The sequence below is a fragment of the Taurulus bubalis genome (genome assembly GCF_910589615.1).
Source record: "Taurulus bubalis genome assembly, chromosome: 3".
Lineage (NCBI taxonomy): Eukaryota > Metazoa > Chordata > Actinopteri > Perciformes > Cottidae > Taurulus > Taurulus bubalis.
The window spans coordinates 27963119-28035207 of record NC_136591.1 but is presented as its reverse complement, the minus strand read 5'-3'; the positions used below and the strand labels follow the sequence as shown (position 1 = coordinate 28035207).

The 72089-nt window shown below is 41.8% G+C and overlaps 4 protein-coding genes across 7 annotated transcripts; all 4 read right to left on the bottom strand.

Annotated features, from left to right (window-relative positions):
• Positions 1-22343: 22343 nt before the first annotated feature.
• Positions 22344-34857, bottom strand: smek1 (SMEK homolog 1, suppressor of mek1 (Dictyostelium)). 4 transcript variants are annotated; one of them, XM_079215317.1, is made up of 15 exons: positions 34655-34857; positions 34407-34462; positions 34213-34311; positions 33450-34067; positions 32358-32435; positions 32143-32259; positions 30769-30885; positions 30531-30662; positions 28345-28447; positions 28076-28234; positions 27704-27873; positions 26828-26970; positions 26366-26556; positions 25344-25576; positions 22344-23655 (listed from the first exon to the last, which is right to left on the bottom strand). In XM_079215317.1, exons 1-15 carry the CDS (start codon positions 34794-34796, stop codon positions 23530-23532), a joined length of 2484 nt encoding a protein of 827 aa, XP_079071443.1. In that variant the 5' UTR covers positions 34797-34857; the 3' UTR covers positions 22344-23529. The 4 variants fall into 4 exon arrangements, with proteins under 4 accessions (XP_079071443.1, XP_079071444.1, XP_079071445.1 ...); XM_079215318.1 differs by having other exon boundaries at positions 25365-25576; XM_079215319.1 differs by having other exon boundaries at positions 22344-23652; positions 25365-25576.
• A 1816-nt stretch (positions 34858-36673) lies between these two features.
• Positions 36674-38248, bottom strand: LOC306733513 (enhancer of rudimentary homolog). The gene is made up of 4 exons (XM_079214765.1): positions 38140-38248; positions 37606-37693; positions 36958-37078; positions 36674-36868 (listed from the first exon to the last, which is right to left on the bottom strand). Exons 1-4 carry the CDS (start codon positions 38140-38142, stop codon positions 36766-36768), a joined length of 315 nt encoding a protein of 104 aa, XP_079070891.1. The 5' UTR covers positions 38143-38248; the 3' UTR covers positions 36674-36765.
• Positions 38249-38807: 559 nt separating this feature from the next.
• paplnb (papilin b, proteoglycan-like sulfated glycoprotein) lies at positions 38808-43362 on the bottom strand (the record flags this gene model as incomplete). Its single annotated transcript, XM_079215757.1, has 8 exons — positions 38808-39374; positions 39859-39937; positions 40039-40127; positions 41042-41218; positions 41523-41834; positions 42004-42134; positions 42395-42494; positions 43306-43362. 8 exons carry the CDS (start codon positions 43360-43362, stop codon positions 39087-39089), a joined length of 1233 nt encoding a protein of 410 aa, XP_079071883.1. The 3' UTR covers positions 38808-39086.
• Positions 43363-44255: 893 nt separating this feature from the next.
• On the bottom strand, positions 44256-47505 carry LOC306733525 (uncharacterized protein). Its single transcript, XM_079214777.1, has 2 exons — positions 47417-47505; positions 44256-45565 (listed from the first exon to the last, which is right to left on the bottom strand). The coding sequence occupies exon 2, from the start codon at positions 45501-45503 to the stop codon at positions 45138-45140; it is 366 nt and encodes a 121-aa protein (XP_079070903.1). The 5' UTR covers positions 45504-45565; positions 47417-47505; the 3' UTR covers positions 44256-45137.
• Between the last annotated feature and the right edge of the window lie 24584 nt (positions 47506-72089).

Here is a 72089-nt window from a genome sequence, read left to right as displayed (position 1 = left end):
TGTGTGTGTGTGTTACAACCTTTACAATATTTTCATTTGGGTTTTTTTTTCCCAACTCTACGCCTGCTTTTACTTCCATTTCCTCTCATCTTTGTTGCCTTTCCTCTTGCGTCACCCCTCCTTTTCTCATTCTCTCTCCGGCCCGTAAAGTCATTGACCTTGGGGAGTTCCACTACTTTACCATATCTCTGGTGTTTCATTGCACCCCATTGTGCGTACACTCTGCAGGTCAAAGGTTACAGCAGTAGGTCACAGCGCAGTGAAAGTGTCCAGACAGCTCACTTTAACGCTTTTTTTTTAATGGGGGATTCTTAAATCTTTACGAGGCCAATGCCTGAAAATGATACGTATCATTTTGGGATCAAATGGTTTTATTGCCATTACAGCTCCACAAAATTACACAGCACTTCCAGGGCATAAACATGATATATGAACAGGAACATTCAATGGGATTTTAACAGCAGCAAGTTAGGGAAAAGAAGCATAAATTAATAAAATAACACTCTGTCCTCATTACCAGCCCTGGAGGTGCACTTGAACAAGACATTTAAGCCTCCAAATGCCCAGTGGTGCTGTTCAGTGACCTACAGTTGAAGCTCCCACGTGTGTGTCTGTGTGTGTGTGTGTGTGTGTGTGTGTGTGTGTGTGTGTGTGTGTGTGTGTGTGTGTGTGTGTGTGTGTACGTACGGTATGTACGTGATGAGCAAGACCATGTGTGCTCAGCTCAAAACACTCCCCGAGACAATTCTAGATATTCTATTACTAACCGGTCTGATTTCCCGGTCTCTGTGCAGCTGGCAGAGCGGAGGTGCCAGCGAGAGGAAAGGGAAGTGCTGGCGCAGTCGGGGCTCTACTAGATTTCCCTGTATTGAAGTAGAAAGCAACAGGGAAGTGATATAATCCTCCTCTGGACATCGGCCAACATCTTCCATCCTGTGAACAATACCTCCCCGCCACCTTTCCGCACTGTGCGGAGTGCACGTGGGTATTGTGTGTATCTGTCGTTGTCTTCCTCCGATGCCTGCCTCTCTGACAAGTGCAGAGCATAGGGTTATATAAGAGAGATGAGGAATCATTAGTGGGATGCAGGGCAACGTTGGAGGGGGGTAACCCTAAGGGGCTGGGCTGGATTCCAGCACTTTTTACTCCTACTCTCTCCCCTCCCCTCCAGTCCCCCCACCACACACACACACACACACACACACACACACACAAACTCCCTCGGGCCAGCACGCGACAGGTGCTGACTTAAGAGCCCCTCTCCTTCCTCCTTCCACATCCACTTATGCCCCCTTTACGCCCATTACAACGTGCACTGCCACCAGCCTACCCCAGACCAGACCAGTCTTTGGCTCCTCTTAACACACACATGCTTCATACACACATACCTCGGCATGGGGGGGTGTTTTCATAACCCAACCTAAACACACACACATACTCCAGCTGTTGTCAGATGGTAGATTTATGTCCTCTGCATTGCAGATGAATTTGGCCCAGATATATAAATACAAAAACACTCATTTCAGGCGCATCACTGTCTCCTCCTTTACTTTCTCTGCCTCTCTTCTTTCTTCATCTCTTGTTTCCTTCCTATTGTGTTATCACCTCATCTGTCTTTATGTCAGCCTTTTGTCTGTGTTTTTCTATATTTGTCTCTCTCTTTGTCTTTCTTCTTCTTGCCAGTGCCTTTCCTTAAATCCTTTTCCTAACTCCCTCAAGGTCCCAGAGCATCCTATTGTGTCTCTCTCCATCTCTCTCACTTAATTCATCATTCTATATATTACCACCTCTTCCTCCTCTCTGCATTACATTTTCCCTCTCTCCTCTTTCTTTGTCCTTTTTTCCGCAGTCTCTCTCCTTCCCCTCCCTCCTTCTCTCTCTCCTCTCTTTTTATCTCTCTCTCTCCCTCACTTGTGTCTATTGGTGTTAGCCAGTGCCAGACTGTTGTAGAGAGAGAGAGAGAGAGCGTTGCAGACTCCAGGCGGTTGGTGTTCCTGGCAGCCGTTACAAACACACACACACACACACACACACACACACACACACACACACACACACACACACACACACACACACACACACACACACACACACACACAGGACAATCTAGGACAATGTGTCTGGGTTGTGGGGGGAAAAATGCATGGCTACGCTGCCACCCTGAGGCGACTAGGGGAATAGCTGCAACAGGGGTCATCGAGGGGAGACACAGAGGATGATGAAATACTGGCAGCTTTTCAGTAACGGCTGAGCCCAGCCGGGGCTGGGTGGGCGGGGTGAGCTGCTGTGAGCTCATTGCTGCCGCTACTAGCTCACGGCCACAGCAGCTATTATGCAAGAGAAAGAAGGGACGGGAGGGAGAACGGAGAGGAGAGCGATGTGAACAACAGCAGGTTCAGGGAGGATAATGCACTCGGTGAGATGATGTACAGAATGTCATCAGCGGCGGCGCCTTAAATCTCTCCGACACATACACACAGAGTTGGTTTTTCACAGCTCCTTTGTCTCCGAAAGTGGTGACTCCATTCCTTTCTATAGCCAACATTCCAGTGAAGAAGACCAAGCTTTTCCTTTCTGTCCCGATCAGTAATCATCGCAGAGACAAATGGTGATGTCCTTTGGCACAGCGAGGACCTTTAGCAGATAAATGGCTTTAATTAATCTTGTCGAACATAACTCAAAGATATGTTCATCGATGAAATATGATGAGAATATCCTTAGTTAAATAGATATGCAAATAGTCAACTGCGAGGTAAATTCATTGACATTTGCATTGTTTCTCCACATTGAGAGTGAGTTCAAATGGACTCTTAGGAAAACACAAGGTGACCCAGACAGGGAAGCGCACGTCATTTAAAGGCTGTGCTGAAGTGGCAAGATTAACATGTTTCTCCGATGCAGCTTCCCACTCAATATCCATTTTTCAGGAGTGATGAAGATGATGAGAGTCACAGTCAAGGGCGCTCCAACGCTGTTGGTGAGGTGTTACACAACTCTGAGGAAGACGCTGATGGAGGCTGAACATTACGCTGAAGGGTTCAGCAGCTCTTTGCTCCGGTCCCTCTCAGACGAATGTGTGTGTGTGTGTGTGTGTGTGTGTGTGTGTGTGTGTGTGTGTGTGTGTGTGTGTGTGTGTGTGTGTGTGTGTGTGTGTGTGTGTGTGTGTGTGTGTGTGTGTGTGTGCTCTCAAGTCAAAGACGTTCTTCAAAATTACAAAAGTGGACATTCAAGTGTTTTCATATTATTAGGTCATGAGGAATAAAAGTATCGGGGGATTTCAATCTTGAATTATGATGCATGGAAAACGTATTCACCCTGACAGCTCATGCACTCCAGTCTCAATTGCCTTTGTTTGTGCTTACTCTTCATTTCTATCTCACTCCACTTTGCTTGACACCGACCCCTCCCCTGCACACACACCTGCTCCCAGTCTGCACTGAATGCTGAGGTGACCTTCAGGAAACAGATCTGTGTCTGTATTTACCTTTCTCTATAGGCACGCTAAGAAATACAGGTGATTCTTTTGAATCCTTTTGGATTCACTTAATATAGTCATAGCTTTACAAGCACCAAATAAAAAAAAAACAGAGCATGGATCTTAGAGGGACTCTGGAATTTCAGTGTTTGTCAGCTTTCAAATCGTGTTACTTCTCACGCAGGTGTCGAGTCGGCTTTGTGTTTTGTTTGTGTCGGCACCTTCCCGGAGCCTTGTCCATCCAATCAGCATACAGTCCATCAGGAGCATGGGAAAGATCGGTGAGGAATATGAACCTGAAAGCACCATCAATTAGAAGACAATCAAAAATTGGGAGGACAAAAGGGGAAAGACAAAAAAAAAAGTAGAAACATTTTCTTTTCACAGCCATCTACGAAGACAGTTTAATGTGTAAAGTTTCGTGGAATTGAGGACGACAGGCTCCTTCGAGCCCAGTGGGGTACTTATAATTTGTTGGGGGAGTAAGGGAGGGAGGGAGTTGGAGAACAATGGCAGTGTCCCCGTTGCACTAGGAGCCCGGGCCGCCGCCGCCGCTACCGGCCTGTCCGCAGATTGTTAGTAGTAATTTGCTTTATGTTGAGTGGAAGCAGGATCAGGGAGGAAGTGAGGCGTGTGTTAATTCCTCTGCAGGGATCACATGCCCTTATCAGTCCCCAATCACAACGCCATCAGCGGGGGTTACATAACCCTTGGTACGCTGTTACGGCGACCACCCAGGGCTGGTCTGCACCTCTGCCAAGTTGGTGAGATTACAAGCAACTGGCATCATATCCACTGATCTGCCAGAAGCAGCATTCACACAGGATCAATACGTAGTGCAGGAGCAGACGGGGTCAGACTTCTTCTGGGCCAGTTCTCCTGCAATGCTCACATGACTTGTGTGTCTTTCCCGCAGCAGCAGGACCACAATGATTGATTATGCCCGGTTGTGATCAATAGCAGACAAACAACTGTCTCAGCGTGGCGTAAGCAAAGCAAAACCTAAATACAACATTCAGTTGGAAAGAGCTCACATGAAATACAAAATTAATCACACGTGAAATCAATAATTGACAGTTTTCCCACTCGTGTCCAGTCAACGGACATCCTCCGGCTTCATTCAGCATGACAGCAGTGATGACAGCGCCGAGGGAAGAAGAGACAGAGAGACTTAGAGATGGAGAGAGCAAGCAAAATAAATATTAGACACAGCTAATGCAGCAGGACAGTAGCTTTGTACTCGTCATTGTGCAGTCCGCTGTGTGACCGCTTCCCTCAGGCCTCTATGCCCTTCGTTGGCGGTAATTTGCTGTTGTCACATTTGGTTTATATCAAGACTGTTCTACAGGCCACATCATACGAAAAGACTTCTACAGTTTCCCTATGCTTTCCCGTGGCTCCTGGTCAGAGGCCCAGCAGAGGGGTTCAATGGCTGAGGCAGCCCAGGGTGACAGCTCTCCATTCTGGGGAGGGCGGCTTGGTGGGGTCCTGGAGCCTTCGGAGGTTCTCAGCTGTGAGGGGGCCCGAGGACAAGAGGTGGATGGCCGGTGGAGAGGAAGCGCATTTTTCGTTGAAGGGTGCATTGTCACCACCCATCATCTCTCATTGCCCCGTTGAGAGTTGAGGGGTTCGACTCACATTTTTCTTTTCAATTGCTTTCTTCTCTTCTCCAATATTGCAGGAATAATTCACAAAAGCATGAAAATCGGTGTTACCAGAGGCGCATGGCAACTCACGCACAGAGCAGCCGCTCTTACACTAATGCTCTCATCAATGGCGTCGATTAACTTCCTATTTGAGGGAGTCGGGGCCTCCTGGGATTTTCTTCTGTCTCTAAACACTTCAGGCTCATCATTGATATCGCAGGCCAGACACATTTAGGCACAGCCGTCCATTCTCCCGTCGGCTTTGATCTTCCATTTTCTCCTCTGCCACGATTGATATTTACATTACATTACCAGTGAAACACACACGCATGGGAGACCATATGCACAGATACACACACACCCCATCACAGAGTGGTACTGACACCTCCCAGTGGGGTCCTAGTGGCGGAAGACATCCTGCACATCAAGACCGCAGGGTCGTTATTAGAGCACTATATGGCGATGAGCAGGCTCCATCAATCAACTAACTGCCGTGAGAGACAGGAAGGGGAGAGAGATGTGTGTGTGCCAGGGCATAGGGGGATTAAGAGACCAAGGTGGTGGGGGGCAGGGGGGAGAAAAAGAGAGATAGTGGGGGAAAAATAGATGAATAGCAGAAGAAGTGTGAGAGTTAAAACAAAAGAAACAAAGACAAAGGCAGAATCGGGGAAACAAAGAAAGTTAGGTCGCAAGACAAAGGCACAAAGAGAGTTGGGGATGAGACAGACAGAGAGACAGACAAAGGGAGATGAACCACTACCTATGCAGACTACAGCAGAAAAATCCGTCTGGCCTCCCCTCCCCTAGCAGAACGCGGCAGGCTATTACAGTAATGAGTGCAACCGCTAGGGTGACGTCATGCATCTATAGCATTACTGCATTCACTGATGTAAAGGACAAAGACGATGAGGGAGAAAAAGAAAAAAGAGGGAGGCAGGGATAAAGAGATGGAGAAAGATTTGAAAGCGGAGGGGATGCGGGGGGCAAGAGGAAGTGCGGTCAACATGAATGAGAAATAGAAGGGGTTAAAGACAAAGAAAACTGCAATGGGAAATTAATTTGCGTAGGCCCCTCCCTCATCCGAATCGCCTCGCTTTGTTACATCTGCAGGTGGAAAAATCAGTATATTAGATAACAAGCCCCACCCGCCCCTCCTCCTCCACCTCCCCTCTCTCCCTCATCACACACCAACATTCAGTTCCCCTCCACAGTCCAGTTCACAAAAACAATAAAACACTTATTGCACACACATGCATGTTGGTGGCTCCTCCACCCGACATGATTAGGATAATGAACGCAGGGACAAAAGGAGACCACCAATTATCTGGTTCTTTAATCCTAATTGGCTGGAGATTACTATCGCTCTCTAATCTGATGCACAATGCTTCCAAACCAGAGCACACAGTTAGAAAGAAATCTTGTACTTGGGCTGAAATTATGTGACAATCAAGCTTATCCTGTATTCATATATGGAAAGTAATTGAGGCACGCTTGAGCACATTCCCACAGTTCCATGCATTGACAACTGGGAGCTGCCCGATATACCCAGTCTTCATTTATTGGTCACTGAGCAGCTCTGAGCAGCTGGTGGTTAAGTGCCTTGTTCAAGGGCACCTTGATGCTCCACTGCAAAAAAAAAATCCACCCTCTAAAAACAAGCTAACTATTGGGCAATGTAGAGAAATGTCCTGGTTTCAAACAAAAAACATGCCGATGGACAAAGAAAAGGGTGCTTGAGACTAAAATGTGAATAATTCTGTTAGAAACACTGTCTGATCTTGAGACTATAAAAACTATATATGAGGAGTAAAAATATTCAAGATAAAAGGTTTTACAATCTTATCATGCGACTGTGCCGCCAAATACAATCAAAGTTCATTACGTTTTCTCTGAATAGATGTAAAGATTAAGAGGGCGATAACCGTTCAACTTGTTTTTAGGCAGCTCAGCCAGAAAAAACTGAATATCTTACTTCGAAAAATAAAAGACCATGTTATTTTGAAACAAGTTTCAACCAAGTCCCGCCCCTCAAACGCAGACTAGCCAATCATAGCGTAGCATCGACTCCGACCAGAGTCCAACAACTGGCTCTGCTCTATAGACTCTCATGCAATCGTTAGATTTTCCTAATTTTTTATGGTTGTAGAATTAAATAAAGACCTACCCAGCTTTACAGGAACAGTGATGTTCCTTAATTTCACCGTCTCAATTTTAACCTGTTTTCACTTCTGATCCAGTTTAACATCATGGATTTATCCTTCAAAAGAATAATGGTGAGTCTTCTGTCTTCTCTCTGAAACCCTGTTTTAATTTTCCAAAATATGTTATATGTATTCAGTGCAGGTAGTGACAGGGGCTTTATTTATGGTGGCTCTGACAGTTTGACAGAGTAGCAGTGGGGGGCGGGGCTTAGTGAAGGGTCAATTGTGCTTGACAAGATCATTTATCTTGGCGAAGAAAAAATGAGATATAAATGTGCTAAAATGAGAAGATTTTTGAATTTACTTTTTTTTTTACGTCTGTGCTACTGCAATGACCTATACTTTTACTTAAGACTTACAGACAAACTGTATATAACTTGTATAAAAACATCTTAAGTTTGCAACGTTGGAGACGTGTCCACCGTTAAGATTTATGATCAACATCCGTGTTGGCAGTTGAAACACAAGCTACTCAAGTATATCACTGATGTTTCCAGAGCACAAAGACAGAGAGGCTCTTTATTTTCGGCAGGCATGGCAGGGGGCGACCTGAGTAGCTATGAAACGGGGGGCCTCTCGAGTGCGACCACCCCAAAGACAGCCCGCTGCCGGGGCTGACACTGTGAGAGCTGCAGAGGAATTTACCGTGACAGCGGAAACAGCCTCTCCTCAGGTGGACGTTCATAAAGACAGAGCCAGGGCACTCTCTCTCTCTCACACACAAACACTCACACACACACACACACACACACACACACACACACACACACACACATACATACATACATACACACACACACATGTCCAGACCTTGGCGGTGAACCATGCCAAAACTCACCTCCCTGTAACCTAGGTGGTGGGATTTTAGGAAAATGTAAGCCTTCCATCACCTTTTGATCCTCAAAATGTTCCCAGCCTCCCTGCAACCCTGTCAACACAATGTCAGATTAACACTTGTATTATCATATTTATCAAAGAGCAAACATCTACACTAACTATTAAGTCTGATGTCTGCCTTCCTGAAACTTTCAACATCGAGTCAAGGCATTTCCAGTTCAGATGAATGTTTATGTATGAGCGCAACTGGTTCCGAGAAGCCTGGTTTCCCGGGGGCATAATTAGTGGGGGATAAACACTTCCTGTTACAAGAACAAGCAAAAGTAGTAGTATTGGGGCCTTAGTACGGCGAGACACCGATTTTTACATTATGATACTATTGCTTTGTTGAGAGTCCAAAAAAGCGTCTCGTGGCAAAAAATGAAACCAGGGGAGACATTATAGCATCCAGTCGCTGTCGTCGAACTAAAGACGGGTGGAAGCCCGGGCAGGCCTGTGCTTGATCAGCAGGGCCCCTTCAGCAGGCAGCACACCAGAGCCAACCTGGTTGTGCATTAGTTACCAACTCAATCTACTGTTCCTCAGGGCAGAACCATTCCGTTCCGATCCAGATCAATCAGAGAGGTATGCCTGTGAAGAAAGTCTGAACTCTGGTGACCTGGCGGCGCAGGATAAAACAACATGCATCCCGGCTCCTACTTCCAGGTATTTCCGGAGTGCACCGTGGGCCTATTTTACAGTGAACCCCTGTATCGGCTTTCAAACTGAAAGTAAGTGAATTTGTGTGCAGAAGCGCACATGTATGTTGCCCAAGTATGTACCATCTGCACGTGTGTCGCCAACATGTGTTTCTGATGAGTCAATATAGATCTGCATTTCAAATAAAGATAATGGAAAGCAGAGCAGGAGTGAATGGAAGAGGGGGTGGGGTATGGTATCTATAGGTGGGCTTGGGTGGGGGGAACATTCCTGGGGGCTGATGTCGGAGGTAAATTAAAAATATCCCCGGCTACTTGGAGGGGGTCCAGGGCGGCTGACACACACCGCTCAGTCAGGGAGCTCGCTGCTGATCCAGTAAGCGCTCACTCACGGCCAATTATGCTTCCTGTGATGTGTGTTCAACCCCAGCCACCCACCACCCTGCCTTTGCCCCTCTAGCAACGCCAGCCAGAGAAGAAAAAGCTGTCAAAGAGTCGGGATCAAACCTCCAATCAAACGCAGGCTGTCACACAACCAGGTGATGATTAATGGCTTATATTCTCTGACCCAGAGAAAAAAGGGGAACAGAGAACAAGCTACAGATGGGAGTTTTCAACTCATTACAAAGCACAGTAACATGTGTGGGGAAGACCAGGCATCCTCCGTGTGTTCATGCGGCGCAGCAACTGGCACTAGTCGGCAATTACGGCGTTGAGAGATGAAAGCTTCGCGGCATTTGGAAAGCAAGACTGTCAAAGCTTTCTGCGCTCCCAGGCAAATTAACAAATTAGATAGAAGGGGTTTGCTATTCACCTGTGTCTAACTCTTACTTCTCTCACTCTTGCTTTCTCACACACACTCGCTGTAAGGGTCTCGCCACTGGCGTCCAACCGTGTTCTGCGGTAGAAACCAAACACTGGCCTGTTTTGACTGGACGTGATCCTTGTTTCCGGGCAGAACGCTGCCAGAGGCGGATTGATGGCTCTCACCCAGAGGAGGACGTTTACAGGAAAATCCTCCTGGCTGGAGTTCTCCTTCTTTTTTTATATTGGACTCCGAACACAGGGTCGCAGTCATGGCTGCGCCGGGGCAAAGTGTTCCCCAAGTGATAATGAAGGGAATGTTGCCGTGCACATCGCCACACACACAAACACACGATTGTACTGTACTTCTGGGGGCCGTCCCTGACATGGTGCAGTCTCTAGCCCCTAACCTTAACAATCACAACTACGTGCTTAACCCTAACCCCTAATCTAACCTTGACCTCAACCTAATCTTGGGTCCTGTTTAATAGTTGTGGCCATCATATGTAATGATGATGACATGGTGTTCACCAAAGTAATCGCTTTAGCTCTAGAGGCCAGATGATCATGCACGTTGTAAACAAGCTTGGCCATATAGTCTCTAAACCACTTTATTCATATTGAACCTACATGGAATGGATGTTGATTGTTCCATCCGGCTTCTTTTTAGCTGCCATTCCCTTCCCAGATATCGGCAATAAACTAATGCTATTATAAAAATGAATGATGATATAAACATACATGCACACTCACAAAGATACACAGTGCATGCAAACAATTACGTATAGACCTGCACACAAACAAGATTTACAGCCTGCTTCCTCAGTGAACTTCTTGTGTCCCAGGAAACATCCCACACACACACACACACACACACACACACACACACACACACACACACACACACACACACACACACACACACACACACACACACACTAGTTGAATCCATATGAATAAAAAAAAGCTTCCCTGCCACATTCCTCCTCAGCAGCAGGCAGACAGACCAGTTGCTTCCACAGTGGATCGATAGAAGAGAAAGACGAACACAGAGTTAAGTAGCTGAGGAAAAAATAGAGAAAGGCAAGTAGAAGAGAGAAGGAGGGGAAAGGTTGAGTAGGATGCGGAGAGGAGAAAAGAACAGAATAAGGTTAAGTGTGTGTAAACAGACACTCACACAGGCATAGTTTTATGTAGTAATATATACATACACATATATATATATATATATATATATATATATATATATATATATATATATATATATATATATATATATATATATATATGTATATGTATATGTATATATATATATACACATATACATATATATATATATATATATATATATATGTATATGTATATATATATATATATATACACATATATATATATATATATATACATATATATATATATATATATATATATATATATATATATATATATATATATATATATATATATATATATATATATATATATATATATATATATATATATATATATATATATATATATCGAAAGGGAGGGGCTGAATATAGAAGAAAGAGAGTAAAGAAGACATGGAGACAGAGAGCGCAGAGAGGGAGGAAGAGAGAGACACGGGGAGTGGTGACAGTGATAGAGAGCGAGCGGACTCCTGGGACAGCGGTAAAGGCGAGTCCATCGATCCAGGACAGTGAGCTGGCTCACATTTCACCTCCTCAGCAGTAACACCGGCGCTCTGCCATGGAACTAAGCCCTATATCCCGTCTGGACAGGGTCACCTCCACTCTATATGTATATGTGTGTGTGAGAGGGAGGGAGAGACACAGGAAAACAGATCTGTGATATTTAGTATTGACTTTTTTTTTTTAATCCTATTTTTCTTACCAAAAGAGATGTATAAATAATTTAACTTGCTTCGATTGTGCTTCAAGTTCTTTTTCAGTCTTTTAACAAATCTTTTTTTTTTAGAAATCAACAAAAACAACAAGGAAAAAACAACAAAACAGCAAAATACACGAGTAAATTATGTTTTTGATAAGCAATGGCACTATTCACAACGTATATACAATAATGGTATCCCAGCCAAGGAACACTGGTTTCTATTGCACCGCTGTTCCACCACATGGCATCTAAACACTTTGTCCAATTTGGATTGCTCAGTAAGTCACATGCCGCCCTCATCAGGGGGAACTGATAGCCTGAATGAATTGCATCCATCCGTAAGTGGTGGGCCGTAAGGGGGACCGGGCTCAGCTCTCAAAGCCATCCACTGTCATCTGAGAGGGGCCGAGCCATGTGACAGACGACCGAGCATGTGGCATCTTGCTGACCCCTGACTCCGAAAACCTTTCCCCTATCTGCCCCTGCTGTGGCCAACGGATGGCCCAGAACCTCAGTGAACACAGGCAACTGGGGCTCTTTTGTGCAAGTGGTCAATCACATCAGTAAAGGTCACGCAGGGGTCAGATCTAAAACAGGTGACCTTTGACCCTACGGTGCAGGCCATAGGTTGTGGTATTCGGGTTGGGGGTGTAGAAGCATTGATAAAATTGAGACTTGTAGAGAGAAGACATGAGATTGTGAGCGATGATTGTGATTTTGGGCTATATAAAATAAACTGAATTGAATTGAATTGAATTGATTGGATATATGTATGAAAACAGGCCACACGAACAAAATGAAATACTGAGGATATATTTATTATGGCTATAATGCTAGCAAACACTTGCCTAACATTCCTTACATATAAAACAGATCAGGACAACATGGGCATCCCACTGAAGCTCTTTTTGCTTTCAGCCCTAGTTTAATCCAGCAGCTTCAGGGCCCTTTTTCCAGGCTAGATGTTTGACTTTATTCATCAACCACATGGTTATTTTGGCTCTCTGCCATTAACAACTGCACAGTTAGTTACTTTTTTTTTTAGCATTGGACCGCTAAGAGTTAGTTCGGGATTCTCACTGTGACCTATTTTCTAGGGTTTCTGCAGGGTTAAGACTTTTAAAGACATGTTTATTACCATAGAATGCAATGTGTTTCATGGTCATAATGTTCAAAGTATGAGAGACATCAATGAAAACCAGTAAGGAAGATAAATGTGCATGAATGCATGCAATTACTGACATGCATCACATGTTTGTCAGTACTTCTAATTCCTAATAATATAATTAATTAATCATGAAACAGAACATGTACCTGAGTAATAGCATTAAAATGGATCATTTTAAATAAATAATAAAACATGTATCAAATTCATTTAAGTTTCACATGGGAATTGTACATAATGTCAGAGAACTAGAACAATACTGGTGATTTTCCAGACAATTTTTGCTGAAGAAAAAATAAATAAAAGAATCACACATTATTGTCAACAGCACGCAAAAAAACATTTGACAAATTATATAACATTTACAAAAGTTAATTAAAGTTACAACTTGTCAATGAATATATGAATTGACACATGATTAAAATTGATTACATGAGCGGAAAACACTCCGCCATTACTAAAAGTGCCAGTTATTGCTTGTTTAATATACAAGACTGTTGAGTCCAAGTTAGAGAAAATCTTCACTTTCCATTGCAAATCTTTTCATATCTTTCCAGGAGGAGCCTAAAGGCTAAGGACTATTTTCTGGACTCGGTCCGAAACCTATTTGGCACCAATTGGCTTCATAGCACCACCTGACAAACATGACCACCCAGCAGGCCAGTGACATCTACAGTGAGCCGTTTCAGCCCATTAGCCAGCATCAGATCCTCATGCCGCGGCACCTCGTGAGCGACATGACCAGCGGGTCCAGGATTTAACTGAACCCCAACACCACCATCGCTACCTCCTCTGCTACTGCTGGAACAATAAAAGCTTGGTACTGTCAAAGGAAGAGAAAATATGGTTCCCAACAGATTCTTCCCCAGAAATCAAGGCTGATGAATTGACAAAGGGAAACCATGGCTAACAGCTCACATCCTCTTTATAAGAGAGCGTGTATGTATCTATGAATGTGTGTGCAAGAGATCCTTTCAAGAAGTTCAAAGACCACATAAAAAAAAAGATATTTTAATCCTCACGACTTTTCTTGGACAGCACTGAGGACACTCCACAGCTTCAACTTCTGAACTTACGCTGATCCAAGGTCAGAGTTAGAAACCACAAAGGACCCGTCACACAGGATCCCAAAACTCACAGTTAACTTCAGCGCTCCAGGGACACATCTACATCACTGATAAACTAACATCTCGCTGGTCTCAGGTCGGAAATTAAACACAGGGGAAAAGAGGGGCTACGGTATGATTTTGGAGCTTTTCCCTGGGAGTTTATTTTTCTTCATAGCCGTACGACTCGTAGGCAATCAAAACATCCATGTACATAACTGCAAATGCACACTTTCAAACCTAAACAAATACACATTAGTGATTAGCGAGGAAATTCCTCTGACCCTCATTCACAACGACTTCTACAACCCACAAATGTTTATTTATACTTTTTTTCTCCTCAGCAGCAAACCAAAGACCTTTCACTACCATGATGTGTCCATCAAATCCCTTCCTGTAGACTCCACAACATTTCTACTGTTCTCAAACTGTAAGTGGAATATGTTTGTAAGAACATGTTTTTGCACATTCTTTCATGAGCCGACAAGAGGTCAACTCTCCCTCTCCGACCATCTGGCTGGTCAAATGGATAGTAGCTTTAAAAGGTCAAGGCAGCTACGGTCCATCGTGACCCTGTCAATATCACTGCTGCACTTATCTGTAATGGAAGACAATTTGTGTAGCTGATAGTGAGGTGTAGGGGGGAGGCGAGGAAGGGGTGCAATGCACGAGTGTGCGTGTGCATTTGTCTTTGCACGTGGGAGTGGACACTGTGTTCAAATGACTTGAGAGAGGCCGTGCCCTTGAAATACTCACTAGTCAAGGGTGCATCTGCCAACTGTGTGTTGCTGCGAGTGTTTGAGCAACACGATGAAAGACTAGTAAGTGTGTCGCCGGCTCTGGGAACTATTACCACCCCCCCCCCCCCCCGCCCAGAGTCCTTGACACACTGACTAAGGAACACAATGTATGCAGGAGTAGCAGGGCCTATAAAAAGCCTTGCTGGAATGAAAGCGGGGCTATCCTCCCCGTAGCAAGCTGTGATAGCCCTTCCTGCGCTGGAGCCAGATAGTAATGAAACGCTGGTGTCAGACAGAGGGAAAGAATCAGGCCTGTGGAACAGAGAGCTAATAATAGAAGCTGAAACTGTGTTATTCCCACCACTGGCTGAGGAACCATCATCATACTTCTACACATTCATACAGAGGCTCAGACACACACACACACACACACACACACACACACACACAGGCTTGGCACATAGTTTGAACAGTAACCTGATCAAGCCACCGCAGAAACCAAAGCAATCAAGAATCAAAGCAAATCCAGCATGTGTACAGTGCGTGCATGAGCGTGCATGTGCCGCACAAATGTGAATGTGTGCGAATGTGTGTGTGTGTGTGTGTGTGTGTGTGTGTGTGTGTGTGTGTGTGTGCACAGGGAGTCGGGCGAGCGAGCCAAAGATAAATGGAAGCAGAGTTTGGGAGAAACCACTTTTCCCTCCATAAAAGCAAGGAGCGCATGCCTCTGATGTGCCCTACCAGAGGAAAGAGGGCCTTTCATTCAGCATGAGGAGATCTGTCTCTTCTCCTGGAGCCCCTCATTTCCCCCCTCGTCATCGCTCCTCCAGAGCATCTGAAGCCCATTCTCTCCATCACCCGCAAATATAACAACGTCTCTCTGCGCGACAAGACCGAAGGCTTTTTGCTTCTAATTGTACCCAGACGTCAAGGAGACGAAAGAGGTGAGCAGATCGGCAGAGGAGAGGAGGGAATCAAAAAAAGGAAAGGAGAGGAGAGGAGCAGGGAGCAAGGCAGGGAGGAGGAGTGAAAGGAAGGGTAGAAGAAAGGGGGAAATGAAAGATGTATTTGTTCGGTACCACAGGCTGACACATCTCTCTTATCTCTTGCCCAGCCAAACCATATGCCCCTAGGCCACGAGGGGGAGGGAGGGGAGAAAGATGAGGTGTAAGTGTGTGAGGGGGAGGAAATGTGTCTTAGCAGGATGCAGAGAATCATAAAAGAGGCACAAGCCAATGCGTACAGTAGGTAAGAGATACTCAAGCTCAGCCAGAAGTAGAAAGATGAGTAGAAAGGAAAGCGTGAAGAGGACACTGAACAGATACATGACGAGGCACTGACTTGGACCGAGGGGGGCTTCTGCCTCGACCTCTCGCTCGCCGACAGCTTCCCAGCCGCCTGTTGACCACACATGCCGCTTGGCAGAGCACGGACGCCAACGCCACACGACACAGAGCCGCCGTCAAAGGCCTCAGACACTCCAGCAGCAGGAGCCATCAAGCACGGCTGCGTGGAAGAAGAACATCAAACCGTTTTGATTATAAACAGGCATTCAGCTCTCTGGAAACAAAAAGCAGACGCAAATTGTGAACGTCAAACACCATTTTGACTGCTACTGTTTTTGGGGAAAGTTCTGTTTGGTTAGTTTTGTGTTACCGGCAAGAACCCGAGGCCTGCAAAGACATTAACATATAGCTCGAGGTTTGATTTGTTAAGTTGAATGTACAGAGTAGTATCCTGACTGTGTGTGTGTGTGTGTGTGTGTGTGTGTGTGTGTGTGTGTGTGTGTGTGTGTGTGTGTGTGTGTGTGTGTGTGTGTGTGTGTGTGTGTGAGTGACTGGTCCCACATGTTCAACTCCTGCTGAACCATGCGTCCGATTGGTTTATTGACTGCAAGCCGATACCGTTAAGGGCTTCATTCATGCTACATTACGTGAGGTATACTCAACAGCCCCGGCTGCCATCATGGTTTGGTCCTCCACCTTCTGGCCCTGGGTGTTCTTCACATGTTGGATGTCGGACTCTCTCTGCGTTCTCCTTCACAGAAGCCATTCTGTCTCCCAGCGCTGCGCTACACAGCCTCATTTCAAATAACAGCTCCAGCTCCGGCCACTATACGAGCCCAGAGGGCCGGTGAAGTTGGTTTTATTTTATTCAGTGAGAGTTTTATGCGCTTTTAAGGAGGCGCAGAAATGTATATGATCGGGTATTTTATCTGCTGGATCCCAATGCACCACTCCACACCAGCGTGGCACTGTTAAATGTAAACTCCTGGAAAGTACTCTGCTTCTAGGAATAGATCCAAGTGTACATGTATGTGTATGTCAGTGTATGTGTGATGTCATGGTGTGGATTTACAGCAGGCCTCCAGAGTATACTACCCATCTCACACACACACACACACACACACACACACACACACACACACACACACACACACACACACACACACGCCTGGGTGAGGAAGGTGCGCTCTTTATCACTGTGACATTTCCATTTAACACACAGCCCAAGAGCTCTTTCGTTCACGTCCATGTTTCCTGTGCCCCATGCTGCGGCACAATACCGACCACTTAACATTTAGCGATGGCAGATCAGCCTCAAATTCTTCCACACCCAGCGCGTCCATGGGAAAGCTCATTATTTGTCTTTGATTTAGAGCGACAAGAGATATGAAGGGACCACGGCCTGCTTCCAAGAAACAAAGGAAGCATGGGCTTACTGCTGGTTTATAGGGTCCATCTAGGAACAGTTGTATGTGCCCGGAGCTTAATGTTGAGTTATGAGCAGAGCCAAAGGACATGTATGCAGAGATGGTTCCCAACGTGGGGATGGAGACCCTCAGCACATGTCACATCAGGTCTGCTCTGGAATTAAAGTTAACGCAATTGTGTTTCGCGATATCTTGGTATATGACTGAATCGTGATATGAATCACAATTTTCCGAAAAGACGTCATATTTTGTCCGAGCAATACTTCCAACTTCAAAGATCTTCAATTTACTCTCACGTAAGATAAATGTTTACATGTTACAATGTTTGAAACAGCACATTATTGGGGGCATTTTTGTTGTGCACCGATCCAATACCTGGACTTTGGAAATCGGACGATACCGAGTACAGATCTGATACCAGTGTCAACAATAAGGTGGATGGCAACGTCAGTCAGGACTAAAACATCGCCTTCCTCACTTTGTAAAACAAACTGAAACAAATAAAACACATAAAATGAATTGTTATTTACTCAAATAATGGTACCCAATACCAGGTTGGCCTATTGTCACAGATACCTGATCAAGCTATTGGAGTCAATATGGTACGTCCCAGTTATAGCTTGATGCATAATTTAACCAAACATCAAAGTTGCTGCAGGCAAATTCTGAGGCAAATTTGTATTTGTGATTTTGGGCTATACAAAATAAACTGAATGGAATTGAATCATTTCCGCTCTAGATTGGCATGTAGGAGTCACTGCACTAGATGACAGTTTCCAATGAATTTAAGGATGCAAAGGTTGCAGAGAGAGGACACATCCTCAAATAAAACCACTGACAGCAGTCCTGTTAAGAAAGGCTTTGGTCATCAGGCTGAGTTTATGTAGTAGGCATCCAGCATCATAACTCTCAAACCCCCACAATATGGGCCTATATACTGCTGCTGGTCGTGGACCAAGGACGACTCATGGAGGATCATGATGTCCACACTGAGAGTCTCCACTGCTCACCTCCTGACTCCACACATGTCAGACATCAGTTCAATAACCCACCTCAAAGCGGAGCTCACGAGAAGGATGTTAAACTTCGCTGTACTCTCACCTCTCTGCCTTAACGTGAACCAGATGTGACGGGTGATGACGTTCCTCCTCTCTTTCATTTGCTATACCGACGGATGCTGCAGTGCTGACCCGGGGCGTCCCTGTCGCCCCCCCCCCCCCCCTTTGGGGACCGTCCGCTGCGGCGTTTTAACGCGGTGATTAATCACAACGCAGCGGCGGAGCACAGAGAGCACTGTGTGCCGGGGAACACAGGTCATTGTCCGCCGCGACGCCAGGCCCCGGTGCGCAGACATGAGGGTGCGCTCTGTGCGGCTGTTTGCACAGCCTCGGCTCGGCCAGAGGAAGCCGCATGTGTGCCACATTTCCTATTTCATATCCCCGGGTTGGTTAGCAGGATTACACGGGATTAAGATAATGGATCACTGTGTTGTCGTTTTACTGCTACTTTGATCAGTTAAGGGGAGTCCGTGAACAGAAAGGAGAAAAAAAAGAAGAAAAAAAGTTTGGTGGGAAACTAACTGACAGGTAACTCGTTTCATAATAAAAACATCTCGTGAGTTATTGCTTCCTCCATCGATCTGCTGCAGTTTGTCTACGCGAGTGGTCTCTACCGCCCCCTACAGGTGTGCATGTGTGCGTGCGTGTGCGTGTGCGTGAGAGAGCGACATTGCAAATACAAAGCACTTCTCAAGAGCCAACTAACTCACTGTGTCTGACACCAAATGCTCCAATTCAAAGGCTTAGTTCATTTTCAATAGATTTGCAAATAGATCTCTACTTTAGTAGAAGTGTCCAAAAGTTGTTCCAATGGGATACAGACAGTGGTTGAAGAAGTACCAAAGGTGTTATCAGCTAAAATGGTAAATAGAAAAGCAGCCCCTTGTGACTGGTGCGATTTTTCAGACTTTTCTCTAATTTGAGCTTTATCTGTTATTTGAAAGAAACAAGGTGAGAATTTATTTTTGGTAAAACTCAAAGACATCTGAAACATGATGACTGCCCTGATTACAGGATGCTTTTATGTAAGGTGCCACAAACCAAAAGAGTTGGAAGCCACTAGTTTAATCTTAAACTATTTATTGTATTTAAACTTTAAACTGATCATGTGTTTTTCTTATTTTTTATATCTGAATCTGAAGAGTAACTATAAGCAGTCTAGTGCAATAAGCAATATAGTGTAGTAGAAAGTAAAAATGTTGTTATTCTAGTATAGTTATCTAAGGCAGTGATTTTATACCACTGTGCCGTGGCACATCAGTGTGCCGTGAGATCGTCAGGTGTGCCGTGGGAAAATGTCCAATTTCACTTAATCGGTCCAAAAAAATATTATTTAGTTGCCGCAAATAATATGCCATTGTTGAGCGTCTGAGCCTGCAATATAGTGGCTGGCCTAGTAAGGAAATACTCTTCCATGTCAGTAGGTAGCGCAATAATTACCTACTATATACATGCTGTATTATGCTACAATGTGACATTTTGTAACTTTTTTGGTTGTTGGTGTGCCACGGGATTTTATTAATGTAGAAAATGTGGCACGGCTCAAAAAAGGTTGAAAAACACTGATCTAAGGTCCCAAACCCAAGAAGGGACCCTGAACACATCTTGAGTAAAGGGCCTTTGGTGGTCTTCAGGTACTGTTCATCACAAACGTTGTGTAATTTTATCGCGGTTAAAATGTACAAAACTGAAAAACAGTCAAACAGCCTCACAGGAGCATTTCATTGCATCAGACAACACACAGAAAAGGTCAAAAGCTCCAGAACCACCGAGTAAGTAGACTTTGAGTTGGGGTTGTTTTTGTCACCTGTGGTTTCTGGGGTCAAGAATGAATGGTCAAGCTCAACTATTCATGTTATTTTAGACTAAATGGGATACAGTAAAATATAAACAAGTTATTGATTTTGCACGAGAATGTAGCCAAGTAATTATTATGCAACATAACATTACATTTAGCTGACGCTTCTATCCAAAGCGACTTACAATAAGTGCATTCAACCATGAGTACAAACTCAGAACAAGAATCAATAAAATACAATTTCTTCAAGAAAGCCAAACTACAAAGTGCTATAAGTAAGTGCCATTTAAGTAAGGTGCTACTTTCTTAATTCAAGGTATAGTCGAAAAAGATGTGTTTTTAGTTTGTGGTGGAAGATGTAGAGACTTTCTGCTGTAAAATAGATTTCCCTCGTAGAAACACCTTAAACAAGTGTCTGCAGCCTAAAACCAGTCAGTGAAATACATATAATGCATATGAAATGCATTCTATATATTGTTTGAGTTAACTCAAAGTATATTGGGGAGGGTGGCGGCAGGCTAATTCTTAGTTTCTCCCTTTATTGCAATACGGAATTATGATGTTGGCTCACACAAAAAAACATGCACACAACTTATCCCCGACACATTGCAATATTGTTTGCAGTGCACGATTACATGCCGCTGTGCGAGCGTTATCATCCGCATACATATCTACTGATGTGATCAATCAGACACAGTTGATAAGCGGCAGCCCGGACCCTCGGGGAGCCGAGCCAATCAAAGAGAGCTGTCAAAGAGGCTTTTCATCGGCCCAGCAGGAAGCTGGACAGCCGTGTCACCGATGGGGACTCTTCAGTCTGGCAGACAGACAGGCGGGCAGAGCCGGGTGAGCGCCTTGGCACTGGAAGTGGAGCCGGTGCTCTGGTGGTGCAGTGGCTGGCACCAGCAGCAGGCTGGCCTCTCCAGTGGCAAAGAGGGAGATCACACACTCACACTCTGCCACACTCCTGCTGAGGAGCAAACGGAGGCTGGCAGGGAGGGCTGCTCCTGAAAAGCTGCTGTTGTCTGCCGATGGCTTTCATGTGAATGGGAGTCTTAATAGGCGTTGAGTACCGAGTGATCCTCTTCTGTTGGCTTTTATAATTAATAAGCAATGTTTTGAGGGCCACAATGCACTTGGAGGGACTACACAGTGACTCCTTGGTGGCCTCGGTGCTGTTTGTTTTGGAGTCATACTCAAACTCCCACAGAGGTGACCACATGAGCTGGGAGGGGCTGATGTTTTTCATAAACTATTTTTCACTTTGTAAAAAAAACAAAAAACTTTGAAAGGTCTACCAGTGTGTTGTTGCTTTCGTTTGAATACCATGCTAATCAGATAAATATGTAGGTAAAATGAATATGCACACGTAGAAAACGGTCAACAATCTACATAAAGAGCACACTTCTCAGTATAATCTTTCACTGCAACACAATCTTGTTTTTATCCTCCAGAATGCAAAGTTATTGATAAATATTCACCCGAAATATCATATTTTAGTTTATCGTGATGCCGTTATATGGAGTACCTTTTTTAAACTTGTTACCATCCTAAAAGTGATAAGCCAAGAGTATCAATCTAGCACACAAAAAATGACCCACTGATCAAAACATACCTCATACTTCCATCTTTGCTAAAGCAATATAGAACGACCAGCTATGAGAGAGAGAGAGAGAGAGAGAGAGAGAGAGAGAGAGAGAGAGAGAGAGAGAGAGAGAGAGAGAGATAGATATATATATATATCCAGTGCTATGGGCAACAGATGCTTCAAATCCTCACAGGTTTTCAGAGTGAACTAGGTTGTGCCAGAATGACAACATCCTAAACATATTTACTGTAAGAATTACACCGGCCTCTTGAGTTATCTTATGGACTTGGGGTGCCACCTGGTGGAGCATGACGACATTAGCAACTGAGGTACAGCCAACAAATTAAACAAAAGAACTAAGGTTTGAAATAAATCTTGAAAGTTGAGTCAAATCAACAAAATTAGTTTGTGCTTGTCGCAACAAAATTTGACCATATATTTTCTCATGTACATGGTTTCACAACATCAATTTGTTTTGGTATTAACAGACATGTTTCAAAGTATGAAAATGTACACTGAAATTTCACATTTTTACAGTATTAGGGTGGGATTGGAGGTCTTTCTTTAATCTTCAGAGTGGAGTTCAGTTGCCAGATAATAGTTTGTGGAACCATGTTTAACCCAACGGCACCTTCTGTGCTGCAATTATAGGGTCAAATTCTTGTGGAGCGAAGGCAACCCAGACCGATTAATCATGGAACAATGCAGCAAGGAAACGTTTGAGTTTTTTGGACAAAGTGTAGTAGGACATCTTACAGCAAAGATCATTTTAATGGTCCCAAATATTCTGAACAACTAAGTGTACACTCATGTAAAAGGAAAGAAATGAAAAGATATGACAAAATTCATCACATCTAGAATTCCACTCAATCTTTAATCAAGACGGGATTACAAATTCTCCAAAAAATCTGCAGTTTCAAAGGGCAAAAAGGGTAAAACTAGCTCACCTACTGAGGTCTTTAAAAACCTGTTCAAGTGTGACTGAAAACGTCCTGAACAATTAAAGGCAGGTCTTTTTTGTCATCAATTACAAAAAACAGGAGAAAGATTGAGAGACAAATAGAGAACAAAAAGAAAATTATGAAGAAACTGCTGGCTTTTTTTCTCTTCAGAGAAAGAACGTCCGCTGAGGAACGACAACACTGATGACATCATCAAACGACAACAAGGACAGCTCTTTGCCACATGCTGCCTCTCGTCTGGTCCTATATACTAACTTAAAAAAAAGGGTGGAAAAAAGCGACAGACAAAGAGAGGAGGAAGGAGAAGAGGAGAAAAAGAAGTAGGTGGAAACAAGGAGGAAGGTGAACTCTGAGGAGGAGGAGGAGGGAGGGGTGCGAGTGGTGGTTCTGGGTCTGAACTGGCCAACCCATTTGGGCCGCTGTGATGTCCTTCCCTGAGTGGGGGGGCGGGGGGCAGTGGGTTATGGTCCGAGCCTGAAAGCTCTCTGGGATTTCAGTCTGTGTGTACATGTTTTTTTTGTGGTCGTTTCCTCCAGTTGCTAAATAACCAAACTCCAACTCGTCTCGTTCTGAGTCTGCTGACCATCTATTGAGTCTGATCTTTTCTCCTCCAACATTCAAACGTCTGCTACGCGCTTCAGACGTTGGTTTTTTTCACTCCTGGTTTCCCGATTGGCACTTGTATGAAGTGGGCTAGTCTGAGGAGGCTTCGTATCCTTTCACAGTCTGCTCCTCTTTTGGCCACCCGCTGACAGCGAGGGGCGGCTCTCATTCATTCATTCTGTTTACAAGTTTGATCATTCCTGTGGAAGGTCTATGAGCTGAAACTGTCCGAGCAGAGCACAGGCTGGGACAGTGAAGCTTCTTTAGGAACTCAGTTTGGACTTCTTCGAAGGTGGCAGAGGGTCCTCTTTACTCTCCCCATCCTCCTCCTCTTCTTCATCCTCGTCGTCATCATCATCAGGGTAGTCCACTAGTCCTACTAAGCCTCCCTGAAGACAAAAAAAATCATCCGGTCCAATTAGTCAGACACTAAACCCTTTGAACTATGCAACACATGGTGAACAATAGCCGACATTGGTACTATTGCATATTTTGATGTAATTTAGCTTTATATTCCTAAAATCTGTCTCTTCATCAAGCTACAGCAATAAGCATGACTCAATAAGTGTACACTGCTTGCACACCATTAGTTTGAAAGCATTATATACTGTGTGTACACAATATGAAACATATTAGCATACACACAACAGACACACACGGTTATTAATAGGGGTGGGAATCACCAGAGGTCCCACGATTCGATTCTATCACGATACTTGGGTCCCGATTCGATACTATCACGATTCTGCGATATGTTGAGTATTGCGATTTTTTTTTCACCGCAAATTGTCCCCAAAGGAAAACTTTGTCAATATATTGTATCTAAGAAGATACCATTTTCAGTCTGTTCATCTCACTTCAATCATTTTTTTTGCAGCAAAATGTGATTGTCAAGCAGACAAACTCACCAACACTTTCATAAATGTTGCACCTGACAAACTGAACTGCTTGTGTTACAGTCTGCATTGTCGCGTCATTCGAGCTGGACGCGCCAAAGAGGGGGCGGGGCTTATCGCCGTGCAAAGAGTTTCCATTTCTGCCTCCACCATGAAAATAACTACTATTTCTGCGTTATACTTGTTGTGGAAATCCCAAAGAGGTCGGAGCATCAAACGCCGTCGTGTCTGGGTTCATAATATTACTTCTCCAGGAACTGCGTCGGGATGACGGTGTTACGGATTAACAGGCGGCCGTGTTAACTGCCGACTTTCGGCCGGAAGTCACCAGTTAACACGGCCGCCTGTTAATCCGGAAACACCGGCCGCAGGAAGTCCAGACGTTTGATTTACACACGAACGGCGCATTTCTCATTTCTTTCTCCGATGCCTCCCATAATTGATAACATTAAAAAAAGATCGAAACTTGGCTTCCGTGTATCGATACAATATCGGCACGCAAACTATCGCGATACTATGCTGAATCGATTTTTTCCCCCACCCCTAGTTATCAAATGCACCGACTTCAGATTAGCATTCACAACCGGCACCTGTTGCACTGCGCGCTATTCATTTGTTTGTAAATATCGGTGGCGGTATTTAAAAGCCATGACATTAACTTTACTTCTTCCGTAGCTTCAGCCATGCTGCTTTATAAAAGTCACGTGGAGGCTAGGATTACAGCGCACCAGCAGACCTGGGACCAGCTAACCACCTGCAATGATGATGATGTTTCTCTAAAAATGTCCTCCCTTAAGAGTAAATAGCTGCGTTAAAACTACTCTGACAAGTACAATTTACTTAAAAGCTACTTTAGTGAATGTAACGTGTTACTACCCACTTCTGTGAATAAATTGAATTAGTTCATGTGCCAGTCGTTCTCTCTCTCTCCCGCCTGTCTAAATAGTCGACAAGTAACATTTGTAAAGTCCAATTGCACACTGAGGGTGATGACTATTTTTTGTAATACACAACAAGGATGTTGGGAGTTGTGTGACAATGAACAGTCCAAGTGTGAAGATTCATGGTTAAAATCCTTTTCTTTTCTCAGTGAAGTAGTAATTGATACTGAACAGACATCTCTCAATAGCACTGAATATAAGCCGACTTTCTGCACAGAAAACAACTGAAGTTGTATTTACCAATAAAATGCTGACAGTTACCTTTGTGGTTACAGCTGTGGTGGACGGTGAGCTTCGTGCCCCTGAGCCTGGAGAACCAGGTGATCCTGGAGAACCTGGGTTCAATGAGGCAGATGATGGAGGGCTGGACAGGCTGGTTTTAGTGGAGCCAGAGAAGGAGAGCTTGAAGCTTGGGTTCTGCCTGCCTGATAAGCTCGACTTCCCCAGAACGTCTTTGTCGTCTGTGTCTTTCACTGAGAGGAAGAGGTGGACAAGAAATGGTCAATATCCGCATTTTAAAGTATTTTTACCACTTCATGGGTGAACTAATGTATATTTTTTAAGGACATGCTTTTACAACACGCATTTCGTTTGTTTTTAACCCAACAAGGGACTGTTAACCACCAACCAAAATAGATCTACAGTATAAATTGTTTCAGGGTGAGCTTATGTACAACCATGTGGAATCAAGCAAATACCTGCAACTACAGTTTTCTGTACATTATACTAAAGAAAAATGCAGCCATATTCATGCACCAGGTAAATGGGGATGGTAGATGTACCGTCCAAATAAATATGACCACCAAAAACACTGTACATCTAAAATGAATGCACCCAAAGCAGCACTACAACAAAAATCAGACAGTATATGGCAAATAACTATAATAAGTGTATTTATCATATGGCATGTTGACCAATTGCTACGGACTATAATGGGGCGGTACATAAAACTCCTTGCCTAATACTATTCTGCCCAAAGTCCTTCTCCAGAGGTTCCTACTTGTTTATTACCTTACACTTAGATAACCATCATAAAAGTGCAGCCTCAGGAAATTGAACAACAATTTAGACACCACACATACCAGATATTTAGACCTCATTTTCAAAACAATCAGCCATTAACTACTATTATTACAACACATTCTTATTTACAACAAATATTCTGTCCTGCAGTAAATAACTACAAAATGTGATTCTCTCCAACCCCAGTTTTGCCACAAAGTATTTACTAAGGGTGGAAAACGATGCATTTTCATACGTACATTTTTTTCTCTCCATGAACTTGCTTATAGGTTCCATGAGGTCTTCCTCACTCTTCATCTTGTCAGAGGGAGGAACCACTGCCTCACCATCCTCAAGGTCATCCTCATCCGTGTTGAACCACATCTCCTCTTCATCTTCCAGTGTCCGTGCATCACGACGGAAGCGGTGGTTCCTCAGGATGGAGCGCATGCTGGAAAGGATAAAATCAGGAAAAAATTCTTACAATTGTAAAAGATTTTGGCCACATTATGGAAGCCCTCCCATTGGTATGAAAAGGTGCCACACAATAATAATGACCTATTCCTGATTGATTGCAATGTGTAGTGGCTGATTATCAAAAACAAACAATATAAAAATCACAATTCATACCAGAAACAATATGAATGGTATTTTTTTATAGTTTATCAATACAAGTTATGACACCAACATTGTTTGCAGTGGGGCAGCCTTGGTTTACTCACCTATCCAGTTTGGGGTTGTCCTGTCTCTCTCGCTGCTGTTCATACCGCAACTTTAGGCCCTTGAACGTTTGGACGTAGTCAACATCTTCCAGCGCTTTCCAGTAGTTCTCTACTATATGAGCAGTGAGAGACTTCACGTCCTCCTAGGGGCAATGGGAGGAGAGAGGAGGAGGAGTGTAGAGACACAGTGTTGGGTCGGGTAAAATGAGGGGGAAAGTATGAAAAGGTAAAAGAAATAGTTTAGAGTTCAGGACAGAAGGAGAGCAGAAGAAGAATGAAGTGTGGATAAAAAGAGCCAGGAAGTGAAAGAGAGGGGAGAACACACCAAACAAGTTAAAATAAAATTGATAAAATGTCACATGTACCATAAGGATGTCGACGGTTAACCATTGATAACCGATTAACCATCGTATGGTACAAGAATATTTTGGACCGATTATGCATGCTATATGTTAATCTGACAGGTCTGCAAAACCCAATGAAAAGGAGTATTGCAAACATATTGATTCAAGATCAATGCATTATCTGATAAGCAGAGAACCCTAAATGACGACTTGTTGAAAATGCTGCAATAAAAGACAGAAATTAAAAATAACAACAAACCATTAAAATGTTAGCTCCTCTAAAACTGGATAGTGCTTTAAAAGGCAGCGCTGAAGTTAATCGAGTCAATAAAGTGCAGGACTAATAGGAAAGGGCCTCCTATATTTCATTTCATGTGTGGGACATCTCTAATGTACACAAGTTTTCACTTTGGGGGATGGCTGGCTTATAATCAATTTAACTAATCACTTGCCCAAAATGGAAAAACGTGGACACACTATCCATGTCAACTGTAAGAAAACAATTTTGTGGGAAATTCAAAAAAATACTCACCACACGGACATACTCAAACATCTCAATAATGGCTGAGTTCATGAGATTGTAGCGAGAGCCGTTGTTGAGGAAGGCCTTGATGACAGGCTCAAAGAGAAAGTTTCTCATGATGTAGCGATTGTAGAATTCATCCTTCAGACCAATGATCCTCCGCATGAAGCGTAGGGCACCTGAACACAGAAACACCAAGGTGAATATTAAGCTCAAAACTAAATAATTCAAAATTAGCTGTAAAAAGTTTCAAAATGTTGTCCCGAGTTGACAGGTACTAAGAATTAAAGTGATTGTATGTAGTTGTAGTTCAACCTTATTTCTATAGATACACGAATCCATACAACAAAATACATGACTATAAATAAACATGTGACTCACATAGTGCCAGGAAGGCGTGCTGGGAGGCCGTGAGCACCAGTACCCTCCTGAGAATGTCCTTATTGATGATGTAGTTTTTTATGTGATAAGTGTGGTGCTCAACACAGAATGTCAGCAGCTCCAAAATCAAGGCCAGCAACTGGGATGTTTGAAAATCATCTAATAGAAGAATGAAGGAAGTAGGCAACATAAAATACTTGTGCATTAAAGTCAAAGTTGTATTTACAAAACCAGCGCACGCACACACACACACACGCACACGCACACACCTTTGCTCGGTTTTTCATCTGTGGTGTTGGCCAGCAGTGGCGCTGAGAGGACGTGCATACAGTGTTTGTAGAAGAAGCTCAGGAACTCTGTCTTCTCTGTTTTCTGGGAGAGAAAAAAGAAAGACTATTTTTTATTTAACTTAGAAACACAACTCTGATATTGATTAGAATGTAAATATTTACAGAAAGCTAATCATGAAGATACAATATAGTATACAATGCTCTGGCCAAACATGCCACCAACTTTTCCGACTACTGGAGAGTAACTCCATTAGCAGGACAGTCCAGCTATTTGGGAAGGATGTTTACTTTTTTCTGATACGACCATGATATCTGTATTCTGTTAACAGCCAATATCTACATATGAATACAATTGTTGTATATTGCATGTATAGAAGTGAATATGGCACTTCCAGAGTAACAACTCCACCTTCCTTTGCTCCTTGTAACCACCCGGTCCTTTCCATTGCAGACTAAAGCCGTGTTCACACCAAAAGAGTTGCGAAATATTCGCGCGAGTAGATTACATGTTAAATCAATGTACAGACGCAAATTTTTCGCCGGGCGGCACGATAGAGGCGAAACACCGTTGCGAATATTCGCAAATCCGCCTTTTCTTCGCCAATTTGCGAAAGCCAATCGCCGTTGCTGAATCAAACTGCTACTGGTCTGCTGAGGAGTCGGAGCTGTGTGCGACTAAGGATAATATTATGAACCCAGACACAGGGGCGTTTGATCTTTCGATGTTTGTGGGACTTCCTCAACAAGTAAAAAGCAGAACTAGTGGTCATTTCAATGGTGAATGGCAGAAATGGTAAATGTTTTCACAGAGTAGCCACATAGATAAGCCCCGCCCCCTTTCTGCAGGGAAAAGGCGAATTAACCACATAAAGTCGAGCGAGTAAAGTCAGGCGGAAAAGCGTTGCGAAAATTCATATCTCCTTTGGTGTGAATACGGCATAACTCTTGGCTACAGATGGTGAACTCAGTTTTTGTACAACAGTCAGCTATAGACACCAACACTGTGAGCAAGTTGCAGAATAGGATGTGTTAGTTGGTGATAGCTATTGATTATAAAATAGATCTGGCAACTAGAGCTTGCTCAAATTTGTTAAGGTTTGGCAAAGTATTAATTGAATAATATTCAAAAGCCTGGTACTCTCTTGGGGAGAGACAATCAAACTAGACGCTCTGCCTCACACACATTGTCACTGCAGTAATTGCATAGATATAGTGTGACATATGTTCTACAAACCTGCAACATACATATATACACACACAGGGTTTTGCTTAGGCGTTGAAAAAATACCAATGTCAAAATTGGGTTCTCATACCCATCTCTTTAGTGCCATGCATACAGGGGTGCTGTGGATTAAGTGCACCCAACAGCAACTAAACCCAATACACATTAAGGTTAAATCCATAATTCACCATCAACTGCACTGTATGCGCAAAACAGAGCCCCCCAGTTCACCCGTCCGGGAGAGTTGGCAACCACTATGTTACATGGATTGTCGTAAACGAATGCAACCACTTTTCACAGAAAGTTTCCACCACATCAATAGGTTTAGCTGCAAGGTGGTCAGCTGTGTGTCAGCCTGGCATACTGTGTCAGGGTGTCCGCCAGTGTATTGCACGACCAGCGCAACATTAGCAAGTGTCCAGTCAGGAGAAAGCTTGTGACAATGAGTATGAGGTTAGCAGTAAGTTTATAGCCATAAATGTAGCAATGCTGTGTGTGGACAGTTTATTCATCAGTGAATAAATGCTACAACTCCTCAAAACCCAAGTTTCCATGTCTTGCTTGCCAGCCTGCGTTTGGGATTATCCTCCAAGTTAGCAACACCTCCGGCTCAAGCAAACTTAAGGTGGACTGACTTTTAAAGGTAGAACAGCTATTCTTCTTTGAGAGACAAGCCGTTCCTCTGAGTTTGGCTCAACTTTTTTACTTATTGAACTGATTAACTGCATGAATCGGTTAAAATGATTATAATCAGTTTAATATTAACATCCTTAAATTTGACTGAATTGAATTGATCCAAGCAACGCCACCTGCCACTGCTCACAAAACAACAACAACAAAAAGTGCTTCTTGAGCAGTTGGATCTATGAATCAAGTAGTAAGGTTTAATGTCAAGTCACTGTCAGTATAAACTGACGTGTTTAGGAGTAGCACCCAAACTTACATTTGCCGTAGCCAGCATGTTCTCAGGGTCCACCAGAGTCCGTAGCAGACCCATGAGCTGCACTGCTCCACCGAGCTCTGGGTCTGTATCACAGATCATGTGTTCTATGATCAGGTTGATCAGGAGGATGTCCTGGAAGGACAATAATCAATCATTAGTAACACACAAATCCACTGTGTGGTGGAATGATGAATATCATGTTCTGATATTTCTGACCCGACTTTGTTCATGTACTCACATCATCATTCTGCTGAGACTCCTGCATGACAAACTCTCGTACCATGGAGGGGTTGTACTCCACCAGATAAGAGAAAATATCTGTGGCTGCCCCACGCACCTGAACGTCATCCATTCCCTGTTTCATGAACATTAAATATATGCATCAGTGGATTGTGAATCTCCACTCAGAGATGAATAAAGTATTGTATTGTCTTAAAAATATATATAAAGTGATCAAAAACAGACCCAACGGCATTTCATTTCACCAACAATCGTTTTTTGTTTTCTTAGTTTACTTCAGAAGGGTGAAAGTGGACATGAAGTGGGGAAGCGGGTATTACTCTTACAAACAACTGTATGTGTAAAGGTGTAGGCCGGTGTGTGACATGTAGTAAGTACACATATATCAACATATGAGCATATGTTGGTGATCAAACTACTGTTTGATGTTTCAATCAGTTTTATGCATTTGTTTAGATATTTTTCCCTGACCTGCACATGGTTAATTTTTTTCACAGATTTTAATCAGCGGATAATGGGTTGTACAGTGAACTAGCCACAAACACAAGAACATAACCAAATACGTGCTCAGAGGCTGGGGAGGTGCAGGAAAACCTGCAGTGCATTTAGCAGTGAAACTTGTCTTGTATCAGATTTATTCTGGTTGTAAAGGCTAGGTAACTGTTCCAACAAATAAAAAATTAAACTGGGACTAAAAAAAGGCAAAACTAAAACTGTTTGTACATTACAAAAAAAGATGTTATGGCAAATTTCGGAGAAAAAAAATACATATTGTGATAGATTCGAGGACCTTGCAGTATATGGGCGTTTTACTATATTGTGGTTCGTTTGTGGTTTTTGAGACGGCCCAAACTCACTTCTGTGAGTCAAAACTGCTGTAAATCAAGTTAGCCCTCAACCAGGTATGACCAGATGCTCAGCTGTAACACAGCTCAAAAACAGTAGACGATCCTTCTTAAGATAATAATACCATGACAACCTGCAGCAGCCATCCTGATAATTGATTTTTATTTGTGTGTGCTTACCGATGTATGATCAATATATTGTAATTCTCAATGTTTAGCATTATACAGACAAAAGTGTATTTGCTTAAATAAAAAAATGATGTGTCATGGTCAATATGAGAAGTACTTAATCTTGTTTAATGTCATTCACTTTGAGCAAGAGCTGCACACAATACTGATAAAATCTTGAAACTGTCTTCTCGGTCTCAATTTAATTTACTACGAGAGGCACAAATCAACAAGATGTGCTTGTGGTGTGCAGAATAGCATTGGATGGAACAGATGCACAGTTGAACATAATGCCAACACTCGTAATATCATCTTTACTGATGGTATTGACTGATTAATGTTAAGTTTGCTGTACTCACCAGTATGACCTCTAGTGCAGGTAGAATGCCCATGTTTGACAATGTCTTGAAGAAGGCGTCTCTGTTTTGAGGTTGTAACGTTTGTGAGAATGCGCAAAATTCCTTAAGGAAATTCACCTATACAGGAAGAAACAAACCACCGCTCTATGAAACAAGGGAAAAGGATAAAAAAGAACAACATTTGATTAATCATTTCTGATGACGGTCTGGCATACCAGTTCGTGTCTTTTGTCATCATCTGTAGCCTCATCCGTTAGCTGTGCAAAGAGGTCTGTCAGGAACTTCTCATCATCCTGACACAAAAAAGGGGAGATAAGAGGGGGAGAGTATCACATAGAGGGTCAACCAATCAGAATATGGAAACATCACCTGTGACCCTCACACTCATCCTGGGCCAATTGTGCATTCTGTTTAATCTATTATTACCGTTACCAAGTTGCTGTTGATGTACAATGTGTTAGTTACAAATTACCAGGAAACAAAAATAATATCCACAACATTTACTGTGACTGACTTTGAAGTTAGAGAGCAACATAATTTGGCATTATAAGCATCCTTTTTGATTTAATTTACAACCAGTATCAAAGACATGTATATTCTGTTCACTGTTATTTAGAACTATTAGTTTACACTAAAGAAAATCTACTGCATGTAAAAAGTCTTAAAAACTACCACATAACATTTGTGGATTTCATAAAAGGGTTATGAGATGTTTTACACTGACAACTCAGTTTTTCAATATGATCTGCAGTCTAGTATATCAAGTGCTTGTTTCAATACATAAAACGCTTGGTACGTTCATGTGACAAGACAGAAAGAAGAAAAGGTCCACATCAGTGGTGTTTGACTTCAGAACTCCACAAAGCGAGGTGTACCAGAGACAACAGCGCAGCATAACTGATTTACACAACACTTCACCATCTCTATGGAGACAGCCATACATAAACACTGCTGAGTTGACAGAGTACAAAAACACAAAGGTCACATGACCATAAAAGACTAGCAGACAGACTCAGACTGGGTAAAGCTAAATCAGCCTAAATTAAAACCTTTGAACAAGTCTATAATTACTGTAATTTCCAGCCCTCGTGGCATAACACTATTTAAAAAACTTTTTTCTCATGTTTGTCTTTTGATGTTATGGCAGGATTATCATTCTGTAAAGTTTGTACAATAAATACTTTTTGTATTATTTGCTTTTGAAGTGACTTTTTTTTTTTCAAGGGGAAATGTGTTGCACACCGATCTTATTTGAAAACAACAAATACCCGTCACTAGCTAACCATAGAATGATCCACCTATCTCACCTGAAGCATGCCCACAATCTCCACCTTGTTGAAGAAGATGAAGGAGTGCAGGGTGGACAGCATGTTTTCCTCAAAAACAGAGGGCGTGGGCAACACCATGTCCTGAATATACTGCACCCGATACGTCTGGTGTATTTTCTGACGCAGTTCCGGATCAGAGATGGGGATCACCTCCTTAAAGCGGGCCGTCTTAGTTAGAAACTCCCGATGCCGCCGTGGCTGTGCAAGTGCTGGATCAAACTCCAGACAACCAATGACGTCCATAATGCACTCCTCGGAGAACATAACCTCAAAGAGTGCAGTACGATTAAGCAGGAAGATGCCTTTAATGATTTCATACAGGTGATGCAGTCCCTCTCTGTTCTCCAAATCCTCACAGACACGAAACAGTTCCAGGAGCTTGCGAATGTAGCCCTCGTTCTCCACGGCTAGTGCCAGTTTCTCACGCCGCAGTGGTGATGGGAGTGAGGAGGCCACCACCTCAGCCAGGTCCTCCAAGCGGTTCAGTTCACATGGCGGCAACTCCAGACCTGGCGAGGACATGTCGTCAAAGCGTTCCTCCTCAGACTCGTCGACTACATCCTGGGTAATGTCCACTGATGGGTCCTTTCCCTGAACCTTAACAATGAGACAAACATACGATTGAAATACAATGTGACGAGTTCCAAAAACTATCATCAGCAACACCAAAACACACTTGATATCAAACACGTACACAGACGGAGCAGACAAACACACACCCACACAAAAACAGTGCAGCTACCTGGCATATTTTCTCCCAGATTTCATCACAGCCAGCCTTCTCCTGGAAGCTGAGTGCCAGATCATAATTTTCTGCCTCTGACCATACTATCAAAGTATCCTTTCCAAAAGAAAAACAACACCAATTTAGAATCGGTACACAGGGAAAGAAATCCATATTCTAGATAAGCATACTGTCCCATGCTATGTACTGACCTGTTGCTTCTGGTAGGCTGTGTTTGGATTGATTTTGGACTCCAGCAGTAGAGAACCTGTCAGGTGAAGAACAAAGGTGTTGTCAAAAGACTCATGAGGAGGGTATGATCTTATTAAAATAAGTGTGTGTGAGGTATTGTTTACATATAGTAAGTATTGAGCTACTCTACAATAGTCTAATACACAGCAAGTGATCTATAAATTGGCATATGCCATCCCTCTTGCCTTCGATCGTTGCTTCGTCTTACCATCACTCTCTGCTCGCACCAGTAGAGACGTGCCTTTCAGACTGTCCACATAGCCCGAGGAGACGTGGCCAGTTCCACGGTCATCCCACTGTCTGTCTTCATTCAGAGTATAGACTTTGACTCGTCGACGAGTGTCCGTCATCCTGGCAGGTAGTTGTGACCGGTTTCCCCTTTCCGGACCTTCTTGACTTTTACAGGGTGTCTGCTTCCCCCTTACACCTGATCACTTGTACAATGCAGTAGTGTTAACGTTAACTCAGCTGCCTTAACGTCAGTGTCAGGGGTCAACCAAGCAATCACGTCTTTGAAGGAGCCTAAAAGCTGAACACCCAGGCTAGTATCCAGAAAGATTGCCCGATCGATTCTGTATCAATCACAATATCGGTTTATTTTCACGAGCAGCCTCAAAACGTATCTTGCCAGTGTTGAAGGCAACGCGCCACCATCGTAGCTAACGACACTTCAATGCACAGTGCGGAGGGCATTGACGTTAGCTAACTTGTTAATCGACAAAACGAGGGCTGGCAGACATTGGGAAGTCCTATCACACAGTCGAGAGGGGAGTATTTACAATAAGCCCCACGGTTACGATTTTGACCCGTTAAAAGAAACGACCTGCTTATTAGTACAGTTGGTACGCTTGCGGGCAACGTTAGCCAGTTGCGTTAGCTAGAAAACCTAACGCGTTACCGAGCTAGCAGTACGCTAAGTGCCTCCACTCCATATATTCTACGTTAAACAACTATTTAAAGCAAAATGTCCAGCGCTGTGCACCGATAACATTATTTCACACTTGCGGACCGACGATACAGTGCTTACCCTCGACCAATGTTTCTAATTCCGACTGGGTAATACGCCAGCTAGCTAGTGCTAGCTGCTATTTCTACCCCAAGTGTTCCGCCATGTTCTGGCTCGGGGCCGCGGAGAGACCACTCTCTCCTTTCTGATATTCATGCATCCCAAAAAGTATGCAAACCAACAAACACTAGTCGTATAATTATTTCAGGGTTACGCTTTACATTATAATGCTATATGCCATTCATTGCCGACGTCTTGCTCAGATAATTGCTAACTGCCCCCCCCGTGAGTATTCAGCCATCTTGGGTCCCTTCAGAGTCTGTACGGGGTTTCCAGCACAGCAACAACAGGGCAGTCCGCCACATTTAAAGAGACAGTAACATAACTGTCCAGAAAATCATTTTTCTAATCGTTATCAGTCGAAAGCTACTTTTTACCCTTCATATAACTTGCATCCAGCCACTCATCATATTTGCATCATATTCAACCAGTAGTGGAGCATTTTGACACATACATGAATCCACATGTACATCCACCAGAATGTTCTATACTAAAGACCCTGAATAAAGAAGGTATATATTCCTCACTGTGCGAACGGTTTTATTAAAACTTCAGAGGGCAGACTGGTCAGAAAACAATAGTTTATTTTGTTAAAATCAAAGAAAACAGAGAGTGGATAGGCGAACTCAGATACTACGTAAAACAAAATGTAAAAAAAAAAAAAATGTACATCACGATGGAAGGATAGTGACAATATAATAATAATAACATAAAATATGGAAAATAAATCTTCTGGGATCTGTTACATTGAGTTCCTCAGTTCTAGAGACATGTATGTCATTCAAAAATTAAGCATCTGCATTCAAAATCCACTGCATGTTCAAATCCGACAGGCTAGTAAAGGGACATAAAAAAAAGTCATAACTTTTAGGAAAACTGAAAGCACACTACTAAATATTTAACAAAAAAAGTTTTTACCCAACCCGTGGAGCATTTCGCCAACCACGAATCTCTCTCAGTCAATAAGTTAGTCCTTGCAGCCCCACTCTGATCTCAGTGTAACAAATTACAAACATATGGATGCTGCAGAACAGGACTCTATTTCTATAGAAAGCCCCAAATTTCTTTCCCCCAGTTTAACACCCTTCAATTACCCATGTACAGTAAAATATATGTCCCCCCCCCCCCCCCCCCCCCCCATGTCAAACTGACAATGCTGTCCTTATCCAAAGATCTTCAAGACACCGTGGAAATACAGTGTAGTATAAACTCCTTCCAAGTGTGTGTAGCCGGACAACTCCATACTCATGTCTTTACTTTGCTGCCTGCTGAGCCTGACGCCGCAGAAGGACATATATCTTCTCTTTGATCCAGTCTTTGTTGTATGGTTGGTATGTTTGAGTGTCAGTTCTGTACCTGTATACAAATTCAAAATTATATTTTTACCGGAAGTGATCAATGCAAGGTTAGCTTTCATTCAAATTGATAAGCCAAATCATACTTACACAAGACAGCTCAGATCTGCCAAGTCGTCAATAAAGTCAAACAACTGACTAATGTCATAAGTGATGGAGGGACTGTTTGGATTCATCCTCTTAAGATGCTCTTCGTACATTTTGCAAACACCTAGAAGAAAGGTGCAAGACATGCTGAATTGAAGCTAAACCATTGTACATGGAATATATTTGGAAAAAAAGCTAAAATGGTACATGCAATAATAAACTGGATTTAAAATACATTGCAGCCTTCATAACAATGTAAAATGGTTCATTCAAGAAACTTAAAAATAAAACACAAAAAGGGGAGAAATAGAATTTCAAAACAAAAAAGAAATATTATCGGTTCAACATGCAGTATGTTACAACATGTACAGTACACTTACCAGTCAATAACCAAGACATTACAAAATAAATGTAAAAAAATATTAACTAAATATTTGAATACAGATGGGCATTAAATGGCATTCACATTCCCTCAAACATATCGTAAACTGTAGATTACTGTGCTTAAAGCCAAATACTATAATTGAATTGATATCAATGAGGCATATTATTGAAATGTAATGTTCCTTATGGTGCTAACAGAATACGAGTTTAGACTACACAATAAACCAAAGGAAAGTGAAAACTATTGTTAAGCAGCTGAACACGTACCTTCCATACATTCATTCACCGACTCATAGTCAGCGTAAGTGCGGCCCTCGGGTCTCTTGGTTGGTTGGACAAGCAAAATTGTGTGCGACTGTAAAGATGATTAATAGCATTAAATACACACAATAATGCCAGCTCACTATATTTCTCCACACCTCCTAAATTATTAATGTGCAGTTTTATATTTCGCTCCGACGCGTCACGAGTAACCTTTTCTCAAGAGGGTTTCAAACGTCGGTAGTTTAGAAACAGATCCGACTGTAACTTTGACGCAATAGCTGCACGTTAAATCTCTGACAAAATAAGTTACTTCGTCCACATTCAGGATAACACATGGGAATGAGTAAAGTGTGCGTTAACGTTAAATTACGTTTAAAGTTTAAAGCAACAGAAGAAATTTGACAAAATAGACGCGTAAACGTTCAGCGTGATGCTCGTAGCGTTAGCTTAGCTGTGATGGATTAACAGGAGCTAACAGTTAATATACAGAATACCACGTATTGTCACCTCTTAAAGCGTAAAATGAAATGCCTTTACCATGTTTGTGCTGACTGCAGACCCTGTCTACTTGTTGTAGATGCAAAACTGAAACTAAATCAGTGTTTAATGCTTCTCGATTCTCCGTGCAACGTAGCTAAACTGTTAGCTGTTTAGGGGAAAATATTCAGAGGAAATGAATTAAGATGCTTCCGGTTGTGAAGTGAGGTGCGTTCAAAAGAAAGTTTGACTTTCAACATAAAAGTCTGACATTAAAAAATACAGAATCAATGTGAATTCTCATGATGATAAATTAGGTCTTTGGTGGGAAAAGCATGTATATCCTTTAAAGTTTCGATTCCATAAAGAGGAATACTCAAGTAAAAATAAAGTATTTCATTAACATCTTACTCTGGTCTTCTTAATTAGTGGCAAAAAAGTATTCAATATATTATATTGCTTATTGTAATACTGGATTATTATTATTGATGCACCAATGTGTAGTATTTCAGTGTTGTAGCTGGCCAATACTGTTGTCTAGTAGTGTTAAGTAAAAAATAAAATACAATACTAACTGTATTTGACCACTGTGCTTGAGTAAATGTACCATGTTATATAATCACACCATTGTATTTTGTTTAGTAAAAAAAAAAGATGATCAAATTAAAGTAACGTGCAAAACAAGAGCAGATGGAGACAAAGAGGAAACACATTAAGGGAATAGCTGAACATTTATTGATTAGGTTTATGATTGAACTTATAATCACATTGACAATATTTAATTGTAGTCCTCATCTAAAAGTAAAAATATACTAGACATCACAAACAAAATACAGAGATCACAACAATAACAAAATCCAAACCATGAGTTTTGTTCATGATACTGTGAGCCAATCTAGATGCTTTTTAACGTAGAGTCTAATCTTTAAATGAAAGGTAGGATGTGGTCAGTTTTAAAATACATGTTTGTGAATGTCATAAATATTATTGTATTATTGGTGAGCATGTCACATCCTTGCCCTCAAAGCACCGCTTTGTGCCCATCTCCTTGAGGTCCCTCTGTGAGATGCTGGTTGGGGCTCCCTCATCACCACACCCCCACACTCTCTCTGGCATGCTTCCAGGGACACAAAGTTATTAGCGTTGCCCTGGCAGCTTCCATACCAGAACTCATTACATCTGCCTGTGACAAAGTCAAAGTAGAAGCGGACCTTCCAAATATCGCAGGGGCCCTCAACGCGAGACATGGAGCACACATTGCCAGAGGGTGTAGGGGCAGAAGGTGGTGTGTGTTGCTTAGGAAAAAGAATAGAAAGAGAGAGATAAATTGTACCGTGTACATTTATTATATGTTCACTTCTTGTTTTAAAATGAGGTACAGTGATATGATCCATTAATAGATTAAAATCATAATTTTCTAAACTTGTGCAACAGACGCCAATATATCCAGATGTTTTATATCTGCCAAACTCCTAAAACACTGGATCCCACACTTTCCAAAAATGCAACTCAATAGCATCTTTAATTATTAGACCCTCCCTGGCCAGTGAACGCCGGCATGTTTTAAACTCAAAACCCTCCATTTGAAGCTCAGTTTTTTTTTTTTCATAAATGTGTAATAACCAAATGTATATATTACCATATATGTGTAATATATGTGTAATTTAATTTAATTATACAACTATTTGTACGGGATGAGTATAAGATAAACTCATTTTAATTAATACAATCAGTGGAGTGTCCCTAATAGATCTACATTATCATGGATGTGATTCCTACCACAGCTGTCAGGTACTCGGGACATCCAGCCCTTCCAAATCCTTGAGCTGGAGTCACCCCATCCAAACAACAGCCGTACCTGGGAAGATAATTTTTTTTATATGTTGGACACATTTTCTATCGAGCCAAACATCGTGTCATCTGCTGGTTTAAAGAGTCGGTAGAAGGAAGCAGTGATACCTGGTGCGAACACAGTCGCCTTGGGAGCAGCCCTCATTCCTTGGCCCCGTGGCAGAGGTGTGCCGATCAGGACAGCAGCCGTATAACGACTGTGCACAGTAAGGACCAATCACAGGAGGGTATGTGATGTGTGTCTGTGGTCTGGAAGCTAAAGCAAGCAAACACAGATGCAGACATGGTCAAACAAGCATACTGTATATGCCATAGACCTGTGAACAAACTATACACCTTTTTTAAGGTTTAGGATTAGATTTGTCAGTAGTTCATTTAAGATGGATATTTTTAAGAATATAAATATGACTTTCAGTGGTAAGTTAGTAAAATAACAATAAAAATAATAATGAGAAAGTATTGCAACCATGGTCTTCCAGAGAGCAGAAGGGCATATTTTCTTTACTGCCAGAGGATGCATTCACTTGAAAATAATCTAAGCAATATCTGCACTCAAATAACTGATTGTGTATATATTCTTTGTGCATCTTCTTTACTACTGATTTAGCTATATATAACATAATTGCATTTATTTCAATCAAGCACAGAAAAGAGAATAGCATTCCATCAAAACATCCTCCATGCTCTACATACCTGAAGGGTCTTCTGGAACATGGGGTACAAATCCTCTCATGGAGGTCTCATGTGCCCTGGGGTCCTGTGCACTTGGGACCACTAAATGTAAAGTACATTGGTTAAATACAAACAAGCACAGACAGTCAAACCGAAAAGAGTTGATTGGCTCAGATTTGGCTCACTTTGTGCTGTGGGACAGGGCTGTGAGTTGCAAGTTTCGACAGAGAGAGGTTTGGTAGCTGTTCCACACCGGGCCTCTGGGTAGGGGTTCAAATCTCTATCAAAACAGCCCACTCTCCTCTCCCTCACACCACCACTGCAACTTCTGGTGCACTGCAGAGACAAGCCATTAGAGGGTAAATAATGTGCAGGGAAAGGAACGCTTTCTTCCCAGTCCACCTTCTCCAACGCTTTTATTTAGCTAAATTTCACCTACCAGTGCGTAGTCAGTCACATGCCAGGTGATGTGTGTGGAACAGGCAGGTCTGCGGCAGGCCTGGACGGAAGGGGGTCTTGCCAGTCCACTACAGGCATGGTCAGCCAGACGTTCACCTCTCGACCCCACACAGGTGACCTCCCTTGTCTGCTGGCCTTCCCCACAAGTCACCGAGCACTAACCGTCACATGCGACAACATATACAATATTTTTCAGTACCACAAAACAATTTACATTTATGTGTCATTACTAAATCAATTTTCATACCCCAGCATACTGAGATAAAATAGACCATAGTCAAGACAGTTGGTAGTAGCCTCCATGTCATACCAATTACAACAAAACTTTCTAGATTGTACAACAATGCCCATAAATGGTGTTTCTCATGGCAAAGATAATGATGTGTCTTTCCACTCGTGGACCAGACAGAAATACTGCAAAAGTGAACATTGATTCATACTTAAAGGATAAATATACATACCACACTGAAGCTGGAGACGCTGTACTCGGCAGCACATGGATGCATGTTGCAGGCCTGCTGGCTGTGTGGCCTCTGCAGGCGCTGGGTGATGCAGTGAGACTCTTCCACCACACGGGGGTTCGCCGCGTCCTGAACCCAACACTCCACGCTGCGATACTGCATGCCTCCGTTACAGGAGGCAGAGCACTGGTCATAGACACCAATTTTGTAAATGTATGTTTGTGTTTCCCTTTGAGCAGCAGCGACGGGAGCAGCAGAGTGGACGGTGTTACTGTCGTCATCCAAGCCAATAAACTCTCCATGGACCAGTATCTGGAGAGAAAGAGAGAGAGAGAAATTGTATTCAATTACACTACTGCAACTATGAATATAGATAAAAGCTACTAATTTAAAAACAAATAGACAATGCTATTTTACAGATAGTAAAAATAAGAGTTCTGAAAGTTTGTCATGATATTATGGATCCCAGTATTGTTCCCACCCTGCAGATGCCGTCCACACAGATATCAGTGCGGCCCAAGTAGCATGGAGTCCCATCCACCACTGCAGGTTTGTGTCTGTAGAAGAAGTTCTGTCCTCTTGGGACACAGCTCAACTCACATGGATTGGATGCTAGAGAACAAATAGTATATAGATCAAGAGATCAAAATGAACCAGGGTTTCTATATACTGTCGTGCAATACAGAGAGTGTATACAGAATACAGAAAGAAGACAATCACAGTAACTTACAGTAATGCCCCTCACTATTTATGTATATTATGTCAATGTAATTCTTAAAATTAACAACTTGGTAAACACCCACACCTCTGGTTATCATAGGAGGTTACATATAACACCAATAAATATTTAGGTATAGGTGGATGTTCAATACCTCCATAATAAGGCACCCATGAGTGGCTTTTGCCCTGAAAGTTCGTTCCGTCCAACTGGGAGCACTGCTCCTCCCTGAAGTTGGATCCTAATGGACATTCCTGCCATGAAACAAAATGATGGACTGTTTGCGTATTTTAGGAAACATTGTTGTAGGTTGTGTATGGGTGGAATTTATTAAGAGTGGGGGAAAAAATAGGATCATTACTTGTGTATTACAGGTTCGGAAGGACTTAGAGGAGCCAATGCAATTATGTCCTCCATCTGTTCTGTAAAAGAGAGGAAAGAATGTTATTTACTTGCATCTGTCTTTCTCGTTGAATGCATTTGGCTTTATTTATGCAGATCACGTGGACAACTTCATAAATGATGACCGTATTATGACGTTTGATGAAGAATAAATATGAAATAAAAGACAATGCAAGATAATGAAGAGCGACATCACACATTAAAACATATAAGTATTGTGCTACTTTTATTACAAATCAAAATAGGGCCCCTCGTCGCAAAATATTCACCCTATGCCTCTGTGTCTCACCTCGAAGTGATACATTTCCTGGTTCTCAATGTCACTCCCGTGCCACAGGTGCGGCTACAGGGCCCATAGGCTCCAAACTCTCCCCAATAGTCATTGGTTGGCCGTATCAGCTGAAAAAAAAAAATAATAAACTCAGCCTCTGGAACACATAGTGCTCTCTCAAACACCATACCATAGCCCACCACGAACCACTAACACACACTAACCGCACACTGGAGACACGGAAATAGAAGCTGGAACATTTAGCCACAAACCTTCCCCTCGACATGCATGATTTTGGACATACTGTTCTAAGTGCTCTTTGCCATTTCCATCTGTACTAAGATATGGGCATTCAAATGGTTTACATTAATATTGTTCAAGCTGGTACTCACAGTGAAAGCAGGTCCAGCCAGTAGCTGTAGGAGACCCAGGACTCGCAAGATGTTCATTTTCACCAGAAGCTACTGCACGACTACTGAGAAGGACAGCAACAGAAGATGCACATCAGATGCACACACCAATTTCTTGATATGATTAGTGTTTTTTTTTGTTGTTGTTGTTGCATGCATTTAATGTGCAAAGTGTTTTAGCCGAATAGATTAAACAGCAATTAATATCACGTGATCCTATTTGGTCTTACCTTCTTGAAGTGGATTCCCAGTCGTCCAGAGAGATGTGCACCTCACTTGTGAGGGTAGGCACTGACGCCCAGCTGTTTTATCTCCTCACCCTCTCTACTCACCAACCCCACAGCCCATAAGGTGTCAGGTTTCAACCACTTAGAGAATCTTCCGCCCACTCCTCAAAAAGGGATTTATTTATTAACGTTGAAAATAAACTGTGATGATTGGAATATATATTAACTCTTTTTACCATGTGTTTTAGTGAAATAAATAACGTTTGAAACTATTGAAAGCTACTTTGAAGAGGAAGAAGTTCATATTCATGATCAAATATGTTAACATATTGACAGTAAAACATCTTAGGGGGAAGATTTTGGATCCTATCTTGATGCTCACATGTGGTAAAACATTTAATTGAATGCATAGAACATAATATGTTTTTACAAATCCTACGAGGCCCACTACAAGATTAAAATCTTTTTTGCTATTAGTCAAAAATGAGATTAAGAAAGTATTCGGGATAGATATACGACTAAATCCACATAATTTTGGAATAGACTCTAATAATGAACACATTCTTAGAAATGCTATGATAAAAATGGTGAGACAAAGAGCCACCTATAATTTTAGCAGAGTATGAAAAATATCATATGTGTTCAGAGGTACTCGTTGTTTGTCCCAATACAAAAGAAGAACAGAAAGAGAACCTTATAGTACACATTTAATGGTTGCTATACATTACATAAGAAACCCACCAAAGTGAGATTAAGGGTGAAAGAGATTTTGAAGTTACCAGTGTTGACAGATTTATTTTAAAAGTTGTTGGCCACGGCTTTTCCCTTTCACACATCCCATAACCACTAAATATAGACTAGTGAGCCACAGCAGAGGAGCCTGTTGGAAGTAAACATTGCTCTAAGGCTCTATTTAGATATGCCTTTGTGAGCCTGGATGGGATGAGAATATGGAAGATGTACCATAAACCGATAAAAAGAAACATTCCTGGACCGCAATTGCTGGAGGAGCCATCCAGGCTGACGCGAGTGAGAACATATATACTTTAGTCTTAACTGTCAAGACCCATGTTGGTGAAAATGATAGCTGTGATAGCATCTGAAAAAAAAATGAAAGACTGCAGAAGTCATAAGAAATGATTTGTTGACACGCAGCACAGGTGTGTCATAACTTGTGTCAAAGACATGCAGCATTGAAATAGAGTGTAAAAGCAACGCACACAATTATACCCCTGTTAATCTTATAATAGTAAAGTTACATTAAAACTACAACAGAGAGATTTTTATTCAACTTTATGGGTATTATTGAGGCTGTATGCATTTAAATATATTTACTCCACCAATAGCAATGTTCCATAACCATGCATTTTACAAACTACTTTCCAGTGAATGTGGTTGTCAAATAGACCTAAAAATGATCATTTGCACAAGTGTAATGGTGTATAATGTAATTTAAGAATCTCATAAAAGCATTGCTGCAAATACCCAGCATCTCACCCCACCGCCACACCCATCCAAACCACATTTTGACTCACATCCAAATTCAAAACCACACACAAACAAAGTCTGTCAGTCTCTCTCTGTCCCTCAGAGCTGCCGGTTCAGTTTCTGTGCTTGCTTCTCTTTGGCTTCGAAGGCACTCTTGGTGCTGAACAGGTCTTCCAATGAATCCGTGATCTCCTGCATGTCTCTAGACAACTCAGAGTAGCTCTCCTTTAGCTCTTCTTGCTGCTGCCTCAGGTCCACTGCCGCACGCATCAGCTCAGTGGCCTGGTGGCTACAGTGGCCCCGCAGCTGCTCCACGTCCAACAACAGCACCTCCATGCTCTTCATCAGCTGCTCCAGCCGACTTGCGGTTACCTCAAACCCGGATGTGTCCGGAGTCCAGACCTGCGGGTTGTCTGGAGCCTGGGCCTCGGACTCTGTGTCTGCCTTTGACTCTGTGTCTGCCATCCTCCTTTTGTAGCAGCTCTCAGACACTTGATACTCAAGTCAGACTTCAGAGAAACAGATATCTGGAAGAAAAGAGGATCATTCAGCTGGTAGGCAATGACTGTAAAAAGGTCAAAGGGGAGAAAGAATTAAAATATTGAGCGAAAAGGCAGAGCAATGTCAAAGATGCAGCCGCTCCAACACCTCTTGTCTCTCTCAGCTGGTAATGACTTTAAGCTCCTTGCAGGGGGTGAAACATGCACTTCTAACTAATCTCCTCCGGTTGTGCACCTGCTCGTACTGTGTGTGTGTGTGTGTGTGTGTGTGTGTGTGTGTGTGTGTGTGTGTGTGTGTGTGTGTGTTGGGGGGGGTATGTGTACGTGTGTCCAGGTGCCCTTTCACTGACATATGCCGTCCTGTAATCCATTTAGTGAGGTTATCCCGAGCAGCACACTCCCCAGTCCAGACCTTGTCTGGCTGCAGTGAGCGGCAGGCGGGACATCAGATTACGTGGTTCTTCCTCCTCCCAGCCTATTCACTGCCTCGGCTGTCTGAGTCGACAGATTAACCCTCGTCCTCGTAAACTCATCTGTGGGTGGCCTTGAAACTCATACGGACATTATAATCTCTTTTCTATTCTCTCTGTCTTTCTGTCTCCCTTCCCCTCGGGCGTTGCTCTAATAATGAACTTGTGTGTTTAGGCCAAACTCTAGTGAATGTGTTGATTAATTACAGTAACATCAGTTGGTTTAAGACTATGTTATTTTAAGGATACAAAGCTGAAGCACAGCAGCAGTGAAACAGGTCTCTTTAAATTGACTATTCCACAGTGCTGCGATGTACACATATAACTCTACGCCTCAAAGATTTCACAGTCATGCTCGACACACATGTTCTTTCTGCTATCTTCTATCAATAGCTGACAAATGTTATTTGAAGAGAAATCAAATGGTCCACTAAATCAAATAAAGTGCAGACGGAGGTTCTGTACAAATATTTACTCTAGATTTACAAGTTTAAGAAGGAATATTGTGAAATGGTGCCCTCTCATGGAATATTTGGTAAAGGGCACTCCATTTAGAAAAATAGAAAAAAGAGAGTTACATAATTCATATAATTAATAATTAGTTTATAATGAAATGTGACTGAAGCAGTTTAGCCAATGTAGATATTTAGAAAGATATTTAGAATAATAACAATTAACAGTTTTAACTTTTTGTAAGATATAAGTCATCACATTCAATAGAAATAAACAGTATAAATTAGGATATTATCTAACATGTCTAACATTATATTCCAACATTTTTCCATCAGGCACCTGGTAGAATTAAACGGTGAAATGAGAAAGTGATGAAGAAAATCCATGTTTTTAAAAACAAGTCAAAGAGCCGGCAAAGGCACCAGCCCTTTAAATGGCTGAAGAGATAAGACATTGAAATGGTGAACTTGAACTTCTTATCAAAACAAACCAACTTCCTGCCGGGGGCCAGTGTTAGGGGAAGACTTCTCTAATACTGTGATGTAAACATTGGCTGTCTCTCATGAGTTATTAATATGAATAATAATCGCATCCAGAGGAACATTGCATATAGCTGCAACTATATTATTGTAAAAGGCACAAATCATTAAAAGACAGGACCCCTTGGATCAATGCAAAGACAACATGGTAAGAGGAGGAGTTTATATTTGTTCATATGTACCACAAGGTCAAACAATAGCTGGTAAGGAATGTCTGACCTTTTGGATATCAAAACTTTAAAGAGTGATCAGTTATCAGTATACGGATAGTAGACACACAATCATCACAACAGAGCAAGTTAAATATAACAACTGCAAATACTTGGATTTGGTCAAATTGTAGACATACTATTGGACAGAAATAAAACATTTTCAGATATAATCCATAAACATAAAATGAGAAATTCCACTCTTACTTGTTCCTGTGGTTATTTATTGTACCAGGATGTTTCAACAGGCTGCATGCAGATCAGATGGATCCTGCCCTCCTCACAGCAACTACAGTATGTTCACTCTCTGACGATGTCGTGACGTGATGTTGCTATTTTAGACAGACGGCTGCTTATCAGCAGTTCACTTAGAACATAGTCGTGTGAGTGGTGTGATGGGAAGCATCTGTATAATACCTGCATCCCAAAGCATCTTCATACTTTCTATGATGAACTATTAATCCAATAATGCTTATTGCTATTTCATATATATATATATATATATATATATATATATATATATATATATATATATATATATATTACTAGGAGTTTGCAGAGTTATTATTATTATTATATTTAAAGACTAAATGCATTAATGCAAAGTATTGCTATTCAATTATATGCCTGTCGGAACTTAAATACAGCCGACTATCAAGCTCACCTGGTAGAAGGTTGTAATAATTCAATCTATTAGGTGTGTTTGTGTACCCTGCAGTAATAAAGCCTTCAGGCAACACTTGCATAATTAACTGCTCTTGAGACCCTTGAGATAAAGAGAGAGATTAACATTACATTAATGCAATTTGATGTTGATATTCATCGTCATATTATTGTATACTTTGTTTTGTGTGCTTTGGCAACATTGTTTTTTCAGCTTTTATTGCAACAAAGCCATATTGAATTTGATTAACAGAGAGAGAGAGAGAGAGAGAGAGAGAGAGAGAGAGAGAGAGAGAGAGAGAGAGAGAGAAAAACGTTTAGCCTCAAACCAGCAGGTTTATTTTTTTAAAGCTATAAAATGTGATCCTCTTTCAACTCCAATTGGGCTTACAAAGAAAAACTGACCCAAATTTAGGTGGACCTGGCTGCATTTTCAGGTCCTGCACAAAGGTCAAAAGGTCACCAGGTTCCCTTATACAAGTGTGTATGGCCTTTTCTTTTCTCAGGTTTTGCACGCATTTTGGGCCGGGCCTGGAACAAACCCATCATCATAATCATTAGCCCTGTGTGGCATCTAGAAAACAGTTTGTGCTTTTGAAGAGCTACTGGTCTACAGGTCTCAGAGTTTTCAGAGTCCTGGTTTTCTTAGTTTGATGATGAGGGTATTTTTCTTGAAATGGTCATGGGAAATTGGGGCAAATGTTAAATGTGTGTCATTGAATTGGCAATAGGTTGTTTTTCTACTGTGTTATATAAACATCTATTGAAGCAAAATGGACTGTTAACGAATTATATGAAATACAATTATGGATAACTGGAAGTTAAAATTCACATCAACATAATCCACAAGTCAGTATTATGTCGACTGCCATTCAGTTGAGATGAACACCGTCTGTTTACAGTTTAATACGGTGGACAAGTTGCCACATTAATGAGTCTTAGATTGTTTTAATTTTTTTTATGTTTTCAGTTTGCAATGCCCTCATGTGACGCTGATAAATTCAAGAGTGGACTCTGTTTTATGATCCGAGTTTGAACTAGTTGTGAGGAAGAAATGAAGCAAAGCTTTTGTATTTCTTCATGATCTCCACATGAGGGCAGTGTTGTGATTCTGAGGTGTCTGATTCTGATTTGAGCTCTTGGAGATTTAAGCTTCAATGTTCTCCTGTGTATCCTGTGTATGGTCGGCCTGTTTTATTTGCGAGTTCACGTGGAGGTGTTTGCCGAAGCCTCGAGTTTCATGCGTGTGCTTGTGAATTCTACAAGAAGTGAGACTTTCGTTTTAGTGATCCCTAACACGTGTGAGCATTTAAGTGCCAACATGTGTATTCATATGTGTGTGTGTGTGTGTGTGTGTGTGTGTGTGTGTGTGTGTGTGTGTGTGTGTGTGTGTGTGTGTGTGTGTGTGTGTGTGTGTGTTTCTGTGTATGTGAGTGCTGTGTGGGGGTTCAGGGGTATGGATTATTTCGCCCTGGGTCGTATTCAGAGGAGCCAGCCAAGCGTGAGGCGGAGAGGAGAAAGGGGGCATTGTTGTGGTCCAGATGAGTGTCATAGGTGCCTCAGAAAATAGATTCAGTCATGGAGGTTTAACAGAAACACACTTGCAACAACCGCCGACCCCTCAGACTATGACCATGTCCAAACCCCTTTTACAATAGCGAAGGGATTAAATGTATCAATTCTCATGGTCTGGCATTTGAATGTGGTTCATGTTGACTGTAACGGATGGTTGTTACAGCGCATTGATTACCAAGAAAGTGTTGGACAAGACAAGAAAACTTGACTGTATTTAGTCTCATGTGAAATACAACTTTATTAATAAAAGAGGAATCCCTGGAGGTTGTTCTTGTTTACTAGCATCTGGTGGTTGATGTTTTCAAATCAAGGTAGCAAAGCTAGAACCAGGTCAGTCCTCAGATCAGGTTTCTGAAACCTTTCTATCACTTTCAATCAAATCTCTGTGAACAAAGCCTCAAAATAATCCTATGAATTATATGAAAATGATCTTTTTACTTATCTCTGTCTTTCTTTGTCTCACACCATCTCCACCCACACATCTGGTTTGTCTCTGCAGAATGCTTCCAGACAGCCACCACTGGTCGTAGCTGAAGAAATCGCCTCTATGATTTACTCACAAGTTAATGAGAGCATAAAACGACTGAAGGCATTGGAGAGTTATGGGCCAGCGACTCACACTCTGCCTCGGCCCTCTGGACCCTTGGGGGATCAGGGGCTCGTCTACGATGCCTTTACCCTCAGAACTGTTACACTATTTATGAACTCTTTTGGGTGCACATGGGCCTCTTATTTATGGTTCTCCATCTGGTGCTGTGGGGGCATTGTTGTTGATACTTAGGACCCGGAGATTCTCTCTGCTGGGAGGTTCATCAGTGGAAACAGCATCTGGTTAAACAAGGCAGGTTGAGTGGTTTGACTGGATGTTGGGTAATAAAGTGTGCATTTATTGATGTAAAGTGCTTGGAGAAAAAGCTTGAAAAGATATACGGAAGAACCCATACACAAGAAGGCTATCAGGTGGGATACTCTCATTTTACATATAGTATCTTCATATGTCCATCTCAGACGCACATAATCTTACAAGACAAGGTGAAAGAAGTCAAATTATTTCATTCATTAAAAAAAGGCAATTCAACATGCGTTATACATTAAAGACATTAAAGCGCCCATAATATATACAAAATGTTTTATATCAAAATTGGATAAAATGACTAAGTGTAATGTGAAAAGGGTCGGTCATTGTGATTAGCCCAGTGGTTCTGCAACCCACAGGTAATTATCACCCAAATCGGCTGTTCCCTTCAGCCTGTTGGAGCATTTTAGCATCTTTCACTGTCAAGTTGTTTGAAACACAATTCCAAATTCATGAAAAGTTGGCCAACTTGTTCACTGTGTTAACTTTAGAAGGTGACAATATGCCAGTTTTGTATTTATACTGGGCTGAGCTGCCAAAAAATTACTAATAACCACAGCCACACAACAGCCTCTGTACCTTGAAGACGTGGAAAGGGGACAAACTATTGGATGTCATAAATATAGAGAAGTTTAAAAGATAGAAACTATTTAAAAATAATAATCCCAAACTGTTTAATGTTTGGGATCAAGTAGATCCTGGTATTTCCTGTAGAATGATGAATATGCTATGTGAAGCAATTTGATGATGAAAGTGATGGAACAAAACAAGCTGACCTTCAGAAGGGGGATAGTTTTACCTTGAAGATTTGTGAGGCATTTCTGTTTAAACTGTCCATTACAGTTTCTTTCAAATGTCAGTCACTCTGAATAGGAGCGACAGCTGAATCCCCACGAGAGAAAGAGTGAATGCCTTTCGAGATAATGTTGAAAATCATGAAAGATTTTTTTGTTGCTTTTTAAGTAAAAGAGAAACAGCTAAGCCGTGCCGCACCCCGAGCCATCAGATCTGGATCAGTTTCCTTGAGACACAGTCGTTTTCTCGTAAATGGGTGGGATTCCTGATCCCGTCCCTCCAGGGGAGTACAAGTGCATGAATAGCTAATGTTCCAACGAGACCTTTCATTTAGTGCCAGAGAATTTCTTCTCCACTGTCAGACAAACAACAATGTGAAGTTTACGTTGCTTGTTGGTAGGACACAAAACGATAGTTGTCTGAGTCAGACGGGAAGTTTAATTATTTCTTTCCAGATTCGGGTGGAAGAACAGGCCCAGATTGTGTAAAATGTTTGATTTATGTTATTGGCTGGTTATCTGAAGAGAGAAAAATTACATATCTTACGAATACGATATTGGTTATGTTTGGATGATTTGCACAATTCAAATAAAACAAAAAATCATAACAGAAAATGAATATCACAGTGCAGGAAGAGACAAAAAAAGCCAACTGAGCTTATTTGAAGTCTCCATAATATTTAAAAAATATATAGTTAAGCCTAGAAAACTGGGTCAGTGGATGAGGCCAGAAAAAAAACATATGTACAGACAGTGGTGATTCCAATGGAAGACCGTTGGAAGATAAGCAGTATTCTTTACAAATTACAGTGATGTCATTTAAGGCTGTATGCATCAAGTTAACCTTCTTGTTCATGATACATACGACATTGTTCTGCTCACCAGCCCAGAGCACTTCATTGCCGGGTCGTCCGTTGCACCTGATGTGCGATGCCCGCCAGCGCTGCACTCCCTTAACAGAGCTTTAATTGTTTTATATCCCCTCCACATTCTTGGGCTTGCAGTTTCACCTCCGCACACACTCACACACATGTGTCCGTGTACACACAGAGTGAAGCAACACTCATCAGACATTAGTTTTTCTTTCCATTGAATTTCTACGCTTGGCGAGCAGTACTAATAAATACAAGTGTGTGGGAATGTGGCCTTTTCAGGAATTGCCGGTCATAAAGTGAAACCACATTTTGTCCAAGCAGAGTTGAGTAAACAGGGTAGTATGAGAAACATTTCAGGGAAATGAATGAATCATATTTATACAATGTAGTATAAAGTTGCTTTTATATTGCTGTTGTTACTTAATAAAGATTTAACACATTTTAAAATGAACTGTTTGCTCTCCAATAATAGAGGTTTCAGTATTTTTGTCTTGTGAAAGGTGGACTCCATCATCATAGTTTGTTGATGTAGATGTGACAAAAATCGGTCTAAAGACAGATGATAAATTGCCTTAAGTGGCGTCTCTCAAGTCAGCGTTGGTTGAGGCTGACAACTACAATTTTGGAATGAAGAAAAATCTCTCGATGTTCAAAAAACCGTCCAACCTCTTGTGGTCGTAAACCGCTGCTCTATAAAATGGAGAAAGTTGTTTTTGTAACCACTGATCAGGCACACAGAAGAATATTAATATAATTCCCATTGCCCATAACTATACCACACTTAATCAACAGTTAAACCTTTATGCATCGTAAGATCTGTCATGTTTTTCTTTTGGGATATGTCCTGCTACAGCTGCAAGGACCTCATTTACTCTTATTCAGGGCTGAGAAACAGGTTTTAGACACAAGGGAAATATGGTGTGCCTCTGCTCCTCTCACAGCTAATTAGTGTGTGAACTAATTGCATTGCTAACTTTAGCAAAGCGACAGCCTAGTTCCATCTGTCCGCTATCTATAAAGTAGGGAGGGAGATACTACTGATGACATCCAAGATCCTTTTAGAAGATTCTAGTGAGAACTTTTATCTCGGGAGCCTGTGAGTTGCTCCAGCCTGGTTCAAATAATCTTTTTTTAAATACACATAGTATAGACTGAGACCTTTCGCAATTGACCACAATTATGCATCTGGTTTCCTGAGACTCAGCATCGAATTTCCAAATATGATGTTGTGTCTTGGAACATGGAGACAAACTGAATCCTTTGACACACAAGCTGCTCTGAGCATGCATCAAACTTTCAGATCTCTAATGTATTAAAGAAATAGTCATTTTGGGAAATCCACTTATTCCCTTTCTGTTGATGACTATCAATCTTGTGTTTGTATGCTACATATACGGCTGGCCATATTTTTCAAACCTGCAAACCAGGATCCTGAAGTGAATCGTCTTTATTTGATCTTTAATATCAGCATTCCCACCCTGTGCTACCAGAAATGTTGCAGGAAGGAGTAAGCCTCCTGGAGCTCTTATAAAAGACACACTTTCTCTTCTTCCTGACAGCTAACTGTTCTGTCAGAAAGGGACGCTAGACACATTGATTGATGCACATACAGACAAATCAGTCTTGAATTCTGAAGCATGGTGCATTGTTTATGTTTTTATTTTAGGTTAGGTTACAATGAGACAGAACATGATAAACGTTATGATAAATGTCTAAGCGCTGAAAACAAGTATAATGTTATTATTATTTTAATTGTGGTGAAAAGTGTGGTAGTACCTGTTGAAAACTGGGGCATGTTAGTGTTTTACAGATATTTGTCAGGACTTGAGACACCCTGTTTGAAACCAGGACAAACTGGGACGTGTGGTCACTGTAGCTAAATAAGAAGCTGGCCGCTAACTAGCTAGCTGAGCTTATCATAAAGACGGAGAGAAGAGGGAAACGCCTCGTCCGGCCCTGTCATCCTCAAGATAGTGATAATACGAGGTCACTGCTCCTCATCTAGAGGGCCCCTCCTTTTAATGTGTCTTCATGCAAAGCTAAGCTAATTGCCTGCTTCGTCTAGTTTCATATCGATTGTACAAACATGAGTGTGGATTCCTTGGAAGCATTACTGTCTTTGGTGCAACAGTTGCTTAATGTGAAACCTGAAAGGTTTTGTTTGGCCATATTAATTAAGTGAGTGGTATTTAGCCATGCAGGTAGTTTTGGTGTTATGTACCCAAGTCCATCTCTGACACGTCTGCCTCCACTCCAATTCAATTAAGTATAATTAAAACACATTATTGTTCTCATTGCAATGAAAGATTACATTAAACTCTGCGTATCGATTTACCTCAATATGAACAGTCTTCATTTGGAAGAAATATGTCTATGCAGGTGACAGATGTTGTCATTGATGTGATGGAGGCAGATGGGAAAATATAATTAAGTAAGGAAACATTTGCGATGTTGGTGCCTTTAAGGTCTGCTCCTAAAATCATGTCTTTGCTATGTTGTGTTGTATGTGTTATAGTATTTCCTAACTCACGGCAGGTGCTGCTCAAAAGATTGCATTCTCCTGTCGGCAAATCAAGGAAACATTGCTCTCTCACCAAGTGAGATTGAAAGATTTCCCACACATTCTCACGTTCACAGCTTTACAATAATGGTCCTTGTTTGAAGCTTTAAATCGTGCTTTCTGTGTGGCTGTCAGACAAAACTAAAGTTTGAGTGAGGTGAGCCAGTGGCTCTCGTGGTTTGGTGACCTAGACTTCCACTGATGAGGAAAACAGACACCCCCTTTCAACAGACCGCCCACCCTGCTGTTCGGCGAGTGGATGAGACTCAAATATGATCTGCAAACACGTAGGGACGTAGGTAAAGACAGCAGTGGATCAGGTTTCTGGGAAACTGAGTTCAGGGTTATACTGGGGGCTGACTACAGAGGAGATGGGCCACAGTTGGACTTGATGTCTCACTTACTTGTTTAAGTGAACATGTCAACGTATCAGTCAGTCAGTCAGTGGCACCGGGTCTTGAAATGTCCTTACGAGGCGTAAAGTTAAATGCTTTTGAGAGGTATAGTGTGAGGTCAGAGGTCAGGCTGAGTTGTATGAAGGTGTCCCCGTGATCTCTACAGGGCAGTCAGTTACTTTATCCAGATGATATCATCCTTGACACCAGGTAATGATGGAACAAAACAATCTGTTAAAAATAGAAGAAAAGGGCTGGGACACATGACATAATGAAGAGAAATGTTCTTTATTGAAGGGCAAACATTAATAGATTGTGAGGCTCCAGGTGTGTCTGTGCTCCTCTTACACTCATGTCTTTTACATAACACCTCACGTCATGTTTCTTCACAGGGATGGTACATTTATCATCCAATCTTGTGCCATTGTTGTGCATTACTGGCCCATAAAAAAGGGATAGACTGTACACAGTTGATTTATGAAACATGCCCTCAACATAATCTTATCGCTCTCCTGATACCAATAACACTCATTGTCATCAGATGCAGTTCATGCTGGCACCTGCACAAGAGCTGCATGAATGTCCACCTTTAATATTTTGATTATTTCAGCTGAGCCAAAAAGAAAAGAGTTTCATTGTTAATCAGTGAACTCAGGAGAAAAACAAAGTGTGAACTTGTGTTTTCCGAGGATTATATATAAGCCTGTGACTGTGATGACAGACACACGGTAGTTTCTTCCAGTGCAGATTAGATTGCCAGCACGATGCCTCTCTTCACTGAGTGTGAAATACACACAGGATGTGAGACATCCTTGAGATCTCATACTTTCTGTAGCATGGATTTCACAATTTATAAGACTTTGTGCACATACAAAACATTTTCATACAAAAATTCAAATGTTTCTATCCTTAAGGCTCGAGTTTAGACAAAAGGAAAAAGAGCTCTTTTAACAAGATGTGTTGAGGAGACAAGCTAAAAGCAAAATACTATGCAAATATAAAATATTTGTCTTAAAGATGAAGTAATATGAAGCTTTGACTGTCATATGAGAGCGGTGCAGAGCGGTGCAGAGCAGTGCAGAGCGGTGCAGAGCAGCGGCCTGAGACATGAGTCTACTACATCTTTAAAGAGCAAATCGTTGTTTGCCGCTTTATATATGCTCTGGATGTTGTTTTTTTCTCCTTTAAATTGTATACGTTTTCACCGAAACATAAATGATGGTTTACTTTGCTATATTTTGAGGAAATGCCTCTGATTTCAATTACATTTCTGCTGAAAGCAACATGTATTGTAAAGACAAACATTTCTAATAAATATGTAAATAAAATAGGTATACACTTTTTAAAAAATCACTAGAACACTTGGTGTCTCATAAGAGCAATAATGCAATCACTATTTCTAAAATATCTTAGTATATTTAACATCTCACTTTGCGTGAGTCAAAAGCCCCCACTATTTTTCTGCCACTTGGGCAGTGATCAGAGATAGCATTACACACCCTCTGAGGCATTTCCTGTGGCGTTTCCTGCTTTCTTCACAACTTCATGTGCTAATGTCCATTAATCCTGGCAAACTCTCAGCAGCTCTTTCTGTCTCAGGGTCTGATATCACAAAGGCTCTCTCTCTCTCTCTCTCAGTTGTCGCTCTGAACTGAAAACAGCAGACCGGGGCTCCCAGATTTTCACAGCCGATGGTGGAGATAAGCCGTCTAATGAGTGTAGGTGTGCAGATACTTGTGTGTGCATGTATGAGAGGCAAAACAGAGATCTGCCATGTATACAGCTCAGTCCTAGGGGTGAAAATCTGTCGAGGAAAATTGTAAAACTGATGCCATGCGGTATAAAATCGGACATAAACGCCTGTAAGCGAGTGCAAATCCAAACGGATGTATTGAGGTTAAAGACATGGGGGCTTGAGCTAAGAATCGCGTTTGAAGCATTCCTTCCTGTATTGTTGTGCCTGCAAGGCTGTGTTAAAGAGGTTTCTTCTTTTTTTTTAACCGACAATGTGTCTCATCTACTCATCTTTAGCATGCACAGCTTCAGTCAAGGCGATAAAGTGATACTTTTTATTATGGCTGCCCTCATCTTTTTCTCAGTTACAGCCTCTGTTTGTCGGAGAGCCAAATCTCTATTCCTATTCTTGGCTCGTCATCTGTGATAATGCTCTTTGACATCATAAACACTCAGCATTGTTTATCTGTAGCGTGACTCAACTCAACAACTGTCCTTGCTATATTTCTCTCCTCTTCAGTCTGCATCAGATACGTTTGCCATACAGTATTTAACAAGCCAGCTGAGTCACACACAAATAAAGTGATCGAAACTATAAAACCTGTGCTGTAGTCCCTGTGCCCTCTCCAGTAGCCCTGCCCCAGTGCACTGCATTACTTAACGAGGTGCACCTGGCCAGGGAAAGAAGAGCTGTAAAGCTCCTGTGTCAGCAGCAGAAGGGAGAGGCCTCTGACTGCTGTTCTTTCTGCCTCTCAGTTTAGGATTTTGTATTGTCTTGTATGTATGTCTTTATGTTCATAAATCCCAGGGGATTTGATTGTTTTAAGGACTTTTGTGGTGGATTTGGGCCCTTGGTGGAGTGTTGTGTGCTCCAAGGCTAACCAAGGGTGCAGATGTAGAAGACAGTCTTACAATAGTACAATGTGATAAAACAAGCGCTCCTGTTCTAAATGTTTTGTTTTGTATATGCATGGACTTAAAAGCATATTACTAGCACATAAAATAGTGTTTTCTTCCGGTGGTAACCCAGTACTCCATTGCCCAACTTACAATTATACCTTATGCATGCAGCTATTCAGCAAGCTAAGAACACGTGTTGAGCTAAAGGCAGGCCTATTGAAAGAATAGATTTGTTAAGTAACAAAGAAACTGGATTCAAAAAGAGTTTACAATTTAATAGTTAGCCTGACAGTAAATTACTCAGAATGTAGCAATGGCAGCATATTAACCTTGGACAGCTACAATGGCTAGCTTGGTAAGCAGCAACAGATAGAAGACAAACTACATTAGCAAATCACAAAACAACTTTTGCAAAACAACAGTACAAACAAAATAGAGTTCCAAAAGATAATGCTAACAATAGCATTTGAGGAGATGAAAGGTGAACAAATAGTAGATTTAACTAGAGATATAAATGTGTATTTAGTCAGTTAAATTGCAACTACAAGGGACTTGTACCAGAAGTTGTTGCAAGCAATGTTTGCAAATGTTAACATCCAAGACATGGCAGCAAGTGCTGCAAATATTATTCTATAAAAAGCCAGTGAGTACAAATTGACGGTTATGGCTGGAAATGGCACAACAACTCATGTGCGCACGTTATCAGACATGCATAAACATCGTTAAACGCAGGAAATATCTTTTTTTGAGGTCCGGAAGTAATTTTGTGTGTCTCAAAGCCTAAGTCATCTGAGATAAATGCCTGTTTTGAACAGCATCATTTCCTGATGTTACAAAGTGTTGCTTACAACAGGACGTGAAACAAATTTAGTTTATTTAATATATTTTTGGAAAACTACACCGATTAGCAGGATACTCAAAGGTGGAATTCATCATCAAACCGAGTTTAGGCCAATACACATTTTAACTGATTACAATATATTTCAGTTGAGTCACCTCCAGTAAAAGCAGTTTGTTTTCAGGCTATCCAAGGTTCACGGCCATAAACTTCTCCCTTGAACTCAAAACTATTTGGTCTGTAGGACTTCCACTTAACTGAAAAAGGCCAGGCATGCCTATGCATGTACGGGGGAAAAACAGTTATTATCCAACTATAATTTCTTTCACTGGAGGACTAGACACTGACATGTTGAGAGGACAGCAACGATAACTGACAGCTTTGGCATTGTTTGTCTGTTTAGCTGTTACCTGAGGGGAAATCCTTACCACTTTCAGGATTTCAGGGGTTTCAGTTGACAATAAAGCCATCTTGCTGTGAGAAAGATGATATTGGATGGAAAGGCTGCAGGGCCAAGCCTATCCCCTGTGGGACAATAATTTAGGCCGTGGCCTCACCAGTGCCGAATATATTACTCACCAGTTGGCAATGTTAAAGAAGAGTCCATTATTTAATGTCAATACTGTCTAAACAAAGGGATACTGTTTTTATTATATTAGTTTTTTTTAAATTCTATGTTAATATTTAATGCACCTTTCACCGTGTCAAATTTCTTGTATGTGCCATGTACTTAGCCAATAAATGATTCTGATTCTGATTCCCTTATTAAAAAACAGCATTAACATCCACTTTATTTCACTATTTCTCAAGAGAATAAGATGACAGTCCATAGGAAGGAGAGGCTGAGATATGAGGAAAAGGTACAGGATTGTTTCTCCGTCCTCACGGGTTCCTCACAATGACCATGTTTTAATTCAGTCATCACAGACACGATCTACCGCTACACTGTGTTTTTATGCCTCAAAAAACCTAGAAAGGGACTAAGAGTGGTCTTGGGTTTCCTTTACGTTCTGTTTGCATGGAGTGAGGTTACCTTAACCAATTTCTGGTGCTGTCTGCATGACAAAAACAGTTGTCCAAGGTTTCACATTTAAAGCAACATGATCCCTGCAGAGAAACATTTTGCGGTGTCTGATATATTAGGAAAGACAACAGGTTTGTACTGTATATTATCTTTCAAAGGATGACACTGTTTCCATGCATTACTCACACGGTTCCAGATGTCCAGTAGCTACCTGTGCGACACAGCATGATTCAAGGTAGTTTAGAGAGTCAAATCACCAACGTGCAGCCTAGTTTGTCTAATCTCTAAATTGCCATATAACAACAATTGTAATTACAAGTACCACATAGGCCACATATTTAGATCTGATTGAAGAAACCCCTGCCTCATCCGGCAACGAGAAGAGAATAATATAAAAGTAAGGACACTATATAGAAACAAAGGGTGGGTAAGGATTTAAGTATCAAAATATCACACCTGGGAATGTCATTTGGATTATTGGTCGCTACAGGTCTCCATTATTCTTTGAGTTCATAGAGGAGATTATATAAATAACTGCTTTGCACAGAACGTTCCCCAAAAGGTCAAACCTGATACCTGACATGAGCTAAAACAATTTGACCTCAGCTACTGCTTGTAAATCCTACAAGGGCCTTCAGGGCTGGTTCACATACTGGAAACCGCCTGAGTCAACTGTTGGAGAGAACATTAAACCGTGATGTTGAATTTTTTAACACCTGTATCTTTTAGGGTTTGCTGTATGTGTTTGTACTTGTTTCCACCACCGGGATTCTGCATTTATGGGAACAATGATGTTTGGCAAAGTATGCTATTGAAATGCTATTATGCTATTGCAACTTGATTTAAGTTACCAGACAAAAGACCAAAAATGTGCATTGTATATATACATTTTTATATATTGAATTTAAGGAGAAATGCCAAAATCAACAGACTATCTAAGTATAGCAAAACTACAAATGAGTGAATATTAAAGATTGCACCTTAATAATTAGTTTTAACATGTTTCTAATTGTGTGTGCAATTTCCATTTATAGTTGTTTCTCAGTCATCTTTAAATCACTTTAAATTGCACCAACCTGATACAAAATAAAGTTTGAATTAAGAGTCGATTGGGTTGAAAAAGGAGTGTCTGCAATGGAGAAAATCATTATTTGTAATTGTAATTTGCAATTACTGCGTCTCTGTGGGCAACTATGGACCACTCGAAGCACACCCATCAGGTCATCCGCCCGTCAGCGTCATGATGACGCACCGCAACAGGAACCTGTGCAATGTGGTCGAGGTTTTACCACTGGCAGGACAAACGAGGACACCGGGTTTGAGCTGGCAAAGTTGCCTAGTGGGTCAACGTGAAAGCAGTTCAGTGGCCAGTGAAAGAGAACTTTCAGCCAGCCGCTTTCAATGAAGAACGACTTGTTTCCAGCAGCAGCGGCCCGAAAACTCGCTCATTTGCTGTCTGCAGTGATATCTTCGAAGACAAAGAGTGAGTGAAAATGTTCCCAATGTGCGTAATGAATCGACCCACCGGCATCGCGCAAACACGCGTCCCCTTGTTTTCAGTGCGGCAGGTGTGCTGCGTGTGAGCAGCATGCAGGCCAGACTGCAGCCCTGCAGACGATAACGGAGGCATTGATGGTGGAGCAGGTTGCATAACAGGGACACGAATAAGGGATAAGTAAGACCAGGGGATACAGTTAAAATCACTCTGAACTATATGAGACTATGAGTGTGTGATGGACAGAAGGAACATGAAGTTCTGCTGTCAGGAGAGTTATGGTCTAATCCCTTTTGGAAATAGATTTTACATAACTGGGGCAACATCTTTCAAAAGACCGGCCACAAATGGATCTTGTTCTCTGGACACAATGATTGACAGTTTCAAATCATGATTTTTTTTAAAACTTTGTTTACTTTGGACAGACTTCAGGTGGTTATGCAACAACAGCAGATGGAGAAGGAAGGTAGAACTGAACAGGTTTTCTTTGGCAGTCACAGGTGCTCTTCATTCACACTTAAGTCTTCACAAGTGATGATTAATGCCCATCTTCGCCATCAAGTTCTGTGTTTATGATTGACGAGGCCCTTTTGCCACCATCACATCCGCTCCTGCTGTTGCCTGCTGAATTAAAGGAATAGTTTGACTTTTTTGTGAAGTACGCTAATTCACTACAGAGAGTCGGATGAGAAGAATGACACCACTCTCATGTCTGTACATTAAATGACGCTGCAGCCAGGGAGGAAGTTGTGCTTTGCTAAGCTAACTACCTGTGATTACACGGAGGTCAGCATTGTGTGCTATAAAGTCATATCAACGTTGATATGAAAACAAATGATTAGGTCATCTTTAAATGTCGGCCTAAGATGTGTGTGGTAACTCTGCTTCATCACTGACCAGTATGAAGAAATGAGCTGCATGGCAGTTTCCTTGGAGAAGGATGACAGGTGTTCTTCCCACTTCTAAATCTCGTGGGAATGTAATCTGAGATTGGACGACCTTAGCACCTTCACCCCCCGGTGTGCCACCCTGTAATGTTAAACCTGGGACGGCCCAGACTCTCCTCTCATGTCCCGTCAGTAGTTTGGTCCTGTTGATTTACTGTCTTCCGCTTGTCTTCCCCTGACATTGTGGCTCTGGGTTTATAGAGCGGCATGTGGCTGAAAGAGCTTCATCTTTTGGGACCACATTCATGTTACCCGCAGGATCAAGTGTAATGACTTTTATTTCTTATTGTTTAACATCGTTAGGTCAGAATTTTAATTTGTCCAACACGTTGGTTTATGACCAAATACCTTCAACACTAATGATATCAGCCTCAGCTGTGCCTTGTGTTTAGTGTTCCATTTTAGCATGTTAATGCACTTAACTAAGATAGTGAACATGTTAACCATTACCTGCAGCATTGGGGCTTTTCAAAAAAATCAAGGAAATTATAATTTTTACATTATTATTATCAACTTCATTGAAAACATAAATATGTTGGAAACATATTTAAAATGGTCATTGTGTGATTTATGCGGGGATCTTTACCAAACAAAGATGTTTTCTTAAGTCTGCATAATAGGACATGTAGGCTAGGACATCTCTAACCACCTTAATCAATAAGGGCCATAATCAATGTTATTAATTACACCTGTTTTTACCCTGAAATGGCTGCTGTGAGAAGGGAAGATTGCGCCTCCTGTGATTTGCTAATGGAGGTATGCCATATTTAGATTTCAGTAGAATTTTGATTAATTGATCAGCCCTAGTTAGCATTGTCGTTGTGAGCTTGTTAGCATTTAGCACAAAGTACAGTGTCAGAGTCATATGGCTGTAAACCCCCTGTTCTTGAGTCGGTCAAATATAACCCAAATCATTTTTCTTTCCACGTTCTTTCTTTGAAAGTTGGAGGTAAGCTGTTGTTGTTTATCATTTCTTCAAACGACCATTTGTAGCTCTACCGTTCTCATCTTTGTCTCATGGAAACAGAACCGTAGCGGTTACCGGTCACGTTCATGATGAGCTGCAGCTGTCAGGTAGTTTTCTCTCTCCGTCTCCTGGTTGATGTTTTCACTGGAGGTCTTTGAGACGGATGGCTCCACAGGATGTCTTTGGTCCCGCGCTGTATCACGTTTCTCTCCCTTGAAGATTGTCTTAAATCACTCCACAACTTGCCCTATTTCATATTGAAGTCTAGGTGAGCTGTGTGCAACTGAACAGCACTTGTGTGTTTGATGGCGGTGGTTTATAGGAACAACAGTTCTCTGTGTCTGTCTGTCTGTCTGTGTGTCTGTGTGTGTGTGTGTGTGTGTGTGTGTGTGTGTGTGTGTGTGTGTGTGTGTGTGTGTGTGTGTGTGTGTGTTTGTTTAATATACCTGCCATCCTGATGTCCAGTGCGATCAAACACTTTTATCTCTGTTCTGCCTAAAGCAGTTCCAGATCGCATGTGGAGTTCAAACACACTGCATACGGAAGAGACCCAACTGTGTTTCCGTGTGGGATGATGCATATCTGGAGGGTATTGGATGACAAGAGCAGTTACAGTACTTCTTGGGAGACTGATACCATAATAGCAATAGATTGGAAGGAGAGTTCACAAGAAAATATTTGCTTGATTTATTTGAAGAGAAAGAACTTATTTTCTCAGTTGTTTCAGTATCGGCTCTTGCACTGTAATGAGCAGTTTGATGATGGTAATTGTTGAATTTTATTTTCTACTGAGGGATAACTTTTGTGAGTGTTTTGACTGCTGCTGTTGATAATGTGATTACCCCCTCCCCCCCCCCCCCCCCCTGTTTTCCAAATCACTGCTTCAGGCTGGATCTGAGCTCTCGGCCCGCAGGAGGAGGGCACTACGTTTTTGTATGCGGGGGTCATGATCTTTCACCTGCTGCTGGCAGCCCCCCCTGCTGGGAGGTCACGTGTAGGAGCTGAGGCGTGATGAGTCGACAAGAGAGGGGGAGCAGAAGAAAGACGATAAGGGAGGGAGCGAGAAAAAGATGGAAGCCAAATTGATTGACCAACAATGCTGTAACAGTGAGCATGCAGAATGGAGATGTCTGGCAGTCTTGCTGAGAAGCCGCAACATTGTTGCACATCTATCACCACCTAGCTTTGTCTCAATCAGACAACTTTGGTTTCAGCTGCACAGCTGAATGACATTTTCCTGCTTGTCATACAGGAAAAGGAAGTGAGCTGTGCTAACAAGCGGAGCATCCAGCTTTAATTTTAGCTTCTTCATGGATGCATGAAGGCACACGCCTTCACCAAATCCCTGCATTGTGTGAGATGTAAAAGTTTGCCTTAGAGCAGCGGTTCCCAAACTTTTTAGGCCACGCACCCCCTACTACATCCCGACCGGATTCACGCACCCCCGATCTCCCACAACGCAACAGAGCCTATTTATAGCCGCATAAAATCGGACCAATGCGAGAACTGTTTGCTCGCGCGTGGCGTTTGTTACAAGATTTAGTCCGCTGTATACATTTCAGTTACACAAGACGTCACTTTTAAAGAGCAATAAGGATGGCGAGGACACACGCACAGGCTCAGAGGCAGATTGCATTTCACATTTATTTACGTAAACACAGTAAGCAACGTAAAGAACAAAGAGTGGCACATGCATAGGCTCAGAAACAGATATAAATAAAAAAGGAGGAGTCCATATGAGGATTTTCAAATGAAGCGCAGGTGGCTCAGCATGCAGCAAGAGAGATAGAGAGGGAGAGGGAGGGGGAGAAAGTGAGAGACGTGAGTATTCCCAGTAACCTGTAGCAATAATAACAATAACATTTGGCCACATACTTGCATCTATTAATGCGACGGATGGGCCTGCATCTTTGCACAAAGCTCTCTGATGTTTGGCGCAATTGAAGACAGTTTAAGCGTAAAACTCACTCTTCTTCACGCGACCGACTAACGTTGCCAGGATGTCTTCGGACAAAGCATCGATGCGGCGCGAGACAGTGTTGTTGGACACTGGGATCATGTCCAACTTTTTATAATTAAAAAAATCCTACTTCAATTTTTTAAAATTATGTTTAATTAAGCAATAAGGTACGAGAGGCAGTACTGTGTCGTGCAATAATGTACTGTTTAAGGGAGTTGTTAGGCCCGACGCGCAGCGGAGGCCCGGCAAACCCTTGAACTGTACATTATTGTAGACACAGTACTGCGTCGAGTACCTTATTGCTTTTATAATACTGGTACCTGCGACTTTATAAATAGTAATAGTAAGCTCCCTTTCAGCACAAAATAGTTGTAGCCACCAAACGTTGTGTATCGCATTTCAGCGACAGAGAAAATAGTCCCGGGACACACGGGACTGTAAAACTGACTGCCTGGTCAGATTTACTGACCAGGTTGGTTGGAAGCGGGTGGAAGATGACGCGCAGCCACCGATGTGATAAAGAAGTGCTCTCACTGCTTCTGTCCGTCTTTTCTCCGTCATTTTTCTCCTCCGTGATGTTTAGAGAACTTGCCTCGTGTCGGGAAATTACCGACGTAATTATCTCTCACTAGAAATTATCATGATTTTGTGGTCAAACCCTTTTCATTCCTCATCTCATTTTAGGGAGGAAGTGACGTTGTGTTGTCGTTCGTTATGCTAGTGTGGGGGATGCTAAGTGAGCTTCTTAGCTGTTCCGTTTGAGCCAACGTTACTGTTAGCGAAGAGCCCCGTTGCAATACTGTGAACACTCAAGCAATACACCTGCAAGTTAAGGAAACCAACGTATGCGGGTCGTTACTGCGGACGTTAAAATATTAAAGTTTACACGAACATGTTTGGTTACTGTCAAGCTTGAAATGACAACTAACGGTCGCGCAATTTAAATCTACCTGTTACTTTAAGTGTGCACTGATATGGAACGCTCTAAATGTAAACAGGCTGTACAGTACTTTATGGCTGAATAAACTACACCTCGTGACTCACTCTCAACAAATCAGGATGCTTCATTTGATCTACCCGTATTATAATATTAATTATTACACCATTAGACCACCATTACATTTTTCCTCTCGCGTACCCCCTAGAGGCAGCGCACCACACTTTGGAAATCCCTGCCTTAGAGGGTTGTTACTGTAACATTTAGTGCAAACCCTGCCATTAAAAGCTTTTCATCTCGAGGTTGTCCAGATGGAAATGCCAACATTGAGACAGGTACTGACGCCACTATCAGAGATTAAAACACCTGTCATTTTCTCACTTCCTGCCAAGACTGAAGATGCAAAAACACTGCCAGCCTGGACGGCATGCAAAGCATGCCCTTTTACATGGAAAGCTGTGTGCAGCCTGGCATCACGATAGAAAGGTAAAGACGACGTCACACTGTTTCAGTATTGTTCTGATTGAATTCATTAACCTGTAACAAAGTGCACGAGCATTTGGAGGGGTAGGATTTAGGTAGGTTCTGATCATCTCTGCATGTTTATGTGTTTTAAGATCGCTTGATGAATGAGCTGCTGCGAGTGCTCCCTGTTCCAAAATTCACACTTTGACGTCACTTGTGTGTACATCTGCGTGCGTGCACGTCAGAGGACAATAGGTTGCGTGTGTGCGCGTGCGAAAGTGTGTGGCTGCTCGTGTCTCTCCATATTTCCGTGGTCCAGACTGGAGCAGCAGAAGGACATGCAGAGACCTGCTCCGTGCTGCACTGGGATATTTGTGGACTGTTGTGTTACTGTGAGACAGGTGGTTGGAGGAACGTCCCTTTCAAAACCCACTTTTTTTCCCCCAGGTCTTGGAAGCTGGAGTCGCTACACATGCTGCTAACTTTCTATTCATAGCGTGTAACTACACATACAGAATTTTAGTAGTGCATGCCGACAGTGACAAAATAATAGTAATAGTAATAGTGCTCTGCAGTCGTGAGATTAGAGGATGAACAATTCTCTCGAAGTGACTCTGTCAAGACTTAATCTTGACGTAAAGCTAACCCAACCGCCTTACCTTGGGGCTAATTACAGATAACCCACGCAGGGAACCTTGACCTGATCGTGCTGACTCACTCACTCACTCACTCACTCACTCACTCACACACACACACACACACACACACACACACACACACACACACACACACACACACACACACACAAATGGACCTAGCATTCTAAGGTGACCATCTAGCCAGAAGCAGGCAGAAGAGTTCATGATGTAGATGAATGATTTTCAAGAATTTGCATATATTTTTCTATTAGATTTGAGTTAAGTCTTTTGGTCTCAGGCTGACTTTTTGTGAGAACAAATGGGAGCTACAAATGTTGATTCATCCTAATTCCCAAAGATGGCTTCTATTTTAATGATATTGTTTCCATGGTAATAACCTTGGCACCACCGCCACAAAACAGGGTTGACTACCAAGCAAATACCTTCAACACAATTTCAGCAGACTTCTTCCTGTTTTGGAATTTTCTTTTTTATTGTTCTTTTCACATTGTGTTCTTTGCTTGTATACAGTTTCAACCCATTTGATGCTTGTATTGACAGAAGGATTTAAATCTCTTTTTATAAAGTCACTATTTTAAAAGTGAACAGCAAGGAGTTTTCAATCTACTGTTGTTGCTCATAAGCCATGTTTCTATATTAAAAAACCTTAAGTGAAAAGAATCTCATAAGTCCCCCTTAAAACTGTTTAGATTTAGACAGCTTTGTGCAGCTGATGGTGCTCAAAGACGGTAGCATTTAAATGTGATGTCATGTTCTGGCTCAGTGCAGAAAGGACTGTCATGTGTACAGATTGTAAAGCCCTCCGAGGCAAACTTGTATTTGTGATGTTGGGCTATATAAAATAAACTGAATTGAATTGAACTTCGGTCATCTCAGGTTTTCAGGTCTGTGCTGGTATTTGTGTTTGTTTGTTTGTGTGTCTCTGGTTCGAATCAGGGAAAACGTCTGAGACATTTAGATTATAGTGGCACGATGGACTCGACCTTAGCTGCTAAAGGAGAACATATCAAACCTGCTGATTACATACACACATCATACGTCCACTTCAGACCTTTAAGGAAGCGTGTGTGGGCATCTTTGTGTGCATGTAAGTCACGGCCCATCCTGTGCATCTGATAACCGTAACACACTGATGTCTGTATTTGTTCAGCAGGGGAAAACATTCCAGCAGACATACCTAAAGGCTGGGATTTAAGTGCATGTGTGCTTTTTCTATACTACTAACAACCACTTAAAGTACTTTAGAGATCTACCGTAAAAACATGTTTCACATAATTATAAGCTTTGTCCCGAGGACGGAGAAAGTTTGGCCCACTGACTAACATTTAAAATGGTACCCTTTGAACATATTTTAATGCATGCTTTCAGAATAGCTTTTAATGCCCACCTGGTTGAACAAGAGCTGTTCTTCAGAGAAAGATTACCCAGATTGTAGAGTCATGTAGAATTATTTTATTTAATTGCTACTCAGCAAAGATTTATATTTGTATGGATCACAATGTTAATAGGGCAGATACGACGAACCACTCAAGCATATAATACAGTGTCAGAATGTGTTTGTATTGCAATTCCTATATTGTTGCATTGTATTTGAGTGTTTTCCTACTAATTTCTCCAATACCTCTCAGTTTTGTATTCCACCCTTAAAGGGGAAGTCCACTAGTTTAACATGATTAACCAATAGCCGGACCAAATATACAACACTGGGATGTCAGACCGAGCTCTCAGTGGTTGAGTTACATGGTGGGTAATATAGGGCGAAAAAAAAAATATATAAAAAAATATATTACTTCTGGACTGCTGCATTGATGCTAAATTGATTTTGAACACCTATTTATTCATAACATTTTGCAAAAACAGGATGACGCAAAACAAAATTGAACGAACAACAACTGTTTGCTGGTTGTGTTCACTGCAGAAGCTTTCAGACGTCTTTGCCGATGCACTTGTCTCTCCCAGCTCACTCCTCCCTGCAGGTTGTGGCTGTGTAAACTAAATGCTAAGAGGTCGGAGGTCAGGGGCAGGGTGAGACTGAAAGACTCCTGCTCTGAATGCAGACAGCTAATTCCAGATAGCATGAAAGGAATCCTAACTGTAGTGGCTATATATGGGAGTGCATGTCGGTTGACGAACTCACTTATTGCACCAGACGTCATCGCTGCCCGCTAAGGGTCTGTAAACAAGAAGGGCTGAATGTGGTGCTTTACAGTTTATAGTACAGGAGATTCTGTATAATAAGGTAATGTAAAAACACCTGCTTATCTAGTGGCTAATGTGCCCCTTTATCCTTTTGTGTGTGTGTGGTTATTTGTGTACCTTTGGTCTGCCTTTGCCCTGCTGGTGCTTCAAGGTTCAATGTATTCATCCATAAAATCATAGACATGCTTTCCCTCTAATCAACCAACCAGAACATAACAACAACATGAAACATTCCAAAAGTATATGCTCTTAATATACTGTAGATGTGCGCTCCTAATATACGGTAAATGCTTATATATTTCGTATCTTAATGCTGTGATGATTTTGATCAAATTTAAACACTAAAATGCTATATTATGCTTTCACTTTTTTCTTCTTCTGTGGGATGCAAATATATCCCCTCGCAAAGCATTGTGGGAAAGCTGGCAAAGTGGGACTGTCATGTTTAGTCTTGTGAAGAACATCCCTGCTGTAGTTTCTGGCAGCCATCGTTGTATGTCCTTTTACACCAAGATTACAGATGCAAATGAAATGTGGTGCTTGGTGCAACATCAAGTAAATTGTTGGAGAAAGTCGTAGGTAGCATGTATGTAATGAGAGATGGAGGCAATGTCGCATGATTTGTTTGTTTCCAGTGGGTCTTCAATGCAATGGATGCCGATAGCTTTACCATGCTCACTGACTTGTTCTCTTCTGATAATTTGACGAAATCATTATAATGCAATAGTTGTTCTTCTTGTGCGATAGAGCAGCTGCAAGCTAAGTTCCCAAGCTCCATACGGAGAGCTGACCCTCAAAGGCTTTTTTCACTCCATCATGTCGCTCAGTGAAACAGTCCTGTAGCGTTCCATTGGATGTTTCCTACTGGGGGGGAAGAGACGGAGAAGAGGAAGGAGCGTGCCAGCATGGGTCAGGGGTCACCAGTCCACTAGTCAGAGAATGTCCCATGACAACCAGTGGCATTTTTATGCCAGTCGGGTGGATTCCTTACTAAGTTTATCAGTCTTGTACAGTGGGAAACTATGTAGGAGTGACATTTAGTGGTCGAAAAGAAATTTCTCTAGTTGTATTGAGATATCCCCACAGGTAATCTGCTAATAAACTGTGAGGGCCAGGAGGTTAGGAAGAGGGCCCCCTATAATGTGTGGATATGTGTGGTCACTTCTTAAATCCTGCACTATGTTGCACTAAAAGCTTCTTTCTTTTAATTATTTTATTTTAAGTTTATGCAAGTTACACATTACCTCAAACTAGACAACAAAAAACTAAATAAATAAAAAAACAAAAAACAACCAACTATACGAACAGAAAACACAGACATAAATCAGATATAAATCATCATCCTCCATATTGAACCTACTATGACAATTCTATATTAATGAATGTTGTGCACATAGGCCATTGGGGGTCCCTTGGAACCCAAAGTTTCAAAGCAACGAAGTTGAAAAGCTTCTTGTGATACAGTTGATGTGGGAGACAGTTTTTTATATTTACTGCACCTTTTATTTTTTTTTAATTTGAATACCAGTATTAAATTCTTGCACCGAGTGGTGTTCCACTTAAGTCGGCTTAATAATGAGGTTGAACCAGAATGTGAATGTGTGCCATTGTTGGCCTCAGTGCCGCTCTCCTTCCTCTCAGTGTGCTCCCCAAGGCCCTGTATATATGCGGCTGGCTTCTTTCCTCCCTGATTTTGTTATGTCTACAGTCCTCCCCCCAATACACTGCACTATTTCTGGCCTCCATTCATTTAAATGTACATGTGAATGCGGCTTCCAAGTGAAAGAGAAGAGGAGTGAAAGAGCGGATGAGAGTCAGGCAGCCTATTAAATGCTCACAAAAATATAAAGCTGTGGCGAGAAAGTTTTTTTTTATCCTCTGTAATAAAATGAAGACTAATCAGCTAGCCTTGTGCAACCAAAAATATCCCAAATAAATTGTAGTTTTCGGCCTTCAGTTCCAAATCTGTTTCCAGTCTTTGCATTTGCTTGCTGGTGTTTTGTAGCAGCAGGCTGAGTGGAGTGAGCAGCTGCATGTGGATGTCGCCATGGCCTGTACCAACCACACATCCACTCAGCTGTCCATGCAGGAGGGAAGCATGAAGTGTGTCCTGCTGAGTGGACCCGGACTCGAATGCCTGTGTGTCATTGCTTTGTTTCTTGGAACTTTTGTTTTTATTATTTCTTAATCTGCAAAGTAGTAAAACAATAATGATAATGTTGTACATTTATGAGGTGACCTACTGGTGAGAACTACCCTTGAGCACCAATGTGTGTCTGCTGACGTGACGGGTAAAGGACGCCAGTTTAGATGCTCAGCAGAATACACTTTACAGCTTTTCTTTATGACGTGCAGAGCAATAAATGTGTAATTTAGTTTTATAAATAGATTTAAACGAAAAGTAAATTAATGATGCCTAGATATATCTTGGAAAAACCCAGTCAGTATGTTACTAGTATTTTCATTTTGAAAGTTTTTAATACAATGTAATTTATGGATATGCAGCACCACCAAAAGGAGCTCCTCCTTTTGCACGAGTTTTGTTAACATTATTTGTTATATAATACATAACCATTATAACTTGTATATAATGGTTATATATTATATAACCATTACCTCAAACAAGTGTTGATCAGCGGAATAACACAAAATAATCTACAAGAATGTGCATTATGTCATCCGTCAAAGAAAGATAAAAACAAAACCTGGAGCAAAGACATTCCTCCGTAGCACCACTAGTGGTTAAAAACTCCAGAGTACCTTTTAATAAGTGAGGCCAGAAACAGGAGTAAATGTTAGAGTCTGACCTGTACAACTTTGTCACGCACACACATTAATACACACAGCTGGACAGCCTCCCGCTTTATGACTTGTCGGCAGCTCTTATTGTCTTTTGCTGTGTTTAGCAAGTCTGTCAGCACTCTGCAAAATGGGCCATAGAGTGACACACTGATTCTAATAAGGAGAATCCCCCGGAGACAAAGGGACAGGAGAATCTGTACTGCAAAACATTGAGACTGTTTGTGTGAGAGTGTGT

Bases quoted from the DNA above. Each gene is read 5' to 3' on its own strand.
- smek1 (XM_079215317.1), bottom strand. From the start codon at position 34,796: ATGACGGACACTCGTCGACGAGTCAAAGTCTATACTCTGAATGAAGAC. The intron at 28,235-28,344 runs GTGTGTGCGTGT...TTCTTCTATTAG, and splicing joins AGATGAAAAACCGAGCAAAG to ATGATTTTCAAACATCCCAG. The intron at 25,577-26,365 runs GTACGTATGAAA...TCTTCCTCTCAG, and splicing joins GTTCATGGAGAGAAAAAAAT to TGAAAGACACAGACGACAAA.
- LOC306733513 (XM_079214765.1), bottom strand. The intron at 37,079-37,605 runs GTACGTGTTCAG...CCTTTCTTCTAG, and splicing joins GGTGAATGAATGTATGGAAG to GTGTTTGCAAAATGTACGAA. The intron at 36,869-36,957 runs GTAAGTATGATT...ATTTGTATACAG, and splicing joins GCAGATCTGAGCTGTCTTGT to GTACAGAACTGACACTCAAA.
- LOC306733525 (XM_079214777.1), bottom strand. From the start codon at position 45,503: ATGGCAGACACAGAGTCAAAGGCAGACACAGAGTCCGAGGCCCAGGCT.